This window comes from Oncorhynchus nerka, unplaced genomic scaffold (genome assembly GCF_034236695.1).
Source record: "Oncorhynchus nerka isolate Pitt River unplaced genomic scaffold, Oner_Uvic_2.0 unplaced_scaffold_19___fragment_2___debris, whole genome shotgun sequence".
Lineage (NCBI taxonomy): Eukaryota > Metazoa > Chordata > Actinopteri > Salmoniformes > Salmonidae > Oncorhynchus > Oncorhynchus nerka.
Genome location: NW_027040325.1, coordinates 4700 through 75924, shown reverse-complemented (window position 1 = coordinate 75924; position 71225 = coordinate 4700). Strand labels below are relative to the sequence as shown.

General features: G+C 43.8%; 2 protein-coding genes and 1 long non-coding RNA gene across 5 annotated transcripts; 2 read left to right on the top strand and 1 right to left on the bottom strand.

Moving 5' to 3' along the window:
* Nucleotides 1-15532: 15532 nt before the first annotated feature.
* Nucleotides 15533-27976, bottom strand: LOC135570473 (uncharacterized). Its single transcript, XR_010463537.1, has 2 exons — nt 27902-27976; nt 15533-16564 (listed from the first exon to the last, which is right to left on the bottom strand). It is a non-coding gene; the product is annotated as an uncharacterized LOC135570473 (long non-coding RNA).
* A 49-nt stretch (nt 27977-28025) lies between these two features.
* LOC135570471 (proteolipid protein 2-like) lies at nt 28026-37679 on the top strand. 3 transcript variants are annotated; one of them, XM_065016493.1, is made up of 5 exons: nt 28026-28337; nt 34629-34784; nt 34978-35076; nt 35242-35351; nt 35491-37679. In XM_065016493.1, the coding sequence occupies exons 1-5, from the start codon at nt 28242-28244 to the stop codon at nt 35498-35500; spliced, it is 471 nt and encodes a 156-aa protein (XP_064872565.1). In that variant the 5' UTR covers nt 28026-28241; the 3' UTR covers nt 35501-37679. The 3 variants fall into 3 exon arrangements, with proteins under 3 accessions (XP_064872565.1, XP_064872564.1, XP_064872566.1); XM_065016492.1 differs by having other exon boundaries at nt 28028-28337; nt 35242-35338; XM_065016494.1 differs by having other exon boundaries at nt 28029-28337; nt 35242-35338; nt 35429-37679.
* A 9188-nt stretch (nt 37680-46867) lies between these two features.
* On the top strand, nt 46868-50410 carry LOC135570474 (synaptophysin-like). The gene is made up of 3 exons (XM_065016495.1): nt 46868-46907; nt 47721-47848; nt 47967-50410. Exons 1-3 carry the CDS (start codon nt 46868-46870, stop codon nt 48330-48332), a joined length of 534 nt encoding a protein of 177 aa, XP_064872567.1. The 3' UTR covers nt 48333-50410.
* Nucleotides 50411-71225: the final 20815 nt, after the last annotated feature.

Below are 71225 nucleotides of genomic sequence, written 5' to 3'. Positions count from 1 at the left end.
TTCAATTTAAAGTTTTATTAAGTTTTCTTGTTTTTCAATCAACCAACAAAACACATTCCACATTCCCAGCTGTGACAGGCTTTAAAAAAAGAAAAAGTCAAAAAAGAATAATACATTTGAAAAAATAAAATTAAAATTAAAATGAATGATAAAGTCAAATAAAAGCATTTATTTTTCTTAATCTATATATTTTCCTTGGTACATATATACATACATACATACATACGTACATACATACACACATATACATACACACATATACATACACACACACACATACGCACACGTACTCAAAAACTAAATTAAAATAAAAACACACAAAAAAAACATACCACTTGCAGCAGCACTATCAAGGTTCTTATCAGCTATTTCAAGCATTCGCTGAGACGACGGGCCAATAATTCGTTTTTAGGTTTTACAGTACCTTACACAACATGTATCTGCGTATTTCCCTAGTCACCCCGTTCACTCTGTCCAGTTTGATATATAGTTGAATAGTGGAGACCAGAGTCTATCAAACTTGGGCTGTCTCTTGTGGAGGTCATAAGTGAGCTTTTCAAGAGGAAGAAAGTCAACAATCTGGTCAATCCACATTTTAAATGTAGGGGGGGTATTAGAGGCCCACAATAGAAGAATACATTTCTTAGCAAAGTATGTAATAGTCATAAGCCATTTTTCTCTGTCAGGATCAAGAACAAAGTCCTGCTGGGCATTAAGAAGATAGATACACGGGGTCATATCAAACTGTACCTCTAGTATTTTCTGTGCAGCAGTATGTACAGATTGCCAGAATCTGGCAATCTCCCTGCAGCTCCAAAATACATGCATATAGGTTCCACTTTCAGAGGTACATCTTTTACAGTTAGGAGACATATCTGTTTTCATTCTATGGAGTCTCAAAGGAGTATAATAAAATGTGTACAAAAATGTGTAATTAGATTCTTTCATTTTTACACTGGTAGAGGAGCAGTATACCCTGTCGCAAACCTCCGCCCATAACTCATCACTGATAGTCAGACCAAGGTCCTTTTCCCAGATTATTTTCAAAGGAGTAAAGGAGGAGCTTCCTTTCTCAGAAAGGAGTTTATAGATGTAAGATATTTTGCCTTTAATGGATTGTGCTGTGACAAGAAGGGTTTCAACTTCATTCAACTGAGTTCTAAACCTCCTCTTGGAGGTAAATGAGGAAATTACATGTCTAATTTGAAGATATTTAAAAAAAAAAAATGGGATCTTGGCACATCGTATTCACTGCAGAGCTCTTGAAAGGATTTCAGTGTAGTGGTTTTCTGATGAAATAGGTCTGAAAAGGTCCTGATTCCTAGGGTATGCCAAAGATTAAAGTTGGCATCCCTCAGGGCTTTTGGCAAGTCTGGGTTGCCTACTATAGGCGAGTGAGAACATATTTGGGAGGAAATGCCCAGGTATTTCTTACAGTCCCTCCACGCTAGTAGGGTGCTGTAAATCACAAAGGTTTTGGCTATGTTGCCCACTTCACTAAAGTTATTAATGAATATAATTGAGCTTAAGGGCAATGAACCACAGGATTGGGCTTCTATCTGAATCCACGTTGACTCTTGTCTGTTTGTGATCCATGTTAGCATGTTGCGGATTTGGGCAGACCAGTAGTACAATTGAAGAGAGGGAAGGGCAAGACCACCTTTAGATTCAGGTTTTGATAAAGTGGAAAACTTGATCCTAGGTTTTTTATTGCCCCATATAAATTTGGTGATGCTTTGGTTAGTTGTTTTGAAGAAGGAAACTGGGAGATAGCATGGGAGCATCTGAAATAAGTAGTTCAGTCTAGGGAGGACGTTCATAGGGATTACATTGATTCTTCCTACTAAGCTAATTGGGAGGGAGATCCAGGTTTGGAGATCGTTCTTGATTCGATCCAGGAGTGGAAGATAATTTTCCTTAAAAAGGCTATTCAGTGTTATGAAGATCCCGAGGTATTGAAACCCCTGTGTTTTCCATTGGAAAGGACAAAGTGTCTTCATAGAGCTGGTGAGTGTAATATTGAGAGGGCAGACAGTGGATTTGTTAAAATTGATCTTATAACCTGAAAACTTGCCATACTGAGCAATTGTGTCTAAAATGAGAGGGAGGGATTTCTCAGGGTTGGATATGTAGAGCAAGACATCATCCGCGTAAAGCGAAATCTTGTGCTGCAGGCTGCCTGCAGAAACACCCATAATACTTGGATTGCTCCTTATCAGCTCTGCCAGAGGCTCCGCCCCCAACAAGTAGAGCAGCGGGGACAGCGAGCACCCTTGTCTTGTGCCCCGTTCCAGAGGGAATCTGTCAGAGTTCAGTCCATTAGTAGTCACCATGGCATTTGGATGAGAGTATAGTGATTTGATCCATTTAATAAAATTTGGGCCCATATTGAACTTTTCTAAGACTGAAAACAGAAAGCTCCACTCCACATCCTGTCAAACGCCTTCTCAGCATCCAGTGAAGCCAGCAGGACAGGGGTCTTCTGTGCGTTTACTTGATCAATAATATCAAAAAGACGGCGAATGTTATCAGAAGAGTATCTGTCTCTAATAAATCCGGTTTGGTCCGCTTTTATTATTTTGGGAAGAAGAGTGTTTAGTCTTTTGGCGAGCAATTTGGTAATTATTTTATAGTCGAAATCCAACAAGCTTATGGGCCGGAAGGACGAGCAGGATAGGGGGTCCTTGTCCTTTTTAAGCAACACTGTAATGCGAGCTGTGTGCATTGAGTCTGGGAGAACTCCATTTTTGCAAAAATCCTCCAGCATTGGCATGAAGATAGGGCTGAGCTGGGGCCAAAAAGCTTTGTAGAACTCTCTGCGGAATCCATCTGGGCCTGGGGACTTATTAGGTGGCATGGAGGTAATTGCCTCCATGATCTCCTCAGGAGTAAAGGGGGAGTTGAGATCTTCTTGGTCGGTCTCTGATAGTTTAGGTAGCGAGATTCCCTCTAGGAAAGAGTGGAGTTCTGCCTCCGTGTGTTTTCTCTCAGAGGTATATAGTTTGCAGTAATAATCATGAAAAGTTCAATTGATCTTTTTTGGGTCATATGTGACCTCGTCCTCTGCTGTTCGGATAGCCATGATTGTACGCTCTGACTGCTCCTTTTTTAATTGGTAAGCAAGCAATCTACTGGGCCTATTGCTTCATGGTATTTCTGTTTAGTAAAGAAAACTTTTTTTTTTATCTCCCGAGTGTAGTCCAAATTCAGTTTGGCTTTGGCTGCTTTAAGATGACTCGAGGAGGTGCTGTCTAGGGATTGTTTATGTATTTTTTTCACAGCATTCCAGCTCCCTCTCAAGATCTAGCCTGTGTGCTTCCATTGCTTTTTTCTTAGAGGAAGCATATGCAATTAGATGACCTCTTAGTGTGGCTTTAGCAGCATCCCACATTGTGGCCGGAGAAACAGGAGAATCTTTATTGTCTTGTTTGTAGTTGTCTATCCATGTAGTTACCAATGTATGGAACACGTCATTTGATAGCATGGAGGTGTTGAATTTCCAGCTCTTTGACCTCGGGATGTTTTCGCAGAGGTCAAAGCGGAGGTGGACAAAGGCGTGATCTGAAAGTGCTATGGGTCCGATTGTACAAGTGGCTGAATTTATGAAACTCTTTGGGATAAAAATGTAATCTATACGGGAGAAGGTGTTATGGACATTAGAGTAGTATGTATAGTCCATAGATGAGCTATTATTCTCTCTCCAGATATCTATCAGTCCCATCTCTTTAGTAAGAGAGTTCAACATCTTTGCAGATCTAGGATTTGTGGTGGGGACTTGAGATGATTTGTCTAGGGTTGGGTTAAGTGTACAATTAAAATCTCCGGCCACCACGCCAAAGGAGACACAATGCTCATTGAACATGGTTATAATTTTTGACATGAAGGCAGGAGTATCTGTGTTAGGGGCGTATATGTTTAATATAGTAATTGGTTGACCATATAGTGACCCAGTTATCAAAATAAATCTCCCCTCCGGATCAGATATGTTTTTGTCAATTATGAATGGAACATTTTTATGGATAAGTATGGCTGTGCCTCTACTGTTTGATTTGAAAGATGAGAAATACACCTGTCCCACCCAAGCTCTGCGGAGTTTGGCATGTTCAGCATCACAGAGGTGTGTCTCTTGTAATAGCGCGATGTCTGCTTTTTCCTTTTTTAGAGCACATAGTATCTTTTTTCGTTTTATTGCATGCCCTAGACCATGGCAGTTCCATGTCAATAGATTTAAGGTACTAGTCATCGTCATCGAGCAGTAATCGAACTATAGTGCAAGTCATCGCTGGGTAAAAGTGGATAGTAATTACAGCTGCGTTCACATAAAAGGAAAATAAATGGTGTACATAAAATAATAATCTCTGAACACCCCAGCCGAGTTCCCAAACAACTCGACACAACGCACAACGTCTCCCTCTCCCCACCAAAGAAATGCCTCATCCTCTCCACCCCGCATTGAGTAAATAACACAGTTGCCCTCGTCCAGACCACAGTAAAAGAGGGGAGAAAAATAAAATCAATAGCCCAGCCTACATATACCTCCCCCAAGGGACATAGGGAACCCCAGGTAATAATAGCAACAACAAAAAAACAGGGAAATAAAAGTAGGCTGAAACATTAGTAGGCCTAGGTTAGGCTATACAGCCCATCCCTCTCAGTTAAAGGAAAATAAATATAAATTGGACGGCTATAATGACATTTAGGGGGTGGGTCTCTGGATATCGGCTATATGTCGTTTTACCTCCTTTAGTAATGGCATTAATCGCATTTAGTCATTGGTCTGTTTCTCATTGGCCAGGATTGTCTTTCAAAAAACGTTTTGCCTCTTCGGGAGTTTTGAAGTGTCGCAAGGCTCCTTGGTGAAGAATCCTGAGCTCGTTTGGGTATTTGAATCCCCTGAAGATGCCTCGGTCAATGGAGAATTTCTTCACTTCGTCAAATTCTCGGCGCTTTCGGCGTATTCCAGCGGACAGGTCCTGGTGTAAAGCGAGTTTGGCGTTTCCCACTGTGATGGTGTTGTTTTTCGCCGCCTGTAGGACTCATTCCTTGTCGGTGAATCTCAGGAAACGTATGGTGATTGGGCGCGGTGGTTGTCTGGCTGCTGGTGGGGGCCTCAGTGCTCGGTGAGCTCTCTCGAGTTCTATGGGCCTGTCGGTGGACATGTGGAGCCACTCGGGAAGTTTGTCTTGTAGGTAGCGGATCAGTGGCATGTTTCCCTCTTCTTTTTCGCCCAGATTGAATAGAACACAATTATTCCTTCGCCCCCTGTTTTCCAGGTCCTCTGTTTTCTCTTCCAGATGCTCAATTTTCTTTTTAGCATATGCTATTGTTTCCATGGCATCTGTCAATAAGTTTTCCATGGATAGGATTCGCCCCTCTGCCTCGTCCAGGCGCCCCGCGTTTATGGTTATCTTGTTGTTGATGTCAGGCAAAGCGTTTTCCAGGATTGTCACCTTGCCCCCTATCGCACTGAGTTGAGAGTTAATGGCATCTAATTTGGTGTTTAGTTCTGTACGTTGGGATCTCAACTCAGAAAGGATGTCTTCGACAGAGTGCGAGGTTGGCATTCGTTGTGCCTCGTGGGGGAGCGGGTTCTCTTGCTCCTGGCTAATGGCGCTAGTTTTTTCTGAAGCTAGCTTCTTCTTGGAGGCTTTTTCCGTCGCTAATACTCGAGTCCGGGTAAAAATATCACCTGTAGTGTCGCCTTTTGTAGCCGCCATGACTTTTTCTTACTAAAGCTAAATGAGTTTGAACTTAGAGTGGAGGTAAGATTAGAAATTGGAAACTACTTGTGCGGAGCTCTTAGTTCATGCGGCCATCTCGTTCAAGGGTCACGTGATCCCCAATCATGAGCTATTTCTAAATGATTTGGCTGCTATACCTGGGAGCTGATTTATCTAGAGGATGATTTAAATTATTATTATTATAGTTATTTTACAACAATGATTTTATTAATTGTAAAAATGATTCTAAAAAGGTATGGAACACAGTTAAGGGCTTTCTTGGTACATCTACCTCATCATGCCCATCTAGTGTGGAGGTTGACGGGAGAATAATAACAAAACTAGTTGATATTGCCAATCAATTTGCAGATTTTTTTACACAGAAAATTAAATTACTGAGCAACAATGTAGACATACATTCTTCCAAACAAGCTATTGTCCAATGGATTGATGATCATATTATGAGCAACAAGATCTGATCTTTTAATCTGCAAACAGTGTCAGTGGAGGAGGTGTTAAACCTATTGAAGTCGTTACCTGATGGTAAATCTACAGGTTATGGTCTTATGGACAATTTATTGCTTCACTGTGCTGCTCCCCAGATTGCAGTTCCACTGAGATACATATTTAATTGGTCACTGGAAAAGGGGATGTTTGCAAATGTATTGAAGTATGCAAATCTGTGTCCTATTCCGAAAGACAGCAAAGAACCCATTACTCCTGCCAATAGTCGACCAATTAGTCTACTCCCTACACTCAGTAAGATATTGGCGGGTATTGTGAGTAGACAAATGTGGGAGTACATGGAAAAGAATGATCTGATTACAGCCAATCAGCATGCTTATCGCAAAAACCATTCCACTACCACTGCATTGGTTGACATGACTGACCAGTTGCTCAATGCTATGGATAATGGCAAGTTTGTGGGTGTACTATTTTTAGATTTTAGTGCAGCATTTGATTTAGTGGATCATGAAATAATTTTGACAAAATTAATGCATTGTGGTTTTAAGGAGGTAGCGTTGAATTGGGTACAGTCATATCTAACTGACAGGAAACAGTTCACCTATATCAATGGTTAATTTTCTTCCCCTCGTGTTAAACTGTGGAATACCGCAGGGCAGCTGCCTTGGGCCACTTCTTTATAGATATATATATATATTATATATATATATATATATACCAACGACCTTCCCTATGCCTTAGTTGAAACTCAAGCTACTATATTTGCAGATGATACTACAATTTATGCAGCAAGACAATCGGTTAAACGGGTACAGCAGGCTTTACCTGGAGATTTGGAGAATATCAGGGAGTGAGATTTCCAAAACAAACTTGTTTTAAACACCAAGAAAGACCAACATAACTTTGGTTGTTCAATTAGGAAAAGGCCAAAACAGCATGGGATACAATAAAGTATGGGAGGAGTACAAATTGAAGAAGTGGCAGAAACCAAACTATTGGGAGTGCAGCTAGACAACTCCTTATCATGGTCGTCTCAAATAACTAATCTATGTAAAAAAATAAATAAAAAAAAACAGCATGCATAATCAGAAGGATAGCTAAATATTTACCAGGAAAAATTATTCAGCAAATAACACAAGCATTAATTGAGAGTCAGGTGAACTACTGTTCGGTGGGTCTGGGGAAATGCATCATCAAGTGAAGTTAGGAGGCTGCAGAATTCACAGAATAAAGCAGCAAGGATTGTTTTAAGGTGGCGATATGGTTCTTCTGTTGCAGTCATGCGCAGTGTTCTTGGTTGGTCATCAATCGACAAGATAATTGAAAAAAACATGCATAGTTTATTTCATAATATACATAATTTAAAACGGCCAAGTTCTATTCACAACGGTATTCAGTTGGTAAGAGACAGGCATTCCGTAAATACTAGGAATAGATTGTCCACCATCTATGCGTTATCCAGACAGGAAAGAGAAATGGGCAAAATAACATTTCGATTTAGAGCAATAAAGAAATTGAATAAAATAACGGAGAACTAGAAACCTTTAAATATATACATTTAAACATTATTTTAAAACAATTTAAATATAATACATAGAAATGTTGTGGGACTATAGTAGATGAAGAATCAATATTTTTTTAGATTGAGTATTTATTGGGTCATTATGTTAGTATATTATGTATGTTTGTAATAGTGTGTTATATGTGAAAATGTGTTTGTATTATAAATTGTATTTTAATGTTTAAGGACTCTTGGAAGATTAGTCCAAATGGATCCAAATCAAAATCAAACATTGAAGAGGCGACTCTGGGATGCTGGCTTTCTAGGCATATGGTTAGTTTTGGAGGGGGTCTGTAGTCCACACCCAGCAGCACTTCACTTCAAATCTGTTGCGCAGCAACCCATTGCCATCCTGACGACAAACAATGTATACGAAATGCTTCAGTCTGGTTTTAGACCCCATCATAGCACTGAGACTGCACTTGTGAAGGTGGTCACGCCAACACACAGGGCGTATATAAGTTGCCAGTCCAAACAACAGGACAAAATAGTCCGGAGAATAAATACACTCACACCATCAAACACAGAGTAACACAAACAAGCCCGCACAAATACCCAGCGGGCCTAGTGCCCTTAAATACCCTACAAATAAACCCTAATACAAAACAGGTGTACCCAATTACCCAATAACCCAAAACAAACGTAAAGGGAATCGATGGTAGCTAATAGGCCGGCGACGACGACCGCCGAGCACCGCCCGAACAGGAAGAGGCACCATCTTCGGCAAGGTTCGTGACAGTACCCCCCCCTGACGCGCGGCTCCCGCAGCGCGCCGACCCCGGCCTCGAGGACGACCCGGAGGACGAGGTGCAGGGCGATCCGGGTGGAGGCGATGGAAATCCCTCAAGAGGGATGGAGGCGATGGAAATCCCTCAAGAGGGAAGGATCTAAAATGTCCCTACCCGGTACCCAGCACCTCTTCTCCGGACCGTACCCCTCCCAGTCCACGAGGTACTGCAGGTCCCTCACCCGGCGTCTGGAGTCCAGAATAGCTCGTACTGTGTACGCCGGGGACCCCTCAATGTCCAGAGGGGGTGGAGGGACCTCCGGTACCTCACTGTCTTGTAGGGGACCAGCTACCACCGGCCTGAGGAGAGACACATGAAACGAGGGGTTAATACGATAATAAGAGGGAAGTTGCAATCTATAACACACCTCGTTTATCCTCCTCAGGACTTTAAATGGCCCCACACACTGCGGCCCCAGCTTCCGGCAGGGCAGGCGGAGGGGCAGGTTTCGGGTCGAGAGCCAGACCCTGTCCCCTGGTGCGAACACCGGGGCCTCTCTGCGGTGGCGGTCAGCGTCTCTCTTCTGCCGTTCACTGGCCTGCCTGAGAGAATCCTGGACTGCCCGCCAGGTCTCTCTAGAGCGCTGTACCCACTCCTCCACCGCAGGAGCCTCAGTCTGACTCTGATGCCACGGAGCCAGGACCGGCTGGTAGCCCAGTACGCATTCGAATGGCGACATATTCGTGGACGAATGCCGAAGAGAGTTCTGGGCTAACTCTGCCCACGGGACGTACCTCGCCCATTCTCCTGGCCGGTCCTGGCAATACGACCTCAGAAACCTGCCCACTTCCTGGTTTACTCTCTCCACCTGCCCATTACTTTCGGGGTGATAACCAGAGGTAAGGCTGACCGAGATCCCCAGACGCTCCATAAACGCCTTCCAAACCCGAGACGTAAACTGGGGACCCCGATCGGAGACGATATCCTCTGGAACCCCATAGTGCCGGAAGACGTGGGTAAATAGAGCCTCTGCAGTCTGTAGGGCCATAGGGAGACCAGGCAATGGGAGGAGACGGCAGGACTTAGAGAACCGATTCACAACGACCAGAACGGTAGTGTTCCCCTGAGATGGGAGAAGATCAGTAAGGAAATCTACCGAGAGATGGGACCATGGCCGTTGTGGAACCGGGAGGGGCTGTAACTTCCCTCTAGGAAGGTGCCTAGGAGCCTTACTCTGGGCGCATACCGAACAGGAAGAGACATAGAGCCTCACATCCCTAGCTAAGGTGGGCCACCAGTATTTCCCCCTAAGACCCCGCACTGTCCTATCAATCCCCAGATGACCCGCAGACGGTAGTGTGTGGGCCCACCGAATCAACTTATCACGGACACCAAGCGGTACGTAACTTCTACCAGTCGGACACTGTGTAGGCGCAGGTTCAACCCTCAACGCCCGCTCGATGTCCGCGTCCACCTCCTATACCACTGGGGCCACCAGCCGAGAGGCTGGAAGGATGGGAGTGGGTTCGATGGACCGGTCCTCGGTGTCATAGAGACGGGACAGCGCGTCGGCCTTAGTGTTGAGGGAACCTGGTCTGTAAGAGATCGTAAATCTAAAACGTGTAAAGAACATGGTCCACCTAGCTTGACGCGGATTCAGTCTCCTCGCTGCTCGAATATACTCCAGATTACGGTGGTCAGTCCAGATGAGAAAAGGGTGTTTAGCCCCCTCTAGCCAGTGTCTCCACACCTTCAGGGCTTTTACCATAGCTAGTAACTCCCGGTCCCCCACATCATAGTTCCGCTCCGCCGGACCCAGCTTCTTAGAAAAGAAAGCGCAGGGACGGAACTTCGGTGGCGTGCCCGAGCGCTGAGACAGCACGGCTCCAACCCCAGCCTCGGACGCATCCACCTCCACTATGAATGCTAACGAAGGGTCCGGATGCGCCAACACGGGAGCCCCAGTGAACAGTGCCTTCAACTGGTTGAAGGCTCCATCAGCCTCTGCTGACCACCGCAAACGCACCGGCCCCCCCTTCAGCAGTGAGGTAATGGGCGCCGCTACTTGGCCAAAACCCCGGATAAACCTCCGGTAGTAATTGGCAAACCCTAAAAACCGCTGCACCTCCTTTACCGTGGTCGGAGTCGGCCAATTACGCACGGCGTTAACGCGATCACACTCCATCATCATCCCCGAGTTGGAAATGCGATAACCCAGGAAGGAAACGGCTGGTTTGGAGAACACACATTTCTCAGCCTTGACGTATAGGTCATGCTCCAGCAGTCGCCCAAGAACCCTGCGCACCAGGGAAACATGCGCGGCGCGTGTGGTAGAAAAAATCAAGATGTCATCAATATAGACTACCACACCCTGCCCGTGCAAGTCCCTGAGAATCTCATCTACAAAGGATTGGAAGACGGCTGGAGAATTCTTCAACCCAAACGGCATGACGAGGTACTCATAGTGGCCTGATGTGGTACTAAACGCTGTTTTCCACTCGTCTCCTCCCCGAATACGCACCAGATTATACGCGCTCCTGAGGTCCAGTTTTGTGAAGAAACGCGCTCCGTGGAATGATTCCACCGCCGTAGCGATGAGAGGTAGCGGATAACTAAAACCCACTGTGATCGAATTGAGACCTCGATAATCAATGCACGGACGCAGACCTCCCTCCTTTTTCCACACAAAAAAGAAACTCGAGGAGACGGGTGACATGGAGGGCCGAATGTACCCCTGTCTCAGAGCTTCCGTGACATATGTTTCCATAGCCAGCGTCTCCTCCTGTGACAGCGGGTACACATGACTCTGGGGAAGTGCAGCGTTCTCCTGGAGGTTTATCACGCAATCCCACCGTCGATGGGGTGGTAATTTGGTCACCCTCTTCTTACTAAAAGCGATAGCCAAATCGGCATATTCTGGGGGAATGCGCACGGTGGAAACCTGGTCTGGACTCTCCACCGTTGTGGCACCGATGGAAACTCCTATTCACCTCTCTGAACACTCGTCTGACCACCCCTTAAGAGCCCCCTGTTTCCAGGAAATATGGGGATTGTGAATAGCCAGCCAGGGAACCCCCAACACCACCGGAAACCCAGGTGAATCAATAAGGTAGAAACTGATCCTCTCCCTATGATTCCCCTGCGTTACCATGTCCAGCGGAATCGTGGCCTCTCTGACCAGCCCTGACCCTAACGGTCGGCTATCTAAGGAGTGCACAGGGACAGGTGGGTCTATCTGCACTAACGGAATACCCAATTTACGGGCGAGTCCACGATCCATAAAACTCCCAGCTGCGCCTGAATCGACTAGCGCCTTATGCTGAAGAGAGGGGAGAAACGCAGGATTTTTTTTTTACAAAAACATGTGACCAACAGGGAGCTCTGGGTGAGTTTGGTGCTTACTCACCTGGGGTGGCCGAGGAGTGTTCCGCCTACCCTTTCGACTCCCAGAGGGACTCCTCCAACACCGGTCCGAAGTGTGTCCTCTCCGTCCACAATAGGAGCAGGAGGAGCCCCCTCTGATCCCCCTAGATCCAGCTCCTCCCAACTCCATCGGAGTGGGAGTGGGAGAGCTGGAAGGTGGAATTAACAGGACCCCTTCTGAACGCCCGCGGGCAGCTAGCAGGTTGTCCAATCGAATAGACATGTGTATTAATTCATCCAGGGAGAGAGTTGTGTCCCTGCAAGCTAGCTCCCGGCGGACGTCCTCCCGGAGACTACACCGGTAATGGTCCATCAGGGCCCTGTCATTCCACCCAGCACCAGCAGCTAGGGTCCTAAACTCCAACGCGAAGTCCTGTGCGCTCCTCGTCTCCTGTCTGAGGTGGAACAGTCGCTCACCCGCCGCTTTACCCTCTGGTGGATGATCGAACACAGCTCGGAAACGGCGGGTGAACTCCAGGTAGTTGTCCCGAGCCGAGTCTGGACTGTTCCAGACCGCGTTAGCCCAGTCCAGGGCCCCCAGGAGACGAGGAGGCTCACACTCTCCTCACCCGAGGGAGCCGGATGCATGGTAGTCAGGTAGAGCTCTAGTTGGAGCAAAAATCCCTGGCACCCAGCCGCCGCTCCATCGTACTCCCTCGGGGTAGAGAGACGCAGTGCGCCAGACCCAGAGGACGACGTAGGTGGAGTAGGTGGTGTCGGCAGTGGGGAGCTGGGGTAGACGTCGGTAGACCACTCCTCTCCCATCGTTCCATCCTCTCCATCATCTGGTCCATCGCGGTACCAATCCGATGGAGGACAGCTGTGTGGTGATGGATGCGCTCCTCCATAGTGGGGAGAGGGGTGGTCGCTGCTCCTGCTGATTCCATTTCTGAAGGTGCGGGCTTCTGTTACGATCAACTAGGAGTGGTGGGTGGAATCAGGCGCAGAGAGCAGGGTTCAGTCTTTCTTTCAAATGTATTCCCCAGCGCAACAAAACAGTCACGCCAACACACAGGGCGTATATAAGTTGCCAGTCCAAACAACAGGACAAAATAGTCCGGAGAATAAATACACGAATAACTCACACCATCAAACACAGAGTAACACAAACAAGCCCGCACAAATACCCAGCGGGCCTAGTGCCCTTAAATACCCTACAAACAAAACTCTAATACAAAACAGGTGTACCCAATTACCCAATAACCCAAAACAAACGGAAAGGGAATCGATGGTAGCTAATAGGCAGGCGACGACGACCGCCGAGCACTGCCCGAACAGGAAGAGGCACCATCTTCGGCAAGGTTTGTGACATTGTCTCTGTGAATGGTTTGTCCTCTGTGAATGGTTTGTCCTCTGACAAATCAACTGTAAATGTCAGTGTTCCTCAAGGTTCCGTTTTAGGACCACTATTGTTTTCACTATATATCTTGGGGATGTCATTCGAGAATTTAATGTTAACTTTAATGACACACAGCTGTACATTTCAATGAAACATGGTGAAGCCCCAAAATTGCCCTCGCTATAAGCCTGTGTTTCAGACATAAGGAAGTGGATGGCTGCAAACGTTCTACTTTTAAACTCGGACAAAACAGAGATGCTTGTTTTAGGTCCCAAGGAATAAAGATATCTTCTGTTGAATCTGACAATTAATCTTGATGGTTGTACAGTCGTCTCAAATAAAACTGTGAAGGACCTCGGCGTTACTCTGGACCCTGATCTCTCTTTTGACGAACATATCAAGACTGTTTCAAGGACAGCTTTTCTCCATCTACGTAACATTGCAAATATCAGAAACTTTCTGTCCAAAAAGGATGCAGAAAAATTCATCCATGCTTTTGTTACTTCTAGGTTAGACTACTGCAATGCTTTACTTTCTGGCTACCTGGATAAAGCACTAAATAAACTTCAGTTAGTGCTAAATACAGCTGCTAGAATCCTAACTAGAACCAAAAAAAGTGATCATATTACTCCAGTGCTAGCCTCCCTACACTTGCTTCCTGTTAAGGCAAGGGCTGATTTCAAGGTTTTACTGCTAACCTACAAAGCATTACATGGGCTTACTCCCACCTATCTTTCTGATTTGGACCTGCCATACATACCTACACGAACGCTACGGTCACAAGACGCAGGCCTCCTTACTGTCCCTAGACACAGCAGGGCTTTCTCCTATAGAGCTCCATTTTTATGGAATGGTCTGCCTACCCATGTGAGAGACGCAGACTTGGTCTCAACCTTTAAGTCTTTACTGAAGACTCATCTCCTCAGTGGGTCATATGATTGAGTGTAGTCTGGCCCAGGAGTGTGAAGGTGAATGGAAAGGCTCTGGAGCAACAAACCACCCTTGCTGTCTCTGCCTGATACAGCCCGACAGGATGCTCGATTGTGCATCTGTAAAAGTTTTAGTGTTTTTTGTGACAAGCCAAATTTCTTCAGCCTCCTGAGGTTGAAGAGGCGCTGTCCACATGAAGCATGTGGGAAGAGGGCTGAGAAAGCACCCTCCTGGGGCCCCAGTGTTGAGGGTCAACGGGGTGGAGATGTTGTTTCCTTCCCTCAACACCTGGGGGCGGCCCATCAGAATGTCCAGGAGCCAGTTGCACAGGGCGGGGTCGAGACCCAGGGTCTCGAGCTTAATGACGAGTTGAGGGTACTATGATGTTAAATGCTGAGCTGTAGTCGATGAACAGCATTCTTACATAGGAATTCCTCTTGTCCAGATGGGTTAGGGCAGTGTGATTGCGATTGCTTCGTTTGTGGACATATTGGGGCGGTATGCAAATTGGAGTGGGTCTAGGGTGTCAGGTAGGGTGGAGGTGATATGATCCTTGACTAGTCTCTCAAAGCACTTCATGATGACGGAAGTGAGTGCTACGGGGGCGATAGTCATTTAGCTCAGTTACTTTAGCTTTCTTGGGAACAGGAACCATGGTGGCCCTCTTGAAGCATGTGGGAACAGCAGACTGGTATAGGGATTGATTGAATATGTCCGTAAACACCTCAGCCAGCTGGTCTGCACATGCTCTGAGGACGCGGCTAGGGATGCCGTCTGGGCCGGCAGCCTTGCGAGGGTTAACACATTTAAATGTTTTACTCACATTGGCTGCGGTGAAGGAGAGCCCGCAGGTTTTGGGTATACAGAGAGGACCAGTTTCCAGAGTAGAGTGCAGTGATATGTCCAATATGGAGCATTGGTGGCAAATCTGCATTGGTGGAATGGTGAAGTCCGTTTGCTCGTGTTTACTTCCTCCTTCAAGGGAGTCATTTATTTTTTTTCAATTGAAAGTTTTCTTAAGTTTTCTTGTTTTTCAATCAACCAACAAAACACATTCCACACAACTAAAAAATTTTACATGTTAACATATTAAACATATTAAAAAATATTAACAGATTTTTTAAAAAGGGAGTCATTTCTAAAAGTGCACTTTCCTATTCTGTTGACCTAGTTTTGCTAAATCCAGGAAGTTGAGGTTGCCACTACTCATTCATTCGAAATAGTTACAACTTGGTGAGAAGACAACCCCGCAGTTAAGAGACAACATCAGTCCGCATTTTTTCTACTGAATTTAATTTAGCTACAAAGTTGTGTCTTCATTGAGTTTGTCGTGGAAAATCGGTTCAAATATAACACTTACAAGAACTTGTGAAATCAAATAGGCTTTTAATACAAAGTATAGCAAGCCGGAACTCTTCCCAGAGCCTCACACTCTTCCCAGAGCCCCGGCTCCTGTATTTATCCACATATAGCATATGGGTCCAACCCATATGCAAATAAACATACTTCCCCTAATTCTCCTGCCACCATTATCTTTTTAGTTCAGGCTTCCTGCTTGTTCACGCCCAATAACGCCCATATCTGCTTTCAGTTAGATTATAATGGTGGCAAGACCCTTGCTTGTCCTAAAAATAATATACGTCCATCTCAAATCAAATCAAATCATATCAAATGTATTTATATAGCCCTTCGTACATCAGCTGATATCTCAAAGTGCTGTACAGAAACCCAGCCTAAAACCACAAACAGCAAGCAATGCAGGTGTAGAAGCACGGTGGCTAGGAAAAACTCCCTAGAAAGGCCAAAACCTAGGAAGAAACCTAGAGAGGAACCAGGCTATGTGGGGTGGCCAGTCCTCTTCTGGCTGTGCCGGGTGGAGATTATAACAGAACATGGCCAAGATGTTCAAATGTTCATAAATGACCAGCATGGTCGAATAATAGTAAGGCAGAACAGTTGAAACTGGAGCAGCAGCACGGCCAGGTGGACTGGGGACAGCAAGGAGTCATCATGTCAGGTAGTCCTGGGGCATGGTCCTAGGGCTCAGGTCCTCCGAGAGAGAGAAAGAAAGAGAGAATTAGAGAGAGCATATGTGGGGTGGCCAGTCCTCTTCTGGCTGTGCCGGGTGGAGATTATAACAGAACATGGCCAAGATGTTCAAATGTTCATAAATGACCAGCATGGTCGAATAATAGTAAGGCAGAACAGTTGAAACTGGAGCAGCAGCATGGCCAGGTGGACTGGGGACAGCAAGGAGTCATCATGTCAGGTAGTCCTGGGACATGGTCCTAGGGCTCAGGCCAGTTGAAACTGGAGCAGCAGCATGGCCAGATGGACTGGGGACAGCAAGGAGTCATCATGTCAGGTAGTCCTGGGGCATGGTCCTAGGGCTCAGGTCCTCCGAGAGAGAGAAAGAAAGAGAGAAGGAGAGAATTAGAGAACGCACACTTAGATTCACACAGGACACCGAATAGGACAGGAGAAGTACTCCAGATATAACAAACTGACCCTAGCCCCCCGACACATACACTACTGCAGCATAAATACTGGAGGCTGAGACAGGAGGGGTCAGGAGACACTGTGGCCCCATCCGAGGACACCCCCGGACAGGGCCAAACAGGAAGGATATAACCCCACCCACTTTGCCAAAGCACAGCCCCCACACCACTAGAGGGATATCTTCAACCACCAACTTACCATCCTGAGACAAGGCTGAGTATAGCCCACAAAGATCTCCGTAACGGCACAACCGAAGGGGGGGGGGGGGGGGGCGTCTACCCAGACAGGATGACCACAACAGTGAATCAACCTACTCAGGTGACGCACCCCCTCCAGGGACGGCATGAGAGAGCCCCAGTAAGCCAGTGACTCAGCCCCTGTAATAGGGTTAGAGGCAGAGAATCCCAGTGGAAAGAGGGGAACCGGCCAGGCAGAGACAGCAAGGGCGGTTCGTTGCTCCAGAGCCTTTCCATTCACCTTCCCACTCCTGGGCCAGACTACACTCAATCATATGACCCACTGAAGAGACGAGTCTTCAGTAAAGACTTAAAGGTTGAGACCGAGTTTGCGTCTCTGACATGGGTAGGCAGACCGTTCCATAAAAATTGCGCTCTATAGGAGAAAGCCCTGCCTCCAGCTGTTTGCTTAGAAATTCTAGGGACAATTAGGAGGCCTGTGTCTTGTGACCGTAGCGTACGTGTAGGTATGTACGGCAGGACCAAATCAGAGAGATAGGTAGGAGCAAGCCCATGTATAATGCTTTGTATGTTAGCAGTAAAACCTTGAAATTAGCCCTTGCTTTGACAGGAAGCCAGTGTAGAGAGGCTAGCACTGGAGTAATATGATCAATTTTTTTGGTTCTAGTCAGGATTCTAGCAGCCGTATTTAGCACTAACTGAAGTTTATTTAGTGCTTTATCCGGGTAGCCGGAAAGTAGAGCATTGCAGTAGTCTAACCTAGAAGTGACAAAAGCATGGATGAATTTTTCTGCATCATTTTTGGACAGAAAGTTTCTGATTTTTGCAATGTTACGTAGATGGAAAAAAGCTGTCCTTGAAATGGTCTTGATATGTTCTTCAAAAGAGAGATCGGGGTCCAGAGTAACGCCGAGGTCCTTCACAGTTTTATTTGAGACGACTGTACAACCATTAAGATTAATTGTCAGATTCAACAGAAGATCTCTTTGTTTCTTGGGACCTAGAACAAGCATCTCTGTTTTGTCCGAGTTTAATAGTAGAAAGTTTGCAGCCATCCACTTCCTTATGTCTGAAACACATGCTTCTAGCGAGGGCAATTTTGGGGCTTCACCATGTTTCATTGAAATGTACAGCTGTGTGTCATCCGCATAGCAGTGAAAGTTAACATTATGTTTTCGAATAACATCCCCAAGAGGTAAAATATATAGTGAAAACAATAGTGGTCCTAAAACGGAACCTTGAGGAACACCGAAATTTACAGTTGATTTGTCAGAGGACAAACCATTCACAGAGACAAACTGATATCTTTCCGACAGATAAAATCTAAACCAGGCCAGAACATGTCCGTGTAGACCAATTTGGGTTTCCAATCTCTCCAAAAGAATGTGGTGATCGATGGTATCAAAAGCAGCACTAAGGTCTAGGAGCACGAGGACAGATGCAGAGCCTCGGTCCGATGCCATTAAAATGTCATTTATCACCTTCACAAGTGCCGTCTCAGTGCTATGATGGGGTCTAAAACCAGACTGAAGCATTTCGTATACATTGTTTGTCTTCAGGAAGGCAGTGAGTTGCTGCGCAACAGCCTTTTCTAAAATCTTTGAGAGGAATGGAAGATTCGATATAGGCCGATAGTTTTGGCTTTTTCAAGAGAGGCTTTATTACTGCCACTTTTAGTGAGTTTGGCACACATCCGGTGGATAGAGAGCCGTTTATTATGTTCAACATAGGAGGGCCAAGCACAGGAAGCAGCTCTTTCAGTAGTTTAGTTGGAATAGGGTCCAGTATGCAGCTTGAAGGTTTAGAGGCCACGATTATTTTCATCATTGTGTCAAGAGATATAGTACTAAAACACTTGAGCGTCTCTCTTGTCCTAGGTCCTGGCAGAGTTGTGCAGACTCAGGACAACTGAGGTTTGGAGGAATACGCAGGTTTAAAGAGGAGTTCGTAATTTGCTTTCTAATGATCATAAACTTTTCCTCAAAAAAGTTCATGAATTTATCACTGCTAAAGTGAAAGTCATCCTCTCTTGGGGAATGCTGCTTTTTAGTTAGCTTTGCGACAGTATCAAAAAGGAATTTCGGATTGTTCTTATTTTCCTCAATTAAGTTAGAAAAATAGGATGATCGAGCAGCAGTAAGGGCTCTTCGGTACTGTACGGTACCGTCTTTCCAAGCTAGTCGGAAGACTTCCAGTTTGGTGTGGCGCCATTTCCGTTCCAATTTTCTGGAAGCTTGCTTCAGAGCTCGGGTATTTTCTGTGTACCAGAAAATCGAGCGGTATAGAGACACCTGACTTCCTATCTCTTCCTCTGTGTTCCCTCTCTCTTTCTCTCTCTCTTTCCCTCGCTCTCTCTTTTTCTCTCTCTCTGTAGTTCTTATAAATATGCTCAATGAAATACATACAGTTGAAATAGGAAGTTTACATACACCTTAGCCAAATACATTTATACTCAGTTTATCACAATTCCTGACATTTAATCCTAGTAAAAATTCCCTGTTTTAGGTCAGTTAGGATCACCACTTTATTTTAAGAATGTGAAATGTCGGAATAACAGTAGAGAGAATGATTTAATTCAGCTTATATTTCTTTCATCATATTTCCCGTGGGTCAGACGTTTACATACACTCAATTAGTATTTCATAGCATTGCCTTTAAATTGTTTAACTTGGGTCAAACGTTTCGGGTAGCCTTCCACAAGCTTCCCACAATAAGTTGGGGGAATTTTGGCCCATTCCTCCTGACAGAGCTGGTGTAACTGAGTCAGGTTTGTTGGCCTCCTTGCTTGCACACGCTTTTTCAGTTCTTCCCAGAAATGTTCTATTGGATTGAGGTCAGGGTTTTGTGATAGCCACTCCAATCCCTTGACTTTGTTGTCTTTAAGCCATTTTGCCACAACTTTGGAAGTATGCTTGGGGTCATTGTCCATTTGGAAGACCCATTTGCGACCAAGCTTTAACTTCCCGACTGATGTCTTGAGATGTTGCTTCAGTATATCCATATAATTTTCCTACCTCATGATGCCATCTATTTTGTGAAGTGCACCAGTCCCTCCTGCAACAAAGCACCCCCACAACATGATGTTGCCACCCTCATGCTTCACGGTTGAGATGGTGTTCTTCGGGCTTGCAAGCCTCCCCCTTTTTCCTCCAAACATAACAATGGTCATTATGGCCAAACAGTTCTATTTTTTTTTCATCAGACCAGAGGATATTTCTTCAAAAATGATGATCTTTGTCCCCATGTGCAGTTGCAAACCGCAGCAGTAGCTTCTACCTTGCTGAGCGGCCTTTTAGGTTATGTCGATATAGGACTCATTTTACTGTGGAAACTTTTGTACCTGTTTCCTCCAGCATCTTCACCATGTCCTTTGCTGTTGTTCTGGGATTGATTTGCACGTTTCACACCAAAGTACATTCAAAGACAGAACGTGTCTCCTTCCTGAGCATTAGGTCAGGGTGTGATGTGGGGTGGGCATTCTATGATTTTGTATTTCTATGTTTTGGCTGGGTATGGTTCTCAATCAGGGACAGCTGTCTATTGTTGTCTCTGATTGGGAACCATACTTAGGTAGCCATTTCCCTCCTTTATTTGTGGGAAGTTGTCTTTGTTTGTGGCACTTTAGCCTTAAGCTTCACGGTTGTTTTTTGTATTGTTTATTGTTTTTGTCGGCGTCATCCTAAATAAAAGGAATATGTACGCTCACCACGCTGTGCTTTGGTCTACTTCCTTTGACGGCCGTGACAGTGTATGATGTATTCTTATTAGTATTTATGATAATGACTATGACAATTCAGAGAAAAATATATATTTTGTATTCTTATATTATAAAAAATGAAATAAACTTGAAATTATTCTGTTGAAGGTTAAATGTCTTGTCTTATGTCTCTAATCTTGTAGATCATATGTATTGTTTATGTTGTACTATGAGGTTCACTGAGCGTATAAGGTAAGCAGGCCTACTACTCGGCTAACCAACATCGCATGGCACACGTCACCACCTTCTAAACGCATGCAGTTCTACTGCTTTGCCACATGATGGCATGATATCTGTTTTTCAGAATTCTACAGTTGAAACTCAATGAATGTTTTTTCATAATCAGTGTTGATAAAATATTCAAAGCTATTTTTACATGGTTAAAAAAAATCTAAAATCGTCCAATACTTGGGTTTAATGAACAATCAATAAACAACACAGTTTTATTATATTCCTATTCCAATTTTATGCTATTCTATTCTGCATAGAGCAAAGCAGGCCTAAGTGAAATAACACATTTTTATAAAAGATCATGTGTCATACATCCCTAAGCATAGCGGCAGCTGTTCCCAGTCTTGTTTGCTCTGAAAACAACTGCTCACATCCCCCCTGGGTAAGAAAGGTGTGCGCTATAAAGTAGCTTCTAGTATGTGCCGGATAAGTATGCCTTTTTGCCTGCAACTTTCAGGCCTACCAGTAGCCTATCAGTAGGCAGTTCTAGTTGTCAAGGACATATTCGAAGCTGTTGCCAAAGCAGAGGCTTGTCACACAAAAACCGCATAGGGTAGATCGGTCTACGCCTTTCCGGTTTAGAATCGGTCTATGGCTTTCTGGTTCTACCCACTAGACTTGAAAGCATATTGAATGACACATAACCCTATTCAAGATTGTCACAAGGATAGCTTTTGCACTACGTATGTAAAGTAATGCATGTAAATGTAAAGTCAATCCACACAGTAACAGTGAATCAGAACAACAGTTTAGGCAAAACCACCCTCATGCGACAACACAAATAATTATTTGTGTTATTTGAATTACTCAATCGAGTCTGCAAAAATGGAATGGATGGGTCTCTTGTGCTGGGCAGCAGGTTTAATACAGAGTGTTGGGGACTCCTTACTCCACCCACTCCATTCACTGCAATGCAATACACGTTATATGGGATACTTATTGGCTTGTAGAGAGACAACTTGTCTACCTGTCTCAGCTAAAATAGGGTGGAAAATATTCAGTGTTGTCTCTACTAACTAAATATGGTTCGTTTTGGACGGGGACTGTGTATTCCATACCCAGCAGCACTTCATTCTCCACCCCCTCCATATACCCCAATGCAATACACTGTAATAGACTATAATGGGTGGAGAAAGAAATGCTGCTGGGTATGTACTACACAGTCCACCTCCAAAACAAACCATTTTTCGTTAGTAGAGACCCTAATGAGTATTTTCCACCCCACTTTAGCTTGAAACAGGTAGAAAAGTTTTCTCTACAAGCTAAAATGTATCTCACAAACAGTCTATTACATTGGGGTCTATGGAGGGGCTGGAGAACGAAGTGCTGCTGGATATGTACAACACAATGTTTTGATACCCTTTCCCAGATCTGTGACTCGACCAGTGGGAACCCGTCGTCCAGGGCAGGTGGGGCAGGGCCCCACATTGAGCTAAAAAAATCTATATATACAGCTCTGGAAAAAAATTAAGAGACCACTGCAAAATTATAATTTTCTCTTGTTTTACTATTTATAGGTATGTGTTTGGGTAAAATGACATTTGTTGTTTTATTCTATAAACTACTGACAACATTCCTCCCAAATTCTAAATAGAAATATTGTCATTTAGAGAATATATTTGCAGAAAATTACAACTGGTCAAAATAACAAAAAATATGCACTGTTGTCAGACCTCGAATAATGCAAAGAAAATAAGTTCATATTCATTTAAAAAAACACAATACTAATGTTTTAACTTAGGAAGAGTTCAGAAATCAATATTTGGTGGAATAACCCTGATTTTCAATCCCAGCTTTCATGCGTCCTGGCCTGCTCTCCACCAGTCTTTCACATTGATGTTGGGTGACTTTATGCCACTCCTGGCGCAAATATTCAAGCAGCTCGGCTTTGTTTGATGGCTTGTGACGATACATCTTCCTCTTGATCACATTCCAGAGGTTTTCAATGGTGTTCAGGTCTGGAGATTGGGCTGACCATGACAGGGTCTTGATCTGGTGGTCCTCCATCCACATCTTGATTGACCTGGCTGTGTGGCATGGAGCATTGTCCAGCTGGAAAAAACAATCCTCTGAGTTGGAGGACAACCTTGTACGTGCCTTGATTCATGCGTCGTTCATAAAGACAAATCTGCCTGATTCCAGCCTTGCTGAAGCACCCCCAGATCATCACTGATCCTCCACCAAATTTCACTGACTGACTGACGAGTTTCAGAATAAACTTCTGGCCATTTTGAGCCTGTAATCAAACCCACAAATGCTGATGCTCCAGATACTGAACTAGTCTAAAGAAGGCCAGTTTTATTGCTTCTTTAATCAGGACAACAGTTCAGCTGTGCTAACATAATTGCAAAAGGGTTTATTTTATTTTCTTTCAAAGACAAAGGTTTTTATTTTCTTTCAAAAACAAGAACATTTCTAAGTGACCCCAAACTTTTGAATGGAAGCGTATATTTTTTTTTGGGGGGGGGGGCTTGCATTTTTTGCATGTTATTACGGCATTAATACATGTCACATATCAGTTTACAAACAGTGTAAAAATAATAATAATGATTTAGCTAATAAAGTCGCATACAAATATGGTCTATTTTTTTATTTCTTGAGAAAGGCAGCTCCAAAATGCAGGTGATTCAGCCTAGCTCAGTGCTTTCTGTGGTGGTGGGGCAGCCAGCGGAAAATACGGAGCGTAGGTGTTGGTACTGTTCTCTAGTTGCGTCGTGATTGGCTTAGTGTTCTGTCACTCATTGGGACACTACGTCACTGCCAAGTCTAAGGGTAGAGCTCGAAAAGTCAAGCCCCTTGGGTGATGCCATAGAGTTACATTTGAAGTGCCCATCCAAGAAGGCTCAAGGTAATTGGCTACAGATAAAATTACGTCAAATCACGTTATATCTACAGAAGCTGTGATTGGACTGATCATGTCAACATCATAATTTCAACATTTTTGCTAGCAGTCATCATCATGAATCAAGTTGACAATTTACTGGCAAATCCTTTTTAATCCTTGTCATGTGAAGAGAAATATGAAGAGAAATTATAGATAAAATGTATCAGTGATCATCGGCCATTGGACATGAACATTACACAACAAGTTGGAAATCGCAAATTCAACAATGAGTGGTTTGGAAAGAATGAGTAGCTAACTGCATGCATTGCAAAGCAATCACTAGCCTGCTATTCAGTGGAGAGGCTGTGGGGTTCCAAGTCTGGGATTAAGGGTCTCTTTTCCAAGTTTAAAATTATAAGCACTTAATAATGGCCATGCTGTCAAAGAAGCATGATTTGTGCTGCGCACAAAACAACTGTTGACTCAGAACTGTGAAATCTGTGAGTTCAAGACAACTGGGAACTTGGGGAAAGAACTAGCTCCGACTGAGAAAGTACGTTTTGAATGGTCTTCCAACTCGGTATTGTAAATCCGGAACTCGGGCCTCTTTCAAGAGCTACGACCTGAAGATCACTGACGTCATCATGATTCGACTTTGTTTTTCTTCCCAGTTGTCTTGAAAGCACCATAAATCCAGAGAATGCCAGACTTTGATGACAAAGTTTGATGACAAAATTTGCCCACGAAAAACTGCCGTGCCACCTTCCTGAGTCCAAAAATGTATTGTATGCTGCTGCATCAATGATGTAATATGCCAGAGGATATGTATTTATTTATTTCACTTTTATTTAACCAGGTAAGCAAGTTGAGAACAAGTTCTCATTTACAATTGCGACCTGGCCAAGATAAAGCAAAGCAGTTCGACACATACAACGACACAGAGTTACACATGGAGTAAAACAAACATACAGTCAATAATACAGTAAAAAAAACAAGTCTATATACAATGTGAGCAAATTAGGTGAGAAGGGAGGTAAAGGCAAAAAAGGCCATGGTGGCAAAGTAAATACAATATAGCAAGTAAAACACTGGAATGGTAGTTTTGCAATGGAAGAATGTGCAAAGTAGAAATAAAAATAATGGGGTGCAAAGGAGCAAAATAAATAAATTAAATACAGTTGGGAAAGAGGTAGTTGTTTGGGCTAAATTATAGGTGGGCTATGTACAGGTGCAGTAATCTGTAAGATGCTCTGACAGTTGGTGCTTAAAGCTAGTGAGGGAGATAAGTGTTTCCAATTTAAGAGATTTTTGTAGTTCGTTCCAGTCATTGGCAGCAGAGAACTGGAAGGAGAGGCGGCCAAAGAAAGAATTGGTTTTGGGGGTGACTAGAGAGATATACCTGCTGGAGCGTGTGCTACAGGTGGGAGATGCTATGGTGACCAGCGAGCTGAGATAAGGGGGGACTTTACCTAGCAGGGTCTTGTAGATGACATGGAGCCAGTGGGTTTGGCGACGAGTATGAAGCGAGGGCCAGCCAACGAGAGCGTACAGGTCGCAATGGTGGGTAGTATATGGAGCTTTGGTGACAAAACGGATTGCACTGTGATAGACTGCATCCAATTTGTTGAGTAGGGTATTGGAGGCTATTTTGTAAATGACATCGCCAAAGTCGAGGATTGGTAGGATGGTCAATTTTACAAGGGTATGTTTGGCAGCATGAGTGAAGGATGCTTTGTTGCGAAATAGGAAGCCAATTCTAGATTTAACTTTGGATTGGAGATGTTTGATATGGGTCTGGAAGGAGAGTTTACAGTCTAACCAGACACCTAAGTATTTGTAGTTGTCCACGTATTCTAAGTCAGAGCCGTCCAGAGTAGTGATGTTGGACAGGCGGGTAGGTGCAGGTAGCGATCGGTTGAAGAGCATGCATTTAGTTTTACTTGTATTTAAGAGCAATTGGAGGCCACGGAAGGAGAGTTGTATGGCATTGAAGCTTGCCTGGAGGGTTGTTAACACAGTGTCCAAAGAAGGGCCGGAAGTATACAGAATGGTGTCGTCTGCGTAGAGGTGGATCAGAGACTCACCAGCAGCAAGAGCGACCTCATTGATGTATACAGAGAAGAGAGTCGGTCCAAGAATTGAACCCTGTGGCACCCCATAGAGACTGCCAGAGGTCCGGACAGCAGACCCTCCGATTTGACACACTGAACTCTATCAGAGAAGTAGTTGGTGAACCAGGCGAGGCAATCATTTGAGAAACCAAGGCTGTCGAGTCTGCCGATGAGGATGTGGTGGTTGACAGAGTCGAAAGCCTTGGCCAGATCAATGAATACGGCTGCACAGTAATGTTTCTTATCGATGGCGGTTAAGATATCGTTTAGGACCTTGAGCGTGGCTGAGGTGCACCCATGACCAGCTCTGAAACCAGATTGCATAGCAGAGAAGGTATGGTGAGATTCGAAATGGTCGGTAATCTGTTTGTTGACTTGGCTTTCGAAGACCTTAGAAAGGCATGGTAGGATAGATATAGGTCTGTAGCAGTTTGGGTCAAGAGTGTCCCCCCTTTGAAGAGGGGGATGACCGCAGCTGCTTTCCAATCTTTGGGAATCTCAGATTACACGAAAGAGAGGTTGAACAGGCTAGTAATAGGGGTGGCAACAATTTCGGCAGATAATTTTAGAAAGAAAGGGTCCAGATTGTCTAGCCCGGCTGATTTGTAGGGGTCCAGATTTTTCAGCTCTTTCAGAACTTCAGCTGAATGGATTTGGGAGAAGGAGAAATGGGGAAGGCTTGGGCGAGTTGCTGTTGGGGGTGCAGTGCTGTTGACCGGGGTAGGAGTTGCCAGGTGGAAAGCATGGCCAGCCGTAGAAAAATGCTTATTGAAATTCTCAATTATGGTGGATTTATCAGTGGTGACAGTGTTTCCTATCTTCAGTGCAGTGGGCAGCTGGGAGGAGGTGTTCTTATTCTCCATGGACTTTACAGTGTCCCAGAACTTTTTAGAGTTAGTGTTGCAGGAAGCAAATTTCTGCTTGAAAAAGCTAGCCTTGGCTTTTCTAACTGCCTGTGTATAACGGTTTCTAGCTTCCCTGAACAGCTGCATGTATACTGTAGCTAAGAAAGTAATACTAAGTGTATTTTACGTAGTAAGTTGTTGGTAGTCCATGTGCCTCACCCTAATAATTTGGTCTATTTTCCCCTCTTAATTTTGCCCACTGTTCTGACTTGGTGGTGCACATGTAGCCTATAACCTGTTTTAGATAAATGTTATCATCAAATATTGTAAGAGCTTTCATTGTCTACTTAAATCCCCCCTTTATTTATCCTACTGTTCTGACTTGGTGTACAGGGACAACACTGTAAGAACGACGACCCATGTTCTGAATTCTGTCGCTGTACATTTCAAAAGAGCTGAACAAATAGTTATATTGACTACGTCCGTCCTAGCTCACTCATTGATGTCTTAATCGAAATTACTGCCATAGTTTGTACATCTCAATCGTCAGTAGAAACCACATTTGTTTAAGCAAGTCAGCCATATCAGCTATGTTTTTTTAAAGGCAGTAAATGAGGCTGAATGAACAGTTTCGCTGCCTGACAAGGTATTCGCTGATAGCCAGGTGTAGCAGTCGACACAATCCTGTCTTGGCGCTCTACTGACAATTCCCTCAACCTCATGGCTTGGTTTTTGCTTTGACATGCACTGTCAACTATGGGACCTTATATAGACAGGTGTGTGCCTTTCCAAATCATGTCCAATCAATTGAATTTACCACAGGTGGACTCCAATCAAGTTGTAGTAACATCTAAAGGATGATCAATGAAAACAGGATGCACCTGAGCTCAATTTCGAGTCTCACAGCAAAGGGTCTGAATACTTATGTAAATGTAATATTTACATTTGACATTTTTTATAAATGTGCAAACATTTTTTTAAAAAGTGTTTTTGCTTTGTCGTTATGGGGTATTGTGTGTAGATTGATGAGGGGGGGCGATTTAATCCATTTTAGAATAAGGCTGTAATGTAACAAAATGTGGAAAAAAGTCAAGGGGCCTGAATACTTTCCTAATGCACTGTATTTGGTTGGTAGAGATCCTACAGAGTATTCCCCATCCACTTTAGCTGAGACAGGTAGACATGTTCTCTCTATAAGACAATATGTGTCCCATGTATAGTCTATTACAGTGTATTTCATTGGGGTTCTATTTTGAAGGTTTCCTCCTTACCGTACGAAAGTGACGTCATCGTTTGTGCTGCTGGCAGAATACTAGTCCGTTTTGTCGTTCTTTACTTCCTCCAAGCGAGTCAATTTAAAAGTGCACTTTCCTATTTCGTTTTTTAGTTTCGCTATGTCCATGTAGTTGAAAGTACTCACTCATTCGAAGTAGTCCCAACTTGGAGAGAAGAAAAACAAAATGTTAACCTGCAGTTAGGAGACAACATCAGTCCACTTTTTCTACTAAATGTAACTTAGCTGCAAAGTTGTGTCTTCATTGAGTTTTGCAACCTTGCAAAGGGAAAGACAGCCCTTAAAATTAGTTGGTAAACTCTACATTAAAGTTAGTTATGGCTGATACTGAGACCGTTGTCGCTGCGGGCTGCTTGGAAAAGTTGACGTGTTACGTGACGACTCGAAAAGGAACAATTCTCGCTGCAGAAATAGTAAGTTTGTTCCCTGTCACTGTTATAGGCAGACACTCACACAAAGAGTAGACTAGCGCTGTAAATTTGCCTAAATTTACTGCAATAGTAGTAGCCAAACTATGAATGGAAGGTCTGTTGTAGAAATATAATATCATTCCCTAGAATAGACCAATATAATGACATACTACTTTGTGTTGTTACTTTACTACACTATTTCTGCAACATATACAGATCTATGAGTATTTCCATGATGCTATACCATTGATTTGTTCATAGTATGATAACAAATTGGTCCATTTTAAATCTTTGAGACAGTTGTGTGGACTTCGAGGAACTGGACCTGGAATGAGAACTATGTGCTCTTGGGGTTGGGGGTCAGGCCAAGGGTTAGCCAAAGAGCTTCCAACGGTCACTTTTAATAAATCAAAGTATATTTTATATTTGAGATTCTTCAATGTAGCCACCCTTTGCATTGATGACAGCTTTGCACACTCTTGGCATTTTCTCAACCAGCTTTATGAGATAGTCAAATTGAATGCGTGTCAATTAACAGGTGTGCCTTTTTAAATGTACATTTGTGGAATTTCTTTCCTTCTTAATGTGTTTGAGCCAATCAGTTGTGTTGTGACAATGTAGGGTTCGTATTAGGGTTGCATATTTTGGGGAATATTCAGAGGTGGAAACTAGAGTTCGACCGATTATGATTTTTCAACACCGATACCGATTTATTGGAGGACCAAAAAAGCAGATACCGATGTAATCGGACTATTTTTATTTATTTATTTGTAATAATGACAATTACAACAATACTGAATGAACACTTTTATTCTAACTTAATATAATACATCAATAAAAATCAATTTAGCCTCAAATAAATAATGAAACATGTTTAATTTGGTTTAAATAATGCAAAAACAAAGTGTTGGAGAAGAAAGTAAAAGTGCAACATGTGCCATGCTAACGTTTAAGTTTCTTGCTCAGAACATGAGAACATATGAAAGCTGGTGGTTCCTTTTAACATGAGTCTTCAATATTCCCAGGTAAGAAGTTTTAGGTTGTAGGAATTATAGGACTATTTCTCTCTATACCATTTGTATTTCATATACCTTTGACTATTGGATGTTCTTATAGGTACTATAGTATTGCCAGTGTAAAAGTATACAGTGCCTTGCGAAAGTATTTGGCCCCCTTGAACTTTGCGACCTTTTGCCACATTTCAGGCTTCAAACATAAAGATATAAAACTGTATTTTTTTGTGTGAAGAATCAACAACAAGTGGGACACAATCATGAAGTGGAACGACATTTATTGGATATTTCAAACTTTTTTAACAAATCAAAAACTGAAAAATTGGGCGTGCAAAATTATTCAGCCCCTTTACTTTCAGTGCAGAAAACTCTCTCCAGAAGTAAAGTGAGGATCTCTGAATGATCCAATGTTGACCTAAATGACTAATGATGATAAATACAATCCACCTGTGTGTAATCAAGTCTCCGTAGCCACCCTATTTTCGCTCCACAAAAAGCTGCGGCCCTTGCAGAGCAAGGGGAACAACTACTTCAAGGTCTCAGAGCGAGTGACGTCACCGATTGAAATGCTATTAGTGCGCACCCCGCTAAATAGCTAGCCATTTCACATCGGTTACACCAGCCTATTCTCAGGAGTTGATAGGCTTGAAGTGATAAACAGCTCAATGCTTGAAGCACAGCGAAGAGCTGCTGGTAATTGCAAGAAAGTGCTGTTTGAATTAATGCTTACGAGCCTGCTGCTGCCTACCACCGCTCAGTCAGACTGCTCTATCAAATATCAAATCATAGACTTAATTATAACATAACACACAGAAATACACGTCGTAGGTCATTAATATGGTCAAATCCGGAAACGATAATTTCGAAAACAAAACGTTTATTATTTCAGTGATATACAGAACCGTTCCGTATTTTATTTAATGGGTGGCATCCCTAAGTCTAAATATTGCTGTTACATTGCACAACCTTCAATGTTATGTCATAATTATATACAATTCTGGCAAATTAATTACGGTCTTTGTTAGGAAAAAATGGTCTTCACACAGTTCGCAATGAGCCATGCAGGGTATATCAATGTTATGTCATAATTCTGTACAATTCTGGCAAATTATCTCTTCCAATACACATTGCATGTTTGCATCAGAGGTGAACCAGTTGCATACATAGCTCGAGAAAGATATTCATCAGCATTTCTCTGACTACGTTCCTCCATTGAGTCAAAAACACTTCTGATTCCAGGAGGACCATGAGCTGTTTCTATCGATAAGGTGACTGATTCATCATTTTCACCTCGAATAGAAGTAGAGGGACTTTTGTCAGAGGTTGCTTATTGTGAACGCTGAGGGAACTTTATGCACTTGGCCAGATGATTCTTGCATTCTTCACATATGATTTGGCACAGTATTTGCAAATGTACACAGCTTTTCCTTCTACATTAGCAGCAGTGAAATGTCTCCAGACATCAGATAGTGCCCGTGGCATTTTTCTGTATAGATCAGAAAAGAAATAGTAAGAAAAAAACAATTCCATGTACAGATAAATAATTAAGCAGTTAGATTAAACAACTCCTTTGTAAGATAAATGTTTTAAAAGATAAATGTTTTAAAATAAAAAATGTATGGAAACAGGTGAATTAACACTTCTCAGTTAGCAGGCTAAACCCCACGTGGTAGCAAAAACAAACGAGCGGAAATTGTTAACGAGTTAGAAATGATTTAAACACACTTTGCTGTAGGCTATTTACTAGTTTACAAAAATTAATGTATGTCATATAAAATATATTCACCCCACCTAGTATTGTAATCAAAACTTACCAGAAAGCCTGTAGTCCTTGGCTCAGACAGTGTGGTGGTGTGGGCTTATTAGCATCTCATTAGTGTGCAAGATCTTGAGAATCAGCTGTACATGTGATGGAAGAGTGCACTGCACATGTGATGGAAGAATGCGCTGTGCATGCAGAGGGTTGCAATTCCAATGAATTGGGGATAGTTGAACCAAAATATGCTACAAGACCTAGAATTGCCTTATGTGTATCCCACAAAAAAAGGTTCACTGTTATAAGCTAACTTTTTTGATGAATTTAAGCAAAATTCCCCAATTTCCCGGGCTTAACTTCCCATGGAAAATTTCCAGAAATTTACCGGAAAGTTTCCGACCCTTTCCAACCCTAGTTGGTATACAGAAGATAGCCCTATTTGGTAAAATACCAAGTCCATTTTATGGTAAGAACAGCTCAAATAATCAAAGAGAAATGACAGTCCATCATTACTTTAAGACGTGAAAGTCAGTCAGTATGGAACATTTTAAGAACTTTGAAAGTTCTTGAAGTGCAGTAGCAAAAACCATCAAGCGCTATGACGAAACTGGCTCTCATGAGGACTGCCACAGGAAAGGAAGACCCAGAGTTACCTCTGCTGCAGAGGTTACCTTCATTAGCGTTAACCAGCCTCCGAAATATCAGACCAAGTAAATGCTTCAGAGTTCAAGTAACAAACACATCTCAACATCAATTGTTCAGAGGAGACTGTGTGAATTAGGCCATGGTCAAATTGCTGGAAAGGAACCACTACTTAAGGATACCAATAATAGGAAGAGACTTGCTTGGACCAAGAAACACGAATAATGGGCAATAGATTGGTGGAAATCTGTCCTTTGGTCTGATGAGTCCAAATTTGAGATTTTTGGTTCCAACCGCCATGTCTTTGTGAGAGGCAGAGTAGGTGAACGGGTGATCTCTGCATGTGTAGTTCCCACTGTGAAGCATGGAGGATGAGGTGTTATGGTGTGGGAGTGCTTTGCTGGTGACACTGTCACTGATTTATTTAAAATTCAAGGCACACTTCACCAGCATGGCTACCACAGCATTCTGCAGCGATACGCCATCCCATCTGGTTTGGGCTTAGTGGGACTATCATTTATTTCTCAACAGGACAATGACCCAACACACCCCCAGGCTTTGTAAGGGCTATTTTACCAAGAAGGAGAGTGATGGAGTGCTGCATCATTTGACCAGGCCTCCGCACTCACCCTACCTCAATCCAGTTGAGATGGTTTGGGATGAGTTGGAAAAGCAGCCAGCAAGTGCTCAGCATATGTGGGAACTCCTTTAAGAATGTTGGAAAAGCTTTCCAGGTGAAGCTGGTTGAGAGAATTTCAAGAATGTGCAAAGCTGTCATCAAGGCAAAGGGTAGCTACATTGAAGAATCAAATATATTTTGTTATTTGTTTCACCATTTTTTGGTTACTACATGATTTCATATGTGTGGTTTCATAGTTGTGATGTATTCACTATTATTCTACAATGTAGACAATAGTACAAATAAAGAAAAACCCTTGAGTGAGTAGGTGTGTCCAAACTTTTGACTGGTACTGTATGTAAAGGCACTCCAGGAATAGACATATCTGAAAATCATTAAGAATCAGGTCTTAAGGCTTCTCTGTGGTGTTTTTATAGTTTCAAACATCCTGCACACAGTAGACCCCTTTTTATGTGCTCTACATCCTTGAGGTGTATTGTAGGTTCGTGGGTGTCCTCTGGCGGTTTTGTTACCCATGTAAGTTTAGTGGAGAGATCCATCCCACTACTCTGGTGGAGGTGTTGCATGAATTCTGATGGTCTACGGGTTGTCATTGTCCTAAAAAATCAGCACTGACTAATCTCTCCATTTCTAAAGATAAACAGTAATGTGTTTAACAGGTGTTCTGTTCTAAAGGAGGTGGGAACTCACAGGCTGAGTTTTCTCATTGAATGGAAAATAACAGAATGAAATTAAATTCTAGCGTGTTCTAGTTCTAGAGTTGTAGAGTAGTCAGTGTTTTGCAACACGTTAAGAGTGAGTGCTTTGCAGAGGTAATGGAAATTTCAGATGATTACGTGAGGTTCCTGCAGCCAGGGACAGGGAATGCAGGAATCGCTTAGCTTGCAACGCTACATGGCCTGGTTTAACATTCCAGGATTATTTCACATCTCGCAGGTCAGGTGGATGATCCCCTGTGGAAGATCACAACAGCCTAGGAGAAAGTATGAAGGTCACGGGACGAGAGATAGTGGGTGTTTCAAATAGTTTACATGCTATAGTTTACATAGAGCTTAGAGAGGATGATCATGTGATGAGAGATAAACAGGAGGACAACTCCTGCCAGGCTTAGTCAGTTAGGAAATACTCATTTCATATCATTTCCTGGCCCAGTGTTTTCATAGTAACCCCATGTACAGTAAAGAATTGGCCTCTCTCTGATGCTATGGTACATGGCTATCGGTGTCATACTCCGAAACATGCGTTCATCCATGATCTTAGACTCAGTGGTGGATAATTGACAACCATACTCTGCATGCTTCAGATCACACATGCTAAACGTGTTTTTCCACCTCTACAAAGTAGCTTTGAGTTGACATTTGAGACTAACTCCACTCCATCCTTCGAATCTGACATGATTGGTCTTGAACATGTCTTTGTGATAGCTACTGCCGGAAGTCAAAGTGAAACACACCCAGGGAGAAATTGCTTCCATGCAAGCTGTGTAACAAAGTCATTGCAGTAGTTCTGCATTTATAACAGTACCTATTATTATAAATGAAGTAGACACTGGTCTTTTGCATCTCATAATGTTCACAGAAGCTAGTTCCAGCAGGTTTTTCCCCCTGGCATTTCTTTGTGTGAGCGCGTGTGTTTTCATTTCTCTGTGATATGGATTGCCACTCTGCTACTGCTTCTAGTTTGTTAATGGCTGTAATCATTGATGAAATGTTTGTCATTTCCTCATAGTTTAGCGTAAGAAGAACTGCTCTTAACTGGGTATTTCAGAGTTGTTTATCCTGTGGTGTAACAGTGAGGTGTCACAAATGGATGTGGCAGTTTACTAACTACTAAATTGATTGGCATAAATGCCTACACAAGAATCAAAAAGGGTTCTGTCCCCATTGCAGAACCCTTTGAAGAACCTATTTTGGTTCCATGTAGAACCCTTTTTGGGTTCCATGTAGAACCCTTTCCACAGAGGGTTCTACGTGGAACCCAAAAGGGTTCTACTTGGAAAGAAAAAGGGTTCTCCTTTGGAGGACAGCCGTAGAACCCTTTTGAAACCCTTTTTTCTATGTTGTTGTTTCGTGTGATTTGGGACAGGTTTTGCTGTTTGCGTCACCACAGGGTCTTTAACCCCACATAGACTGTGAGTGGGTTTATTGTGTCAAATATTTCAAATATTTCTACGCAGGCTGCTTTTTCCGTCTTCTTCCTCTCTCTCTCTCCCCAATATTAATTTTCTGTCCTTTTTCTTTCAGCTCATCAGTTTAATCATCATAATCTGCTATGCTGCGTCATTTAATGGAGGATATTCTGTGGTGCCCATCTGTGAGATGGTGTCCGCCATCATCTTCTTTGTCGTCTTCATGATGGAAATGGACAAGTCCATTCAGGGGGTCAACTGGGTCTGGAGTGTGAGTACAGTGTATGTTTACACACACACACACACACACACACACACGCACACAAATACAGAGAGACACAGGGAGAACGAGAAGCACACAGACACAAATTAAAGATGCATTCAAATCAAAACTAACAGTAACACAAGGACTTTCCAAGTGCCTTTAGAAGGACAATCATTCACTAATGTTGGTCTCCTACCAGGATTTTTTCCGTGCTGCTATTGGTGCAGCCCTGTACACCATCACCTCTCTAATCTGTGTGATTCGTGGAACAAGGAAAGATGCCCTTATTGCCGGAGGGGTGAGTCAAATGTCTAACCAGGCTGAGATTTTTTAACAGATACAAATGAAAGCATCTCAAATGACTTACTTCTTCAGCTCTCAAATCCTTCAGCCCAATTCATCACTGAAAGTAGAACTTGGTGGTTCGATTATGTTTAGATTAAACGTTATTCCATTCCCTTAGGTGTTTGGCCTGCTGGCTGGGATCCTGTTTGCCTATGACGTCTACACCATCATCCTTGTCATCAAGAGCAACAGGCAGGATACAGCAGCGCCCACTGGTGGGTATTTTGGGTAAGGCTGCAGCTTTGCTGGGAACTACAGTTTGGAATTTGACATTTTCTTTGTTTTGGTCCCTGCTTTGTTTACAGATGTTTAAGCCCTCGAATATAAACCCCATCTTAGTCATTGAAAGAAAATTACATTTGTGCAGGACGAGATGACAATGAAGAGAGAAAGAAGTGCAGCAGATTGGAATGAAGTTTGATTCTCAAATGAAGAGATTAATAGCAGAAATGAACCAATGTTAGGGTCAGAAGAGAGAAACATCTACTGTACTATCTATGGCTGACACAGAGAGGATAATGTTATACTGCACTGAGATCATTATGTTCAAAAGAACCATGTAAATTCCAGGAGGGATTCCCTTGACAACCGCTGTTCCAGTCTCGGTGTACAATTCTACCGTCCCATTGTTCAATCTTTAGTCTGGTGAAAAAGGGAAATATGTCAATATTATGCAGCATAAGGAGGTGGAAAGCTCTGGAAAGTTCACACTAGGACATCGTTTATTTTCTGATCTAATGAACTATTGTGTAAAACAGATGTCTGTGTTGAGTTACATCCACTGCTAAAGTATTGGTTTGTATTAGAAATTAGATTGTAGCATTACATTTATAGAGGTGCTCAGATGAAGATAACATCATAATGTAACATCAATAGTTTTGGTACAAATGGCATTCTCTCTCTCTTTGTCGTCACAATTTCACCTCAGCGTCATAGCCCTCTCCATAACCGACTGTAATATATTAAAAATGTGCTGGTTGAATTAAGCCAAATTTTGCTTGCGCTTAGGCCTTGGTTTAATCAGATCGAGTGTTAACCGGCATAGCGGATGTTTTGACATATGTTGGAGGTGTCACTGCAGTATGAGCTGACAAATAGGTGAGAGGCTGCTCTTGTGTGTCACAAACCACTTCCTTCCTTATTAATCCTACTGAGTTAGAAGTTCAAAACGGCGATAGAAAGTGTAGGTCAATGCATGTTTTCATGTTCATTTGGATGGTGGGGATTTGTAGCCTATCAGTCAAATCGAGATATAGACAATGGAAACATCAAGCAGTGTTTGAACTTGTAAAGTGGCTGCATGGGATTTGTCGGTTTCATTGCATCCAATAGCATGGTCCGAGATAAACTAACACAAGGAGCCGCTTGTGGATTTGACAGCTCTAACGCAGTTCCATCTCCGACACACCAAAACACCGCTATGCGGGTGTCTGCTAGTACGTATCTGCTATAGAATCTAGCCCATTGTCAATTCACCTTAATTGGGGAGGACGGGCTCTTAGTACTGGCTGGCACAGAATAAATGGATTGGTATTAAACTCAAACACATGGTTTCCATGTGTTCGTTACCATTCCATTCACTCTGTTACAGCGATTATTATGAGCCGTCCTCCCCTCAGCAGCCTCCTGTGCTGGAAACATTTGTAGTGCCTTAGTTGCATTGGTTGTTGTTTTGCCTCTTTTTTTCTACTTACCTAGCACTGTAAGGCCTACTGGCCACAATTAACCCTGCACTCATAGTAAGGTTTGATGTTCATTTGCCACCAAATAACTTCTCATGAGTACTCTTGCCATAGGAAAATAATGGGACAACATGTTTTCATTATCCTGGTTTTGAAATAATCTAATTCAGTTCAAGTGTGTTGCTTACCAGTTTTTCTTTGTGTTTTTTTAACCAATGATAGATAAGATATTTTAATGAGATTTAATGTTGTACAAGATAAATGTTACCTCAGTTAGTGCCCCCTTGTTAAAGTATTTAGACAGTTTGTATGCAGTTATAGTAGTAAACATTAATATTTTTATTATAGACTTGTAGAAAAACAACTGATTTTAGAATGAGCAATTAATGAAATTAATTAGCAAAGAAGGGCATTTGATCACTTGTGTGGTTGCATTTCAGGATGCCTATGTTATTGTAATATCTTTTGTGAATGTTATCTCAAATATAAAGTACATTTCTCAAGGAAGAATTTGGCCTTAATGTTTTATATCGAACAGGTTTTTTATTCATACTTTTGTGTGTGTTTCAAATATTGAGGCATATACACAATGCTTTGCGCAATAAAAGCAAGTTATTATACAATTAGGAACCTCTCTAATAACTGTGTCTGCACATTGTATAATCTCATTGTTGTTATATACATAGTACTTTCTAATGACTGTGTATACTGGTTTGTGACACTCACAAGTTCAAGGATCTGAGTGCTCTCTCTTAAACTACCACTAGATGGAAGCAGCTGCACTCTAATTGGAACTTGACCAGGGCTCATTCTGTACTTTTGTATTTGTTCTCACACAGGACTAAATGCAATAAAAATCGAATGCTGCAAAATACTACGAATAATTACTAATGTTTGTTTAGAATTTCACTTGACCTAGATAACATATTTTGTTTCATTTTCAGGGAACTAGGTCAACAAAACACCCTTTCACTATGAGTCTTTGGTTGATCTGAACCCCCTCAGTAAAATTAGCAGATGTACAGCTAATTTCCTGCAATTCTAAAAATGTTTTCATTTTTGAATATGATATCTGACTGGTCGGTAATTTGAGAAGTTTACAAATGTACCAATCTAAAAATGTTTTGCTGGCATGGGCAAATTGACTGACATAACGAGAGAAATTGCTGATGCACAACCACATTTTGATATTGCACCTTGTGTATTCTACTATTCTAACTCTCAACATGAAGTTGAGACCCTGACTGAGTTCCGTTCTTTGAAATTGCCCATCCCCCATCTACAGTCTAGTCGGAGCAGCCAGATAGATTTTCCTCTATGTTCACAAAAATATAATTGCAGTCACAACTCCAAATTGTCATTCAAAAGGCTTCCTCAAGCTGTGAACATGTAGGAATTGTTTTGGAGTCTGTGCCACCAGTTGTGACACCAGTGTACCTGAATGCAGGTGATAGACCAAATGGGATTCAAAACCACAGACCTTTTTGAGGATTACATAAGGCCGACATTGGGAAGAGTTTTGGTATTCTTGGCCGATTTGAATGTTGACAAACAGAACAGGGCCCAGTTTCCCAAAAGCATTTTAAGGCTAAGTTCATCATTGGAACCATATAGATCCAATAGGATCCCTATTGTTCGAAAATGAACTTAGCCTTTTGGGAAACTACCTGATAGGGTCAGGTCACCTTGTATTTGCTATTCTGTGAGGGCCTATTCTCCAGTGCTTTAGGTTCCAAGGATTCTGACATGTTACAGCAGTGTGTAGAAGGGAGATCCCATGATGTGAGAAATGTGCAGGAGGGCATAGTCAGAGGGAGTGTACAGTTGGGATAGAGAAAGCACTGTGTGTCAACTGTGGGGGTGCCGATGCAGCTGGGGATCCGAAGTGTCCTGTGAGAGAGAGACAGGTTGAGGTTGCCAGAGTTTAAGTGGGGCCAACAGTTTCCTATGCTGAGGCAATGCGAGAGCAGAGGAAAGCCTAAGGGTGAGTGAGTTGACTCTGAGCACCCCAGTGAGTGATCAACTGCACTGATGGAGTGGAAATCACAGAAAATGTATGTGGTAGCTGCAGCAGCAGAGACATATTTGGTGATGAACGATTTTAATCAGAAGATAAACAAGACGTTTTGAGAGAAGGGGTTCCATCCTCCCAGGCCGGCTGCCTGGTGTTGGATTATTTAGGGCCAAAGTAGTGGGATGGAGTGGTGGGTTTCTGGGGATAGTGTATATGTGCAGGGTTAGATGGTGATGAAATTTCAGTTTTTCCCATTATGGCTTTTAATTGCGGTGACCAGTATGTGCAATCCGCACTCCGACCTGTAAAAGGCTGCAATAGGCAACACATCCTCTAGTCTGCCAGGAAAGCACACGAAGAAGAACATGGTAACAAATGGACAATGATGAACCTCAATTTGAGGAGCGCACTGTCTGGGCCCGGGACAAGAGTGGCAGAAGGAAGGGTGTAGCGTAGGTAAAACTATCGTACAGCGCAGTGGGCTTCCACTCAATGAGTGCGGTCAATAGACATTGAAACCCGGTTCAGTCATCTAGGTGTAGGGTGCTTACGTGTGCGTCAGTGATTTTCAGACAACTCCAGCAAGTCGACTGTGCGTAAAACTCCAAGAAGAGGTTTGTACAAGTTCGTACTGTATGTATGACACGATTTATTGGAACATATTTTTACTTTGTCCTGTGAATTCAGATGCCTCATGTATCCATCAACCTATTTTTTTTTTAAACCTCCAGAACTACAGTATGTTGTGACATTGTTTTGTGGTTTTTTAGAGTCCAGGGTATCTTGTCATCTGGAAAGTACTTGCATCGTTTAGAATACATTGACAATGAATAGCGTTCATAAAGGTTATCGAGTAGGCTGCAAGTAAATATATAACTTTAGGCTATTTTGTTCAGCCAACATTGATTAGGCTATGTATTTGTTTTACTGTTTGTTATTGGCTTGATTATAGACCTCTCTATGCTCTTTGCGTTTTTGTATGTTATCATTTGAAAAGTTGCTTTGCTTCCCTTGATTTAGTTTACAGAAATGCCGTTCTTTGTTTTATGACTCGAGTTGAATCGTGGTTGCGTGGGAGGGGCGTAAGGTCACTTCTTCGATGGCATTTACCTGCACAGGTTAGGGTTAGACAACTTCGAAGTATAGCCCCCCCCTCCACGACCCCAGGCCACACACTTACACGTAGGGAGCTCTGGTGTGTGTGTTTGCGTGTACGGACACTTATTGCACAAAGACAATGTCGTCTTTATTTATTTAAGAACATTTACATGCATGTTTTTTTCAATTATCTTGTCGATTGATGACCAACCAAGAACACTGCGCATGACTGCAACAGAAGAACCATATCGCCACCTTAAAACAATCCTTGCTGCTTTATTCTGTGAATTCTGCAGCCTCCTAACTTCACTTGATGATGCATTTCCCCAGACCCACCGAACAGTAGTTCACCTGACTCTCAATTAATGCTTGTGTTATTTGCTGAAGAATTTTTCCTGGTAAATATTTAGCTATCCTTCTGATTATGCATGCTGTTTTTTTTGTTTTTACATAGATTAGTTATTTGAGACAACCATGATAAGCAGTTGTCTAGTTGCACTCCCAATAGTTTGGTTTCTGCCACTTCTTCAATTTGTACTCCTCCCATACTTTATTGTATCCCATGCTGTTTTGGCCTTTTCCTAGTTGAACAACCAAAGTTATGTTGGTCTTTCTTGGTGTTTAAAACCAGTTTGTTTTGGAAATCTCACTCCCTGATATTCTCCAAATCTCCAGGTAAAGCCTGCTGTACCCGTTTAACCGATTGTCTTGCTGCATAAATTGTAGTATCATCTGCAAATATAGTAGCTTGAGTTTCAACTAAGGCATAGGGAAGGTAGCCTAAAGTTATATATTTACTTGCAGCCTACTCGATAACCTTTATGAACGCTATTCATTGTCAATAAAGGAATTCTAAACGATGCAAGTACTTTCCAGATAACAAGATACCCTGGACTCTAAAAAAACACAAAACAATGTCACAACATACTGTAGTTCTGGCGGATCTACTTACCGAGCGATTCGACCGTCGCTTTTTAGATCCGCGCGTGAACATGTCGATGGTTCAAGAACAAGCGGCTTGGTTGTTTCCAAATAGTCAGAGGTTTTTAAAAAAATAGGTTGATGGATACATGAGGCATCTGAATTCACAGGACAAAGTAAAAGTGTGTTCCAATAAATCGTGTCCTACATACAGTACGAACTTGTACACACCTCTTCTTGGAGTTTTACGCACAGTCGACTTGCTGGAGTTGTCTGAAAATCACTGACGCACACGTAAGCACCCTACACCTAGATGACTGCACCGGGTTTCTTTCCTTGCAGAGTAGACAGATGTGTTGCCTATTGCTGCCTTTCATAGGCCAGAGTGCTGATTGCACATTTTGGTCACATTCTGAATGAGAAAAACAGAACTTGCACCACCATCTACACTATTCCCGAAAACCCACCACTACTTTGGCCCTAAATAATCCAACACCAGGCAGTCGGCCTGGGAGGATGGAACCCCTTCTCTCAAAACTTCCTGTAGATCTACTGGTACTAAAATCTCTCACATCCCAATATCTCTCTGCTTCTGCAACTACCACATCTATCTTCTGTGATTTCCACTCCATCAGTGCAGTGCAGTTGATCACCATGGCCATAATGTCAAGACATCCAACCTTATTAAAACTCATCATAGCCAGCAGCATTTAAATCTAATTTATAGCCAGCAGCATACACCCTGCATCCCACTGCTGGCTTGCTTCTGAAGCGAAACAGGGTTGGCCCTGGATGGGAGACCAGATGCTGATGGAAGTGGTGTTGGAGACCAGTAGGAGGCACCCTTTCCTCTGGTCTTAAAAAAAGATCCCAATGCCCCAGGGCAATGATTGCAGTCTTTCGGATGGGATGTTAAACAGGTGTCCTGACTCTGGTCACTGAAGATCCCATGGCACTTATCGTAAGTGTAGGGTGTTAACCCTGGTGGTCCTGGCCAAATTCCCAATCTGGCCCTTATACCATCACAGCCACCTAATCCTCCCCAGTTTACAGTTGGCTCATTCCTCCCCCTCCTCTCCCCTGTAACTATTCCCCAGGTTGTTGCTATAAATAAGAATGTGTTCTCAGTCAACTCACCTGGTAAAACAAGGGTTAAAAATAAAAATCATGTCTCTCTTCAGGCCTACTCACTGAGGGGCTCCCAGTCAACTCACTCACCCTTAGGCTTTCCTCTGCTCTCTTCATTGCCTCAGCATAGGAAACTGTTGGCCCCACTTAAACTCTGGCAACCTCAACCTGTCTCTCTCTCACAGGACACTTCGGATCCCCAGCTGCATCGGCACCCCCACAGTTGACACACAGTGCTTTCTCTATCCCAACTGTACACTCCCTCTGACTATGCCCTCCTGCACATTTCTCACGTCATGGGATCTCCCTTCTACACACTGCTGTAATATGTCCGAATCCTTGGCAACTAAAGCACCGCAGCGGGTTTGGAACATAGCCCTCACAGAATAGCAAATACAAGGTAACCTGACCGTATCAGGTAGAACCTCTGTGTCAAAGCTCAACAAGACAGACAGGGTATTCTCAGTCTTGCCATTGCCACTGGGTCTATGTCTCGCCAAATGGCAGGTGTTACAAACACTTGAAATATTCCTTTCCATTTGATGTACCTCTAACGCACTGATAACACCTTTTAGCGGTTCCTGTCTATCCATCAATTATGAAGCCTAATGCGCTGGGGAGGGGGTACTGTCACGTATGCTCTCTAGGTCGTCATGCTCCCACGCCTCAGCTGGATCAACAGATTCCTCCACCTAGGCAGAGGTGACCGGTCTGCTCCTGATCCCCGGGATCGTCATCTTGGTCGAAGTCCTGCGGCTGGAGCCGCGCGTCTGGGAGGGGGTACTGTCACGTGTGCTCCGTCTCCGGCCTCTAGGTCACCAAGCTGCTCTTTATGGTGCACACCTCACCATCGTTATGCGCATTAGTGCATTATGACACTCACCTGGACTCCATCACCTCCCTGATTACCTTCCCTATATATAATCACTTCCTTTGGTTCCTTCCCCAGGCGTCATTGTTTCTGTTCCATGTCTGTGCGTTGTTCGTGTTTCTTGTTTTGTATTATGTTTCATTTTATTTATTAAAACACTCACTCCCTGAACTTGCTTCCTGACTCTCAGCGCACAGGTAGTGAATTAATGTGAGAGCACTGCAACATTTACCATGTCAGTGGGAACCTCCCTGTTCCCCCTCCCCCCTATATTCTCATATTCCTATTAATTCCTGTACACTTGTGTGTATTAGGTAGTTGTTGTGAAATTGTTAGATATTACTGCATGGTCGGAACTAGAAGCACAAGCATTTCGCTACACTCGCATTAACATCTGCTAACCATGTGGATGTGACCAATAACATTTGATTTGATTCAATGTTGCCAATAGCGTTACCATAGTATCTGCCACTGTGTGAAGCCTGCCTCTCCTTCTCTCTTTCTTCAACATCTTTCCATTCATTGCCTTGTTTTTTTAGTTGTTTTTTTTACCTCAACTTCTTGTTAGTGAAACCATAGTCAAATTGGTAACACTTAATATTAAGGTGTATGTTATAAAGGATTTATAAAGGGTTTACAAGTAGTTACATTAAACACATAACATATTGGTTTAAATTTTGCGCTGCACTGGCAACAATAACAGAAATAACAGTGCGGTAATGCTTGTTGCAACCAGCAAATCAGTGTGAACAGACAAAGCATCTTAATTAACCAGGCCTTGAAGTTCTTGTTTGTTGCAGATCAAGGAAAATGATGATCATCTATGTTACTGTGAATAATAGACTACAATCTTACAAGAGGATCATTTGGCAAACGTTGTGAATTTAGAGTAACTATGTTGAAGGATGTGGGAGAGCTATGTAGCCTGGTGCTAGATCTGCCTGTTCTTCTAACTAAAAGTATCATCCTCTCCCCTCACACTCCTCTACAATCATTATTAAAACCTGTTGATAAGGAGAGGAAGTGGAGGAGGTGTGACTGTGTTAGTGCTGTAGATAAAAATGAGATGAGGAAATAAGTTGGAGTACCATCTGTACCAGTTTTTCATCAATAGAGAAGTGTGGATGAATCTGTGTATATTTGAAGGCTCGACGAAGCCATGTTGAAATATATTCTGAGTATTTACAGCAATTGTATTCCAGAGTATGAGAGCAGATTGGTATACAGATAGGTGTGCGTGTGTGTGTATTTGCGATGGCAAATGTATTTGCGCAGCATGCATCTCTGTGTGTGTGTGTGTGTGTGTGTAAGAGAGTAGAAAAGCGTTCACGTGCACAAGCGCTGGGTTTAAAGTACTCTACTACTGTAGTAATGTAGCCTGATGCCAAGAGTAGATCATAACTTATTTGGTACAACAGATAGTACATCCATTTCAACCAAACATGTTATTTTACATTTCTTGTAAAAAAAAATTATACCTCAAGTGCACAACTTTAGGTGTCGGGGTAACCATGGCAACAAGTGTAGCTCTGTAACCTGGCGATATAGCCACATTGATTTGCACTCTGGGTGCCTTTGTCAACAGCCTGCTGTGATTGGTGGAAGATTGGAGTGCAGAAGACACAGCAGGTGGTGAAACCACAGTGTCAGCTTCTTCAGTAACAGTAGACCTTTAGCGGGGGTTGCCATTATACTGCATGGACTTTCCTTTCATCAACACCTATTTCAGACCAAACTAGGGTTATGCTAATTCCTAGACAGAGCACAATCTCCAAAGACTCATTCCAGTATAAGTGCAATTTAATAGATGTATTTTGCTTCTCCCCACATTTCTCATTTATGAGATGTATTTTGCTTCTCCCCACATTTCTCATGTATTATGTCACGGTCTTCCTCCTCTTCATCTGAAGAGGAGAGGCGAGAAGGATCGGAGGACAAAAATGCGGCGTGGTTTGTGTTCATCTTGATATTTAATAAAGAAAACACTGAACACTGAAACACACTATACATATTAGATGTATTTTGCTTCTCCCCACATTTCTCATTTATTAGATGTATTTTGCTTCTCCCCACATGTCTCATCCTTACAACCCTATTTTTTCCCCATTCCTTTGATCTCACTACTAAATTGTTCAGCCCCTTCTCTTTCACTTTCCTTTAACTTTGACGTCCTGTCTCTAACTCTTCTCATCTTCTCTTCCCCCCTCTGTATCTTTCAGATCTTTGCTATCTTTGCTTTCTCGACATGCGGCAGCTACTCTGGCATGTTCAAGATGAGTGTGGAGTGTAAAAACCGGTCAGAGAGTGACCTGAGCATTGAGGTGGAGTTTGAGTATCCATTCAGGTCAGAAAGCCTAATCAGTCACACGTAGCCCCCTGAACCCGCACAAATATGGTTTGTCTGTCATTTTTACAGTACCACTGGGCTGCAAGCGTCATGGATGGAAAATGAATCTATATTAACCCAATTAGACATCTCTCTTCCTCTCTCGCTGTCTCTCTCTCTCTGATTCCCATCTTCTCTGTCTTTGTATGTCCCTTGTCCTTGCCAGATTTGTTTGATATTAATAGTTAACAATTATATACTTAACTAATAGTAAGACATTTCTGTTCTCATCAAATGTCTGTGTGAACTGAGAGGAGCCTAAGAACCTATAAATTGAGAGGAGCCTAAAAACCTACACCTGGCATTCCATAGATAAGATATGGTGGGTGTCACCGAGAGAGAGAGCCTTGAGGAACAGAACAAAGACCTCAGTATTCCTAATTATCCTGGAATCTGGGAACCTAAAACGAGTTTAAAAATAACACCAGAGGCAGATGACCACAGGAACAACCCAAAGTGGCTTATGGTGCCCCCCAATCTATATGGGAGGGGGTTGAACCAGCCATGACTGAGCATTCTTGGTATAAGCTATATAAGAAACCACATGGTCTGTAAAGGGTAGGCTGCTCGGCCCAACAGTCAAGTGGTCTTAACTATTGAAATAATTCATCAACATTGAATAAAGATGATTGTATGAAGAAATGAAAAAGTCTCTCTCACTTGATTAGAATATTCCACCACAGTATGTTTTCATTCTGGAGAAATACCGTGAAGGCTGCAAGGGAGCCCAGATTGTGAGTTTGTCTTTCGATCTTCTTGTATCTAGTAGGCATCTTCCAAACCATATTCCACTACCTCTGCTACTATTATTAATATTCTAGTAATGATGATGTTAATGATGATGACGATGATGAGATTGATTACGTTTCTGTCGAGGATTTGAAATTGATGATGATGTATGTTGCTAATGATTTATAACTTGATGCTCCTCAGGACTTCGTTGTGACGTCTGTGTTCACCTTCTTCTGGCTGGTCGCTTCTTCTGCCTGGGCTAAAGGTTTGTGAAGGCAGCCACCGACACAGACAAGGTAGTTGTGCTGTCTAAAGGCTTCATGGTGGGCATTAAGGCTGACCCAATGACCCAATTGTATGCAAGCCACCACGCCTGTCTAGACTTTCGGTCTTCTGTCCTTTCTGACCTTTTCCTGAATCCTGACGCTGGACATAGAGCGGGCAAGAATCTGGAGGATGTTGGACTTTACACCTCCAACATATCACTTGACTTTTGACCTGGATCTTGGGTACAAATATCTGAGATGGTTTAGCCCCAGGATAGTTATGGGTATACTGGGATGAGGGAACAGGGTTTTTAGTTTGGAGGTGGTGCTTCCAGTCCTTCTCAAACTGAGTCCCCAGACCATCCACATTCTGCACACGTTCTCGAAGTTGACTAGCAAGGCGGGGAACCATGTTCTTAAGAAGGAGTTTGACCATCTCCTGCTCAGTAATGTCAGCCTTCCATCTCCTACATAGAACGCGATAGGAGAAGGCAAAGTCCCGTATTGGCTCTGCTTCACCCTGGACTCTGTTACGGACACGTTCGGCCAGTTCATCCCCATAGTCCTCTGAGAGGAATATTTTTTGAAACTCCTCCCAGGTTGACACATGTTCATGGGCTATCTCCCACCAGTCTCTTGCTGTACCATGGAGAACACTGCGGAGGGTGGCAAGAACCTCCAAGTCAGTAAGGGGCCGGATAGAAAGAAAATCATTACACGTAGATAAGAAAAACAGTGGATCATCATCTTCTGGGCTGCCAAAAGTGGGGAAAAGTAGTTTGATAGGGAGGGAGCTCTCTAGAGGAGGCATGACAGTGGCGACGGGAGTTCTGTTTAACAGTATCTTCAGAGGGGTTTTTGTAGTGCTATCTGTTCCTATTCCCTTACTGGCCAAGCCAGTGGCAGAGGTAAATCCTGAGGGAGGTGCAGAAGATTTGTCCAGAAGGGAAAGCCCTGCATTACCTCCTGGTGCAGCTCTTCCATCTCATTAACGGTGTCTTTTTGAGTATGTTCAATCGAAAATCGTAATTCCCCTGTGAGAGAGTTCTTCATGTCCTCCATAACTTCCTTCAGATAAGAACAGACTCCCTTCACAACAAAGGCTGACTCATCTGCTCTCTGTTTTTGTTCCTCCTCAAGAAAGATTATGACTTGATGATGGTTAGTTTCCATTTGTGTTTTGAACCGTTGCAGTTTTCCTTGAATATCCGATGGTTTGATGGTTTGTTGGTTTGTATGTCAAAGCTTCACAACAATGTTGCTACTAATCCATGCGATCCAAAACCGGCGCAGTCCCAAACGAAAACAACCACGACCTAGAGCGATTACACTGATGGATTGAGTTAAATACTTTATAATCTACACACGCTGAAAACAAACAAAACGTATGCAGCACAGCCCACACAATCAAACTGTCGCGCCACCCAAGAGCTCCTCCCCAAAGAGCTGAACGAACTGTCTTTATTTCCTCCTTCCTTACTGCTGATGCGCTCTTAAAGTGGCAGCACACGGTGAAGGCTCCGTGCAGGATTTCGCCACACTCTTACTGATCGGGGCATGCGACGAACCAGAGAACCACTGCCGTGACGTCCACGACCCTGTCGTCTCTGGTCTCAACACATCTGTGGTAAGTTTTTCAGGATTGGTTTATTTAGTAAAAGTGCTGACTGCTGAGGATATGACAGAAAAAACCTGTACTACTACATATTGACTTCTTCTTCTTCTTTTTTCAATTCATCCCCCAGGCGTTTGGCTTCCTGAACCTGATCCTGTGGGGAGGAAACCTGTGGTTCGTGTTCAAAGAGACCGGCTGGATGGCAGCCTTCAGAGGCACGTATGCATCTTCCCAGGAGAAGGCGCCTGCTCCAGAGTCCTTTGGTCAGGAAGGCTATGGGCAAGAGGGCTACGCACAACAGGGGGACGCCTATGCCGGCACCCAGGGAGGCTACCAGCCTGACTATGGCCAGGGCGGATACACCGAGGGAGGCGGAGACTATCAGCAGGGGGGATACCAATCAGATGTGAGCTGGTCCCCCCTACAGCATTTGGTAGCTGGTGAGTGCCAGTACATATGTTGGAGCAACACTGAGAATACCGAGGTAATCGACTGAGAAATACTGTATTAATGTTACTCTTCCAAAGGGAATACAGACTATGTGGATTTATGTATACATTAGTTGTAATTGATCTCTCTCTCTCTCTCTCGCTCTCTCCCTCCCTCCCTGTGATTTGGGAGTGTGGCGCCTGACCACCATCCACAATTCCACACTCCTCTGTTTGTGCGTGCATCTGTGAGTTGACAAGAGGGATGGAAGATGCAATAAAATGCAAATTATGTGTATCAAATACTTGTTCTTTCCACTGTAAGTGTTAGAGCATATTATGTAATATGATGTATGTTTGGCTCATCATAATGTGACAGCACAGAGCAGCTCCGATATATTTCACACAAATCACACAGAAAGTAAATGTGCTACAATAATCGGGTTGGCCTACCCGCTGTACTGCCAATCCTCTGTTTGGATAGAAGAAAAACTGTATTGCCAAATGATAACAGGACAGGTGCGTATTGAGCGATATATTTTGCTTCTATAGTTATCATCACAATGGAAACTGATATTGTTTTTCATTCATATTATTCCATTATGCAGTTTTGTATTCATTCCTTTAATTATTTTTTTATCAAATCAAATCAAATTTATTTATATAGCCCTTCGTACATCAGCTGATATCTCAAAGTGCTGTACAGAAACCCAGCCTAAAACCCCAAACAGCAAGCAATGCAGGTGTAAAAGCATGGTGGCTAGGAAAAACTCCCTAGAAAGGCCAAAACCTAGGAAGAAACCTAGAGAGGAACCAGGCTATGTGGGGTGGCTAGTCCTCTTCTGGCTGTGCCGAGTAGAGATTATAACAGAACATAGCCAAGATGTTCAAATGTTCATAAATGACCAGCATGGTCGAATAATAATAAGGCAGAACAGTTGAAACTGGAGCAGCAGCACAGTCAGGTGGACTGGGGACAGCAAGGAGTCATCATGTCAGGTAGTCCTGGGGCACGGTCCTAGGGCTCAGGTCCTCCGAGAGAGAGAAAGAAAGAGAGAATTAGAGAGAGCATCTGTGGGGTGGCCAGTCCTCTTCTGGCTGTGCCGGGTGGAGATTATAACAGAACATGGCCAAGATGTTCAAATGTTCATAAATGACCAGCATGGTCGAATAATAGTAAGGCAGAACGGTTGAAACTGGAGCAGCAGCATGGCCAGGTGGACTGGGGACAGCAAGGAGTCATCATGTCAGGTAGTCCTGGGGCACGGTCCTAGGGCTCAGGTCCTCCGAGAGAGAGAAAGAAAGAGAGAATTAGAGAGAGCATCTGTGGGGTGGCCAGTCCTCTTCTGGCTGTGCCGGGTGGAGATTATAACAGAACATGGCCAAGATGTTCAAATGTTCATAAATGACCAGCATGGTCGAATAATAATAAGGCAGAACAGTTGAAACTGGAGCAGCAGCACAGTCAGGTGGACTGGGGACAGCAAGGAGTCATCATGTCAGGTAGTCCTGGGGCACGGTCCTAGGGCTCAGGTCCTCCGAGAGAGAGAAAGAAAGAGAGAATTAGAGAGAGCATCTGTGGGGTGGCCAGTCCTCTTCTGGCTGTGCCGGGTGGAGATTATAACAGAACATGGCCAAGATGTTCAAATGTTCATAAATGACCAGCATGGTCGAATAATAGTAAGGCAGAACGGTTGAAACTGGAGCAGCAGCATGGCCAGGTGGACTGGGGACAGCAAGGAGTCATCATGTCAGGTAGTCCTGGGGCATGGTCCTAGGGCTCAGGTCCTCCGAGAGAGAGAAAGAAAGAGAGAAGGAGAGAATTAGAGAACGCACACTTAGATTCACACAGGAGACCGAATAGGACAGGAGAAGTACTCCAGATATAACAAACTGACCCTAGCCCCCCGACACATACACTACTGCAGCATAAATACTGGAGGCTGAGACAGGAGGGGTCAGGAGACACTGTGGCCCCATCCGAGGACACCCCCGGACAGGGCCAAACATGAAGGATATAACCCCACCCACTTTGCCAAAGCACAGCCCCCACACCACTAGAGGGATATCTTCAACCACCAACTTACCATCCTGAGACAAGGCTGAGTATAGCCCACAAAGATCTCCGTCACGGCACAACCCAAGGGGGGGGGGGGGGGGGGGGCGGCAACCCAGACAGGATGACCACAACAGTGAATCAACCTACTCAGGTGACGCACCCCTCCAGGGACGGCATGAGAGAGCCCCAGTAAGCCAGTGACTCAGCCCCTGTAATAGGGTTAGAGGCAGAGAATCCCAGTGGAAAGAGGGGAACCGGCCAGGCAGAGACAGCAAGGGCGGTTCGTTGCTCCAGAGCCTTTCCGTTCACCTTCCCACTCCTGGGCCAGACTACACTCAATCATATGTGAGCGTACCAAGTAATTAGGCGTCACTCTAAAGCGGGAAGGTGGAATAAACGAGTCAGGAAAAAGGTTTTTCTGATTGAACACGGTTCTCTATTGAGAGTATTTTGTCAACAAAAACATTCAAACATAATCAATGAAAAATCTTCCAAGGAAAAACACACATCTTCTTCTCCAGATGAAACAAGAACACAATAGGATAATCTTTAAACTACAACAAACATAAATCACGGTTTTGTCACCGTCTTAGTGGTTCTTTCAGCACAGCTTCTCTCTCTCGGTGGCCATCTTCCAGAGATAGTTTCCCCTCTCTCTTCTGGTTCCATTCTCTCTTTTATAGGGGAAGGAGAGTATCTCATTAGTACCGTCAGCTGTGCTTAATTGACTCTGGTTACCTTGTCTCCCAGGCTCTGTTGGGCAACTATCCATGAGCCCAGCCTGCCCTCTAGTGGTCCGTCCACATACCTTCCCCCCCAGGACCGAACCGGAGGGTCGGGCGCCAGACGCACCGTCTTGGTCGCGTCGGGACAGCGCGTCTGCATTCCCGTTCCTCGATCCGGCCCTGTGGATGACATGGAAAGAGAATGGTTGTAAAGACAAAAACCATCTGGCTATTCTGTTGTTATTGTTTCTCTTACCAGCCATCCACGTGAGGGGCGCATGGTCAGTAACTAATGCAAACCTCCGACCCAGTAGGTAGTACCGGAGATAATCGAGGGCCCACTTGATGGCTAAGGCCTCTTTCTCTACGGTCGCATACCTCTGTTCCCGATCGCTGAGTTTCCTACTAATGAAGAGAATCGGCTTCTCTGCTTCACCTTTACCCTGAGCTAGTACGGCCCGAGCCCTGTATCCGAGGCGTCGACCTGCACAATGAACTCTTGTGAGAAGTCCGGAGCCTGTAGAACGGGATCAGAACACAGGCCATCTTTTAACAATTGAAAGGCCTCTTCCGTCTCGTCTTTCCACTCTACCTGGTTTGGCAGGTTTTTCCTGATGAGGTTTGTGAGGGGTTGGCAATGGTTGCATATCCCGGGATAAAACGGCGATAATATCCTGTTATCCCTAAGAAGGCCCGAACGTCTCGCTTGGTCCGGGGTCGAGGCCAGTCACGAATTGCCCTGGTCTTCTCTGCCTGTGGGCGTATTTTCCCATTCCCCACGGTGTACCCCAGGTATTCCGCTCGGACAAACCCAGGCAGCATTTATTTGGATTGGCTGTCAACCCTGTGGCTTCCAAACTCACGAGCACCGCCCGTAATCGCAGGAGGTGACTATCCCAGTCCTCGCTGTGGATGACCACATCGTCTATGTACGCCGCTGCATACTCTTGATGGGGCCGTAGAATGGCATCCATGAGGCGTTGGAAGGTTGCAGCGGCACCGTGCAGTCCGAAGGGCATCCTCACATACTGGAAAAGCCCCTCTGGAGTGGCGAAGGCAGTCTTTGGGCGATCCTCCGGAGCCACCGGCACTTGCCAATATCCCTTCGTCAAATCCAGGGTAGTGATGAACTTGGCCTTTCCTAAGCGCTCCAAGAGTTCATCCACGCGGGGCATGGGATACGCATCGAATGTAGAGATGGCATTCACGCCCCTAAAGTCGTTGCAGAGTCTCATACTACCATCGGATTTGGGGACCAGGACTATGGGACTGGACCACTCACTCGTCGAGGGCTCGATCACGCCCATCCTCAACATCTCCCTCACCTCTTTCTTAGCGATGACTCTGCGAGCCTCAGGAATCCTGTAAGGGCGGATATGCACCTTCTTGCCGGGTTCAGTGTGGATATGGTGGAACAGGACATCTGTTTGTCCTGGGAATGGAGAGAATATTCGACCGAAGTTCATAATCAGCTTGTCTAGCTGTCTTGACTGCTCCGGTAGGAGAGTTTGGCCACGGCGCACCTGTGGTAGAGCCTCCTCTTTTCCTTTGCCCTCCAGGGCCATCAAAGCCACCTCCTCCTCTCGTCCATGGTATGTCTTCAGCAGGTTTATGTGATAGATTTGGACCTTCTTCCTCCTGTCAGGTTGCTTGATGAGGTAATTGACCGGTGAGACCCTTTTCATTACCTCGTAGGGCCCCCTCCATTGCGCCAGCAAGCGATGTTCGGCCGTGGGCACAAGCACCATCACTTTCTCTCCCACGGTGAACTCACGGGGGTCGCAGACTTATCATAGGCCCGGCCTTGGGTCCTTTGGGCCTTCTCCATATGCTCCTTGACTATGGGCCACACTGCTGACAGGCGGTCTCTCATCAGGGTAACGTGTTCTATTGTGGATCGAAAGGGGCATGGTTGGGTCTCCCAGGTCTCCTTGGCTAAGTCGAGGATTCCTCGACAGGGTCTGCCATAGAGCAATTCAAACGGAGAGAATCCAGTGGATGCCTGGGGTACTTCTCGCAGGGCAAACATTAAGTGTGGGAGAAGCATGTCCCAGTTTTTCCCATCTCGGGACACCACCCTTCTCAACATGCTTTTTATCGTTTTGTTCAAGCGTTCACACAACCCGTCTGTTTGAGGGTGGAATATGCTTGTACGTATCTGTTGAACCTGATATAACCGACACAAGTCCTTCATCAACCGGGACATGAACGGGGTTCCTTGATCAGTCAAGATAGTCTTGGGGAGGCCCACACGAGAGAACATCAGGAATAACTCCTTGGCAATTCCCTTTGACGACATGTTACGCAGGGGTATGGCCTCCGGGAACTTGGTAGCGTAATCTATAACCACTAGGATGTACTCGTGTCCTCTGGCGGATTTTGGGAGGGGTCCTACGAGGTCCATAGCTATGCGTTCAAAGGGAGTCTCTATGATGGGGAGAGGAATCAAAGGGTTACGTAGGTGTGGCCGTGGGGCTGTACGTTGACATTGATCACACGTCCTACAATACCTGGCCACATCCCGGGTGACCCGGGGCCAATAGAATCTCTGCATGATTCTGTCAATAGTCTTGTCTCGTGCCAGGTGTCCTCCTAGGACGTGGGAATGGGCTAACTGTAGAACTGTATCTCTGTATGGCCTAGGCACCATTAGTAATTCCTGGTTTTCCCCCCTTCGTCGTACGACCCAGTATAAGAGACCTCGCCTGATTGCATAGTAAGGAAGAGGGGGCTCACCTGATCCGTCGACGTTCCTCCCGTCGATCACCTTCACCTTCCTCATGGCCTCCCTTAAGTCTGGGTCTCTATGCTGCGAGGTGCCGAACTGTCCCTTTAATTCCTGGGGCAGGTCGACCTCGGTAGAGGGATGTGGAGGTTGTTCCACATCCCCATCAGGGGTGACCGAGGAGAATCCCTTCCAGGTTCCCTCCTCGGATGGAGCTTCAAATATATCCCTTAACGCCTGGTTGCTCCTTCCTTCCTGCGTTGTGTATAGCCCTTCACATGTGTCTTCATCGGTGGTTTCTTGGAATATCTGTCGTAAACGTTGGGTCGCTATTTCTTCCTCTGCTGCAGAGGACGAGGACGCGGCCACGTCTCCTTGTAGGACTACTACATCGGGCTTGGATTTTCTCTTCTTTCCTGTCCCCCTTCTTCCCGTGCATAACGTCATCTGCCGAAGCTCCTTATATAAGGGACAGTCTCTCCCGATCAATAATGGCACCTTCAGCTGCGGCACTTTCCCGGCCCTGACTGTACACCTTCCTTTTGGAGTGAGAATAGGCAGATTCACAGTGGGGTAATAGTGGGTGTCTCCATGGATACAGGATACGGCTACTTTGTCTGGTAGCAGTGTTGCGGAGGTCACCATCCGCTCCTCTACTAACGTAACCATACTTCCCGAGTCGAGAATAGCTACCACATCTTGTCCTTCGACTTGCACCGGAATCTCTGAGGCTGGGGCTATCTCTGCTAACCAACAGTGTTGATCCTGCCCCCTCAAAACGGGATGTGTGGGGGTAGGCAGTGATGACTCCGTGACCATGGGCTCATCCTTGCTAGGACATTGTGGGGCATAATGGTTGGGAGACTGACATTTATAACACCGACCCTGCTGTGTGGTGGCTGACTTCTCCCACCTCCGGGAGGGGCTTGGACGTTTCGGTGGCGAGCGCGCCGGGGTGAGTCGTGGTACGGGATTGCAAGACTCCTTCCGTTCCTCCTTGTCACTTTTTAACAACTCCCCTGTAGATCGATATGTTTCCACCGCCTGGGCTATGTCGTCGGCTGACAACGGGTTGGCTTGCCCCACAACCCTTTTAAGTCACTGGGTAATTCTCTCAATATCTTGTCCACTACGAGAGTCTCTATCACATGTCCTACTCCCTTTCCAGGTTCTAGCCACTGTTTCGTCAGTCGTATTAAGGCGAAGATCTGGGCACGGACGGGTTGATCAGCTGTATAGGTCCATTGATGGAACTTTACAGCCCTATCTCTGGCAGTCAGCTGGTACCGGGACAGGATCTCGGTTTTTAGTCGCCCATAGTCCGCAGCTTCGTGGGAATCCAGGTCAAAATAGGCTTCCTGAGCCACCCCGGTCAAAAGAGGGGCTAATGCGCTCGCCCATTCTGTGGGCGGCCACTCTTCCAAGGTGGCCGTCCTTTCGAAGGTCATGAGGAAGGCCTCAATATCATCCTCCTTGGAGAGACGAGGTAAGATGGCGTGAGCAGCCGCTCTTGGCTTAACTCTAGGATCTTCTAGTCGGTTCAGCTGTTGTTGCAGGAGTTCTATGGTTGTCCGCTGTGCCGTGATCAATTGTTGTAGTAGGGCGTTATCCATTGTTCTTGAATGGTTCCTCCGGGTCTACTGGAAGAATCTTGATTTACTCACTTATCCTTGTGTCACTCGTCCACCTAATGCCTGCATCCTCCACCAATGTGAGCGTACCAAGTAATTAGGCGTCACTCTAAAGCGGGAAGGTGGAATAAACGAGTCAGGAAAAAGGTTTTTCTGATTGAACACGGTTCTCTATTGAGAGTATTTTGTCAACAAAAACATTCAAACATAATCAATGAAAAATCTTCCAAGGAAAAACACACATCTTCTTCTCCAGATGAAACAAGAACACAATAGGATAATCTTTAAACTACAACAAACATAAATCACGGTTTTGTCACCGTCTTAGTGGTTCTTTCAGCACAGCTTCTCTCTCTCGGTGGCCATCTTCCAGAGATAGTTTCCCCTCTCTCTTCTGGTTCCATTCTCTCTTTTATAGGGGAAGGAGAGTATCTCATTAGTACCGTCAGCTGTGCTTAATTGACTCTGGTTACCTTGTCTCCCAGGCTCTGTTGGGCAACTATCCATGAGCCCAGCCTGCCCTCTAGTGGTCCGTCCACACATATGACCCACTGAAGAGATGAGTCTTCAGTAAAGACTTAAAGGTTGAGACCGAGTTTGCGTCTCTGACATGGGTAGGCAGACCGTTCCATAAAAATGGAGCTCTATAGGAGAAAGCCCTGCCTCCAGCTGTTTGCTTAGAAATTCTAGGGACAATTAGGAGGCCTGCGTCTTGTGACCGTAGCGTACGTGTAGGTATGTACGGCAGGACCAAATCAGAGAGATAGGTAGGAGCAAGCCCATGTAATGCTTTGTAGGTTAGCAGTAAAACCTTGAAATTATCCCTTGCTTTGACAGGAAGCCAGTGTAGAGAGGCTAGCACTGGAGTAATATGATCAAATTCTTTGGTTCTAGTCAGGATTCTAGCAGCCGTATTTAGCACTAACTGAAGTTTATTTAGTGCTTTATCCGGGTAGCCGGAAAGTAGAGCATTGCAGTAGTCTAACCTAGAAGTGACAAAAGCATGGATGAATTTTTCTGCATCATTTTTGGACAGAAAGTTTCTGATTTTTGCAATGTTACGTAGATGGAAAAAAGCTGTCCTTGAAATGGGCTTGATATGTTCTTCAAAAGAGAGATCGGCGTCCAGAGTAACGCCGAGGTCCTTCACAGTTTTATTTGAGACGACTGTACAACCATTAAGATTAATTGTCAGATTCAACAGAAGATCTCTTTGTTTCTTGGGACCTAAAACAAGCATCTCTGTTTTGTCCGAGTTTAATAGTAGAAAGTTTGCAGCCATCCACTTCCTTATGTCTGAAACACATGCTTCTAGCGAGGGCAATTTTGGGGCTTCACCATGTTTCATTGAAATGTACAGCTGTGTGTCATCCGCATAGCAGTGAAAGTTAACATTATGTTTTCGAATAACATCCCCAAGAGGTAAAATATATAGTGAAAACAATAGTGGTCCTAAAACGGAACCTTGAGGAACACCGAAATTTACAGTTGATTTGTCAGAGGACAAACCATTCACAGAGACAAACTGATATCTTTCCAACAGATAAGATCTAAACCAGGCCAGAACATGTCCGTGTAGACCAATTTGGGTTTCCAATCTCTCCAAAAGAATGTGGTGATCGATGGTATCAAAAGCAGCACTAAGGTCTAGGAGCACGAGGACAGATGCAGAGCCTCGGTCCGATGCCATTAAAATGTCATTTATCACCTTCACAAGTGCCGTCTCAGTGCTATGATGGGGTCTAAAACCAGACTGAAGCATTTCATATACATTGTTTGTCTTCAGGAAGGCAGTGAGTTGCTGCGCAACAGCCTTCTCTAAAATCTTTGAGAGGAATGGAAGATTCGATATAGGCCGATAGTTTTTTATATTTTCTGGGTCAAGATTTGGCTTTTTCAAGAGAGGCTTTATTACTGCCACTTTTAGTGAGTTTGGTACACATCCGGTGGATAGAGAGCCGTTTATTATGTTCAACATAGGAGGGCCAAGCACAGGAAGCAGCTCTTTCAGTAGTTTAGTTGGAATAGGGTCCAGTATGCAGCTTGAAGGTTTAGAGACCATGATTATTTTCATCATTGTGTCAAGAGATATAGTACTAAAACACTTGAGCGTCTCTCTTGATCCTAGGTCCTGGCAGAGTTGTGCAGACTCAGGACAACTGAGGTTTGGAGGAATACGCAGGTTTAAAGAGGAGTTCGTAATTTGCTTTCTAATGATCATAATCTTTTCCTCAAAGAAGTTCATGAATTTATCACTGCTAAAGTGAAAGTCATCCTCTCTTGGGGAATGCTGCTTTTTAGTTAGCTTTGCGACAGTATCAAAAAGGAATTTCGGATTGTTCTTATTTTCCTCAATTAAGTTAGAAAAATAGGATGATCGAGCAGCAGTAAGGGCTCTTTGGTACTGTACGGTACCGTCTTTCCAAGCTAGTCGGAAGACTTCCAGTTTGGTGTGGCGTCATTTCCGTTCCAATTTTCTGGAAGCTTGCTTCAGAGCTCGGATATTTTCTGTGTACCAGAAAATCGAGCGGTATAGAGACACCTGACTTCCTATCTCTTCCTCTGTGTTCCCTCTCTCTTTCCCTCGCTCTCTCTTTTTCTCTCTCTCTGTAGTTCTTATAAATATGCTCAATGAAATACATACAGTTGAAATAGGAAGTTTACATACACCTTAGCCAAATACATTTATACTCAGTTTATCACAATTCCTGACATTTAATCCTAGTAAAAATTCCCTGTTTTAGGTCAGTTAGGATCACCACTTTATTTTAAGAATGTGAAATGTCGGAATAACAGTAGAGAGAATGATTTATTTCAGCTTATATTTCTTTCATCACATTTCCAGTGGGTCAGACGTTTACATACACTCAATTAGTATTTCATAGCATTGCCTTTAAATTGTTTAACTTGGGTCAAACGTTTCGGGTAGCCTTCCACAAGCTTCCCACAATAAGTTGGGGGAATTTTGGCCCATTCCTCCTGACAGAGCTGGTGTAACTGTGTCAGGTTTGTTGGCCTCCTTGCTTGCACACACTTTTTCAGTTCTTCCCAGAAATGTTCTATTGGATTGAGGTCAGGGTTTTGTGATAGCCACTCCAATCCCTTGACTTTGTTGTAGATAATTGTGTAGTCTAGAGCGATTTTCTAGGTTAGCTAGCCAGCTATTGTCGTTCTTTTAACGCAACATAACGTAATCAACACTGCTAGCTAGCCAGCTAGCCCCCGAATAGCAGTATTGTAGAAACTTTACACTCAACGGAACGACTTGATTAGTGTAGTGTCAACAACGCAGCCACTGCCAGCTAGCCTACAAAGTCAACAACGCAGCCACTGCCAGCTAGCCTACCTCAGCAGTACTGTATCATTTTAATCATTTTAGTCAATTAGATTCTTGCTACGTAAGCTTAACTTTCTGAACATTCGAGACGTGTAGTCCACTTGTCATTCCAATCTCCTTTGCATTAGCGTAGCCTCTTCTCTAGCCTGTCAACTATGTGTCTGTCTATCCCTGTTCTCTCCTCTCTGCACAGACCATACAAACGCTCCACACCGCGTGGCCGCGGCCACCCTAATCTGGTGGTCCCAGCGCACGACCCACGTGGAGTTCCAGGTCTCCGGTAGCCTCTGGAACTGCCGATCTGCGGCCAACAAGGCAGAGTTCATCTCAGCCTATGCCTCCCTCCAGTCCCTCGACTTCTTGGCACTGACGGAAACATGGATCACCACAGACAACACCGCTACTCCTACTGCTCTCTCTTCGTCCGCCCACGTGTTCTCGCACACCCCGAGAGCTTCTGGTCAGCGGGGTGGTGGCACCGGGATCCTCATCTCTCCCAAGTGGTCATTCTCTCTTTCTCCCCTTACCCATCTGTCTATCGCCTCCTTTGAATTCCATGCTGTCACAGTTACCAGCCCTTTCAAGCTTAACATCCTTATCATTTATCGCCCTCCAGGTTCCTCGGAGAGTTCATCAATGAGCTTGATGCCTTGATAAGCTCCTTTCCTGAGGACGGCTCACCTCTCACAGTTCTGGGCGACTTTAACCTCCCCACGTCTACCTTTGACTCATTCCTCTCTGCCTCCTTCTTCCCACTCCTCTCCTCTTTTGACCTCACCCTCTCACCTTCCCCCTACTCACAAGGCAGGCAATACGCTCGACCTCATCTTTACTAGATGCTGTTCTTCCACTAACCTCATTGCAACTCCCCTCCAAGTCTCCGACCACTACCTTGTATCCTTTTCCCTCTCGCTCTCATCCAACACTTCCCACACTGCCCCTACTCGGATGGTATCGCGCCGTCCCAACCTTCGCTCTCTCTCCCCGCTACTCTCTCCTCTTCCATCCTATCATCTCTTCCCTCTGCTCAAACCTTCTCCAACCTATCTCCTGATTCTGCCTCCTCAACCCTCCTCTCCTCCCTTTCTGCATCCTTTGACTCTCTATGTCCCCTATCCTCCAGGCCGGCTCGGTCCTCCCCTCCCGCTCCGTGGCTCGACGACTCATTGCGAGCTCACAGAACAGGGCTCCGGGCAGCCGAGCGGAAATGGAGGAAAACTCGCCTCCCTGCGGACCTGGCATCCTTTCACTCCCTCCTCTCTACATTTTCCTCCTCTGTCTCTGCTGCTAAAGCCACTTTCTACCACTCTAAATTCCAAGCATCTGCCTCTAACCCTAGGAAGCTCTTTGCCACCTTCTCCTCCCTCCTGAATCCTCCTCCCCTCCCCCCTCCTCCCTCTCTGCAGATGACTTCGTCAACCATTTTGAAAAGAAGGTCGACGACATCCGATCCTCGTTTGCTAAGTCAAACGACACCGCTGGTTCTGCTCACACTGCCCTACCCTGTGCTCTGACCTCTTTCTCCCCTCTCTCTCCAGATGACATCTCGCGTCTTGTGACGGCCGGCCGCCCAACAACCTGCCCGCTTGACCCTATCCCCTCCTCTCTTCTCCAGACCATTTCCGGTGACCTTCTCCCTTACCTCACCTCGCTCATCAACTCATCCCTGACCGCTGGCTACGTCCCTCCGTCTTCAAGAGAGCGAGAGTTGCACCCCTTCTGAAAAAACCTACACTCGATCCCTCCGATGTCAACAACTACAGACCAGTATCCCTTCTTTCTTTTCTCTGCAAAACTCTTGAACGTGCCGTCCTTGGCCAGCTCTCCCGCTATCTCTCTCAGAATGACCTTCTTGATCCAAATCAGTCAGGTTTCAAGACTAGTCATTCAACTGAGACTGCTCTTCTCTGTATCACGGAGGCACTCCGCACTGCTAAAGCTAACTCTCTCTCCTCTGCTCTCATCCTTCTAGACCTATCGGCTGCCTTCGATACTGTGAACCATCAGATCCTCCTCTCCACCCTCTCCGAGTTGGGCATCTCCGGCGCGGCCCATGCTTGGATTGCGTCCTACCTGACAGGTCGCTCCTACCAGGTGGCGTGGCGAGAATCTGTCTCCTCACCACGCGCTCTCACCACTGGTGTCCCCCAGGGCTCTGTTCTAGGCCCTCTCCTATTCTCGCTATACACCAAGTCACTTGGCTCTGTCATAACCTCACATGGTCTCTCCTATCATTGCTATGCAGACGACACACAATTAATCTTCTCCTTTCCCCCCTCTGATGACCAGGTGGCGAATCGCATCTCTGCATGTCTGGCAGACATATCAGTGTGGATGACGGATCACCACCTCAAGCTGAACCTCGACAAGACGGAGCTGCTCTTCCTCCCGGGAAGGACTGCCCGTTCCATGATCTCGCCATCACGGTTGACAACTCCATCGTGTCCTCCTCCCAGAGCGCTAAGAACCTTGGCGTGATCCTGGACAACACCCTGTCGTTCTCAACTAACATCAAGGCGGTGGCCCGTTCCTGTAGGTTCATGCTCTACAACATCCGCAGAGTACGACCCTGCCTCACACAGGAAGCGGCGCAGGTCCTAATCCAGGCACTTGTCATCTCCCGTCTGGATTACTGCAACTCGCTGTTGGCTGGGCTCCCTGCCTGTGCCATTAAACCCCTACAACTCATCCAGAACGCCGCAGCCCGTCTGGTGTTCAACCTTCCCAAGTTCTCTCACGTCACCCCGCTCCTCCGCTCTCTCCACTGGCTTCCAGTTGAAGCTCGCATCCGCTACAAGACCATGGTGCTTGCCTACGGAGCTGTGAGGGGAACGGCACCTCAGTACCTCCAGGCTCTGATCAGGCCCTACACCCAAACAAGGGCACTGCGTTCATCCACCTCTGGCCTGCTCGCCTCCCTACCACTGAGGAAGTACAGTTCCCGCTCAGCCCAGTCAAAACTGTTCGCTGCTCTGGCCCCCCAATGGTGGAACAAACTCCCTCACGACGCCAGGACAGCGGAGTCAATCACCACCTTCCGGAGACACCTGAAACCCCACCTCTTTAAGGAATACCTAGGATAGGATAAAGTAATCCCCCCCCCCTTAAAAGACTTAGATGCACTATTGTAAAGTGGCTGTTCCACTGGATGTCATAAGGTGAAAGCACCAATTTGTAAGTTGCTCTGGATAAGAGCGTCTGCTAAATGACTTAAATGTAAATGTAAATGTTGTCTTTAAGCCATTTTGCCACAACTTTGGAAGTATGCTTGGGGTCATTGTCCATTTGGAAGACCCATTTGCGACCAAGCTTTAACTTCCCGACTGATGTCTTGAGATGTTGCTTCAGTATATCCATATAATTTTCCTACCTCATGATGCCATCTATTTTGTGAAGTGCACCAGTCCCTCCTGCAACAAAGCACCCCCACAACATGATGCTGCCACCCTCATGCTTCACTGTTGAGATGGTGTTCTTCGGGCTTGCAAGCCTCCCCCTTTTTCCTCCAAACATAACAATGGTCATTATGGCCAAACAGTTCTATTTTTGTTTCATCAGACCAGAGGATATTTCTTCAAAAATGATGATCTTTGTCCCCATGTGCAGTTGCAAACCGCAGCAGTAGCTTCTACCTTGCTGAGCGGCCTTTTAGGTTATGTCGATATAGGACTCATTTTACTGTGGAAACTTTTGTACCTGTTTCCTCCAGCATCTTCACCATGTCCTTTGCTGTTGTTCTGGGATTGATTTGCACGTTTCACACCAAAGTACATTCAAAGACAGAACGTGTCTCCTACCTGAGCATTAGGTCAGGGTGTGATGTGGGGTGGGCATTCTATGATTTTGTATTTCTATGTTTTGGCTGGGTATGGTTCTCAATCAGGGACAGCTGTCTATCGTTGTCTCTGATTGGGAACCATACTTAGGTAGCCATTTCCCTCCTTTCTTTGTGGGAAGTTGTCTTTGTTTGTGGCACTTTAGCCTTAAGCTTCACGGTTGTTTTTTTGTATTGTTTATTGTTTTTGTCGGCGTCATCCTAAATAAAAGGAATATGTATGCTCACCACGCTGTGCTTTGGTCTACTTCCTTTGACGGCCGTGACAGTGTATGATGTATTCTTATTAGTATTTATGATAATGACTATGACAATTCAGAGAAAAATATATATTTTGTATTCTTATATTATAAAAAATGAAATAAACTTGAAATTATTCTGTTGAAGGTTAAATGTCTTGTCTTATGTCTCTAATCTTGTAGATCATATGTATTGTTTATGTTGTACTATGAGGTTCACTGAGCGTATAAGGTAAGCAGGCCTACTACTCGGCTAACCAACATCGCATGGCACACGTCACCACCTTCTAAACGCATGCAGTTCTACTGCTTTGCCACATGATGGCATGATATCTGTTTTTCAGAATTCTACAGTTGAAACTCAATGAATGTTTTTTCATAATCAGTGTTGATAAAATATTCAAAGCTATTTTTACATGGTTAAAAAAAATCTAAAATCGTCCAATACTTGGGTTTAATGAACAATCAATAAACAACACAGTTTTATTATATTCCTATTCCAATTTTATACTATTCTATTCTGCATAGAGCAAAGCAGGCCTAAGTGAAATAACACATTTTTATAAAAGATCATGTGTCATACATCCCTAAGCATAGCGGCAGCTGTTCCCAGTCTTGTTTGCTCTGAAAACAACTGCTCACATCCCCCCTGGGTAAGAAAGGTGTGCGCTATAAAGTAGCTTCTAGTATGTGCCAGATAAGTATGCGCCAACAGTACTGTTGGGCACCTACGGGAAGTGACTTTTTGCCTGCAACTTTCAGGCCTACCAGTAGCCTATCAGTAGGCAGTTCTAGTTGTCAAGGACATATTCGAAGCTGTTGCCAAAGCAGAGGCTTGTCACACAAAAACCGCATAGGGTAGATCGGTCTACGCCTTTCCGGTTTAGAATCGGTCTATGGCTTTCTGGTTCTACCCACTAGACTTGAAAGCATATTGAATGACACATAACCCTATTCAAGATTGTCACAAGGATAGCTTTTGCACTACGTATGTAAAGTAATGTATGTAAATGTAAAGTCAATCCACACAGTAACAGTGAATCAGAACAACAGTTTAGGCAAAACCACCCTCATGCGACAACACAAATAATTATTTGTGTTATTTGAATTACTCAATCGAGTCTGCAAAAATGGAATGGATGGGTCTCTTGTGCTGGGCAGCAGGTTTAATACAGAGTGTTGGGGACTCCTTACTCCACCCACTCCATTCACTGCAATGCAATACACGTTATATGGGATACTTATTGGCTTGTAGAGAGACAACTTGTCTACCTGTCTCAGCTAAAATAGGGTGGAAAATATTCAGTATTGTCTCTACTAACTAAATATGGTTCGTTTTGGACGGGGACTGTGTAGTCCATACCCAGCAGCACTTCATTCTCCACCCCCTCCATATACCCCAATGCAATACACTGTAATAGACTATAATGGGTGGAGAAAGAAATGCTGCTGGGTATGTACTACACAGTCCACCTCCAAAACAAACCATTTTTCGTTAGTAGAGACCCTAATGAGTATTTTCCACCCCACTTTAGCTTGAAACAGGTAGAAAAGTTCTCTCTACAAGCTAACATGTATCTCACAAACAGTCTATTACATTGGGGTCTATGGAGGGGCTGGAGAACGAAGTGCTGCTGGATATGTACAACACAATGTTTTGATACCCTTTCCCAGATCTGTGACTCGACCAGTGGGAACCCGTCGTCCAGGGCAGGTGGGGCAGGGCCCCACATTGTGAGCTAAAAAAATCTATATATACAGCTCTGGAAAAAAATTAAGAGACCACTGCAAAATTATAATTTTCTCTTGTTTTACTATTTATAGGTATGTGTTTGGGTAAAATGACATTTGTTGTTTTATTCTATAAACTACTGACAACATTCCTCCCAAATTCCAAATAGAAATATTGTAATTTAGAGAATATATTTGCAGAAAATTACAACTGGTCAAAATAACAAAAAATATGCACTGTTGTCAAACCTCGAATAATGCAAAGAAAATAAGTTCATATTCATTTTAAAAAACACAATACTAATGTTTTAACTTAGGAAGAGTTCAGATATCAATATTTGGTGGAATAACCCTGATTTTCAATCCCAGCTTTCATGCGTCCTGGCCTGCTCTCCACCAGTCTTTCACATTGATGTTGGGTGACTTTATGCCACTCCTGGCGCAAATATTCAAGCAGCTCGGCTTTGTTTGATGGCTTGTGACGATACATCTTCCTCTTGATCACATTCCAGAGGTTTTCAATGGTGTTCAGGTCTGGAGATTGGGCTGGCCATGACTGGGTCTTGATCTGGTGGTCCTTCATCCACATCTTGATTGACCTGGCTGTGTGGCATGGAGCATTGTCCAGCTGGAAAAAACAATCCTCTGAGTTGGGGAACATTGTCAGAGCAGAACGAAGCAAGTTTTCTTCCAGGACAACCTTGTACGTGCCTTGATTCATGCGTCCTTCATAAAGACAAATCTGCCTGATTCCAGCCTTGCTGAAGCACCCCCAGATCATCACTGATCCTCCACCAAATTTCACTGACTGACTGACGAGTTTCAGAAGAAACTTTTTTTGTTTCTAGCCATTTTGAGCCTGTAATCAAACCCACAAATGCTGATGCTCCAGATACTCAACTAGTCTAAATAAGGCCACTTTTATTGCTTCTTTAATCAGGACAACAGTTCAGCTGTGCTAACATAATTGCAAAAGGAAGGGTTTATTTTCTTTTCTTTCAAAGACAAAGGTTTCTTTTCTTTCAAAAATAAGAACATTTCTAAGTGACCCCAAACTTTTGAATGGAAGCGTATATATTTTTTTTGGGGGGGGCTTGCATTTTTTGCATGTTATTTTGGCATTAATACATGTCACATATCAGTTTACAAACAGTGTAAAAATAATAATAATGATTTAGCTAATAAAGTCGCATACAAACATGGTCTATTTTTTGATTTCTTGAGAAAGGCAGCTCCAAAATGCAGGTGTTTCAGCCTAGCTCAGTGCATTCTGTGGTGGTGGGGCAGCCAGCGGAAAATACGGAGCGTAGGTGTTGGTACTGTTCTCTAGTTGCGTCGTGATTGGCTTAGTGTTCTGTCACTCATTGGGACACTACGTCACTGCCAAGTCTAAGGGTAGAGCTCGAAAAGTCAAGCCCCTTGGGTGATGCCATAGAGTTACATTTGAAGTGCCCATCCAAGAAGGCTCAAGGTAATTGGCTACAGATAAAATGACGTCAAATCACGTTATATCTACAGAAGCTGTGATTGGACATGATCATGTCAACATCATAATTTAAATTTTTTTGCTAGCAGTCATCATCATGAATCAAGTTGACAATTTACTGGCAAATCCTTTTTAATCCTTGTCATGTGAAGAGAAATATGAAGAGAAATTATAGATAAAATGTATCAGTGATCATCGGCCATTGGACATAAACATTACACAACAAGTTGGAAATCGCAAATTCAACAATGAGTGGTTTGGAAAGAATGAGTAGCTAACTGCATGCATTGCAAAGCAATCACTAGCCTGCTATTCAGTGGAGAGGCTGTGGGGTTCCAAGTCTGGGATTAAGGGTCTCTTTTCCAAGTTTAAAATTATAAGCACTTAATAATGGCCATGCTGTCAAAGAAGCATGATTTGTGCTGCGCACAAAACAACTGTTGACTCAGAACTGTGAAATCTGTGAGTTCAAGACAACTGGGAACTTGGGGAAAGAACTAGCTCCGACTGAGAAAGTACGTTTTGAATGGTCTTCCAACTCGGTATTGTAAATCCGGAACTCGGGCCTCTTTCAAGAGTTACGACCTGAAGATCACTGACGTCATCATGATTCGACTTTGTTTTTTTCCCGTGTTCCCAGTTGTCTTGAAAGCACCATAAATCCAGAGAATGCCAGACTTTGATGACAAAGTTTGATGACAAAATTTGCCCACGAAAAACTGCCGTGCCACCTTCCTGAGTCCAAAAATGTATTGTATGCTGCTGCATCAATGATGTAATATGCCAGGGAGATATGTATACTGTAGCTAAGAAAGTAATACTAAGTGTATTTTGCGTAGTAAGTTGTTGGTAGTCCATGTGCCTCACCCTAATAATTTGGTCTATTTTCCCCTCTTAATTTTGCCCACTGTTCTGACTTGGTGGTGCACATGTAGCCTATAACCTGTTTTAGATAAATGTTATCATCAAATATTGTAAGCGCTTTCATTGTCTACTTAAATCCCTTTATTTATCCTACTGTTCTGACTTGGTGTACAGGGACAACACTGTAAGAATGACGACCCATGTTCTGAATTCTGTCGCTGTACATTTCAAAAGAGCTGAACAAATAGTTATATTGACTACGTCCGTCCTAGCTCACTCATTGAGGTCTTAATCAAAATTACTGCCATAGTTTGTACATCTCAATCGTCAGTAGAAACCACATTTGTTTAAGCAAGTCAGCCATATCAGCTATGTTTTTTTAAAGGCAGTAAATGAGGCTGAATGAACAGTTTCGCTGCCTGACAAGGTATTCGCTGATAGCCAGGTGTAGCAGTCGACACAATCCTGTCTTGGCGCTCTACTGACAATTCCTTCAACCTCATGGCTTGGTTTTTGCTTTGACATGCACTGTCAACTATGGGACCTTATATAGACAGGTGTGTGCCTTTCCAAATCATGTCCAATCAATTGAATTTACCACAGGTGGACTCCAAACAAGTTGTAGTAACATCTAAAGGATGATCAATGAAAACAGGATGCACCTGAGCTCAATTTCGAGTCTCACAGCAAAGGGTCTGAATACTTATGTAAATGTAATATTTACATTTGACATTTTTTATAAATGTGCAAAAAAAAAAAATTTAAATTGTTTTTGCTTTGTCGTTATGGGGTACTGTGTGTAGATGGATGAGGGGGGGGGCGATTTAATCCATTTTAGAATAAGGCTGTAAATGTAACAAAATGTGGAAAAAAGTCAAGGGGCCTGAATACTTTCCTAGTGCACTGTATTTGGTTGGTAGAGATCCTACAGATTATTCCCCATCCACTTTAGCTGAGACAGGTAGACATGTTCTCTCTATTTGTAAGTCGCTCTGGATAAGAGCGTCTGCTAAATGACTTAAATGTAAATGTAATAAGACAATATGTGTCCCATGTAGTCTATTACAGTGTATTTCATTGGGGTTCTATTTTGAAGGTTTCCTCCTTACCATACAAAAGTGACGTCATCGTTTGTGCTGCTGGCAGAATACTAGTCCGTTTGTCGTTCTTTACTTCCTCCAAGCGAGTCAATTTAAAAGTGCACTTCCCTATTTCGTTTTTTAGTTTCGCTATGTTCATGTAGTTGAAAGTACTCACTCATTCGAAGTAGTCCCAACTTGGAGAGAAGAAAAACAAAATGTTAACCTGCAGTTAGGAGACAACATCAGTCCACTTTTTCTACTAAATGTAACTTAGCTGCAAAATTGTGTCTTCATTGAGTTTTACAACCTTGCAAAGGGAAATACAGCCCTTAAAATTAGTTGGTAAACTCTACATTAAAGTTAGTTATGGCTGATACTGAGACCGTTGTCGCTGCGGGCTGCTTGGAAAAGTTGACGTGTTACGTGACGACTCGAAAAGGAACAATTCTCGCTGCAGAAATAGTAAGTTTGTTCCCTGTCACTGTTATAGGCAGACACTCACACAAAGAGTAGACTAGCGCTGTAAATTTGCCTGAATTTACTGCAATAGTAGTAGCCAAACTATGAATGGAAGGTCTGTTGTAGAAATATAATATCATTCCCTAGAATAGACCAATATAATGACATACTACTTTGTGTTGTTACTTTACTACACTATTTCTGCAACATATACAAATCTATGAGTATTTCCATGATGCTATACCATTGATTTGTTCATAGTATGATAACAAATTGGTCCATTTTAAATCTTTGAGACCGTTGTGTGGACTTCGAGGAACTGGACCTGGAATGAGAACCATGTGCTCTTGGGGTTGGGGGTCAGGCCAAGGGTTAGCCAAAGAGCTTCCAACGGTCACTTTTAATAAATCAAAGTATTTTTTATATTTGAGATTCTTCAATGTAGCCACCCTTTGCATTGATGACAGCTTTGCACACTCTTGGCATTTTCTCAACCAGCTTTATGAGATAGTCTCCTTGAATGCGTGTCAATTAACAGGTGTACCTTTTTAAATGTACATTTGTGGAATTTCTTTCCTTAATGTGTTTGAGCCAATCAGTTGTGTTGTGACAATGTAGGGTTCGTATTAGGGTTGCATATTTTGGGAATATTCAGAGGTGGAAACTAGAGGTCGACCGATTATGATTTTTCAACACCGATACCGATTATTGGAGGACCAAAAAAGCAGATACCGATGTAATCGGACAATTTTTATTTATTTATTTGTAATAATGACAATTACAACAATACAGAATAAAAGTGTTCATTCAAACTTAATATAATACATCAATAAAATCAATTTAGCCTCAAATAAATAATGAAACATGTTCAATTTGGTTTAAATAATGCAAAAACAAAGTGTTGGAGAAGAAAGTAAAAGTGCAACATGTGCCATGTAAAAAAAAGCTAACGTTTAAGTTTCTTGCTCAGAACATGAGAACATACGAAAGCTGGTGGCTCCTTTTAACATGAGTCTTCAATATTCCCAGGTAAGAAGTTTTAGGTTGTAGGAATTATAGGACTATTTCTGTCACGCCCTGGTCTAAGTATTTTGTGTTTTTCTTCATGTATTGGGTCAGGCCAGGGTGTGGCATGGAGTTTTTGTATTGTGGTGTGTTTTGTCTGGGGGTTTTGGTGTGTATGTTAGTGGGATTGTAGCTTAGTAGGGTGTTCTAGGAAAGTCTATGGCTGTCTGGAGTGGTTCTCAATCAGAGGCAGGTGGTTATCGTTGTCTCTGATTGGGAACCATATTTAGGCAGCCATATTCTTTGGTTGTATTGTGGGTGATTGTCCTTAGTGTCTTGATGTCCTGATTCTGTGTTCGTTTGCACCAGTTTAGGCTGTTTCGGTTTTCATTACGTTTATTGTTTTTTGTAGATATTGTATTTAGATTCGTGTTACGTTTGTTTATTAAAACATGGATCGTAATATACACGCTGCATTTTGGTCCGACTCTCCTTCACCATTAGAAAACCGTTACAATTTCTCTCTATACCATTTGTATTTCATATACCTTTGACTATTGGATGTTCTTATAGGCACTATAGTATTGCCAGTGTAAAAGTATAGCTTCCGTCCCTCTCCTCGCCCCTACCTGGGCTCAAACCAGGAACACATCGACAACAGCCACCCTCAAAGCATATTTTCGCTCCACAAAAAGCCGCGGCCCTTGCAGAGCAAGGGGAACAACTACTTCAAGGTCTCAGAGCAAATGACATCACCGATTGAAATGCTATTAGTGCGCACCCCGCTAACTAGCTAGCCATTTCACATCGGTTACACCAGCCTAATCTCAGGAGTTGATAGGCTTGAAGTGATAAACAGCTCAATGCTTGAAGCACCGCGAAGAGCTGCTGGTAATTGCAAGAAAGTGCTGTTTGAATTAATGCTTACGAGCCTGCTGCTGCCTACCACCGCTCAGTCGGACTGCTCTATCAAATATCAAATCATAGACTTAATTATAACATAACACACAGAAATACACGCCGTAGGTCATTAATATGGTCAAATCCGGAAACGATAATTTCGAAAACAAAACGTTTATTATTTCAGTGATATACAGAACCGTTCCGTATTTTTTTTCATGGGTGGCATCCCTAAGTCTAAATATTGCTGTTACATTGCACAACCTTCAATGTTATGTCATAATTATGTACAATTCTGGCAAATTAATTAAGGTCTTTGTTAGGAAAAAATGGTCTTCACACAGTTCGCAATGAGCCAGGCGGCCCAAACTGCTGCATATACCCTGACTGCTTGCAAGGGACGCAAGAGAAGTGACACAATTTCCCTAGTTATAAGAAATTCATTTTAGCAGGCAATATTAACTAAATATGCAGGTTTAAAAATACGTACTTGTGTATTGATTTTAAAGAAAGGCATTGATTATGGTTAGGTCCATTGATGCAACGACGGTGCTATTTTCGCGATTGCGCTTGTTAAATCATCACCCATTTGGTGAAGTAGGCTGTGATTTGATGAGAATGATATGCAACACAGGACAAGCTAGATAACTACACATGGTTGATGATATTACTAGTTTAACTAGTGATTATGTTAAGATTGATTGTTTTTTATAAGATAAGTTTAATGCTAGCTAGCAACTTACCTTGGCTTCTTGCTGCACTCGCGTAACAGGTAGTCAGCCTGCCACACAGTCTCCTCGTGGAGTGCAATGTAATCGGCCACAATCGGTGTCCAAAAATGCAGATTACCGATTGTTATGAAAACTTGTAATTGGCCATTCCG

Excerpts from the sequence above, each read along its gene's own strand:
- LOC135570471 (XM_065016492.1), top strand. The coding sequence starts at position 28,242 with ATGGCTGATACTGAGACCGTTGTCGCTGCGGGCTGCTTGGAAAAGTTG. Across the intron at positions 28,338-34,628 it reads CAATTCTCGCTGCAGAAATA|CTCATCAGTTTAATCATCAT; the intron begins GTAAGTTTGTTC and ends TTTTTCTTTCAG. Across the intron at positions 34,785-34,977 it reads GGGTCAACTGGGTCTGGAGT|GATTTTTTCCGTGCTGCTAT; the intron begins GTGAGTACAGTG and ends GTCTCCTACCAG.
- LOC135570474 (XM_065016495.1), top strand. The coding sequence starts at position 46,868 with ATGGAGAACACTGCGGAGGGTGGCAAGAACCTCCAAGTCA. Across the intron at positions 46,908-47,720 it reads TGGCAAGAACCTCCAAGTCA|TGGCAGCACACGGTGAAGGC; the intron begins GTAAGGGGCCGG and ends GCGCTCTTAAAG. Across the intron at positions 47,849-47,966 it reads CTGGTCTCAACACATCTGTG|GCGTTTGGCTTCCTGAACCT; the intron begins GTAAGTTTTTCA and ends TTCATCCCCCAG.